At 40.2% G+C, this 72,089-nt stretch overlaps 1 protein-coding gene, 2 non-coding genes and 3 pseudogenes across 3 annotated transcripts; 4 read left to right on the top strand and 2 right to left on the bottom strand.

The window, feature by feature from the left end:
• The first annotated feature begins 21,225 nt into the window (after positions 1-21,225).
• On the top strand, positions 21,226-22,659 carry LOC116457971 (cytochrome c oxidase subunit NDUFA4-like; annotated as a pseudogene).
• Positions 22,660-32,044: 9,385 nt separating this feature from the next.
• On the top strand, positions 32,045-32,147 carry LOC116458213 (U6 spliceosomal RNA). Its single transcript, XR_004245260.1, has one exon. It is a non-coding gene; the product is annotated as a U6 spliceosomal RNA (small nuclear RNA).
• A 5,490-nt stretch (positions 32,148-37,637) lies between these two features.
• LOC116457970 (WD repeat-containing protein 43-like) lies at positions 37,638-41,258 on the top strand (annotated as a pseudogene).
• A 2,791-nt stretch (positions 41,259-44,049) lies between these two features.
• LOC116457969 (protein DBF4 homolog A) lies at positions 44,050-46,662 on the bottom strand. The gene is made up of 2 exons (XM_058430925.1): positions 45,849-46,662; positions 44,050-45,603 (listed from the first exon to the last, which is right to left on the bottom strand). The coding sequence occupies exons 1-2, from the start codon at positions 46,509-46,511 to the stop codon at positions 44,182-44,184; spliced, it is 2,085 nt and encodes a 694-aa protein (XP_058286908.1). The 5' UTR covers positions 46,512-46,662; the 3' UTR covers positions 44,050-44,181.
• A 3,592-nt stretch (positions 46,663-50,254) lies between these two features.
• Positions 50,255-50,393, bottom strand: LOC116458164 (small Cajal body-specific RNA 20). The gene has a single exon (XR_004245230.1). It is a non-coding gene; the product is annotated as a small Cajal body-specific RNA 20 (non-coding RNA).
• A 1,206-nt stretch (positions 50,394-51,599) lies between these two features.
• Positions 51,600-65,091, top strand: LOC116457967 (cytoplasmic phosphatidylinositol transfer protein 1-like; annotated as a pseudogene).
• The last annotated feature ends 6,998 nt before the right edge of the window (positions 65,092-72,089 follow it).

Below are 72,089 nucleotides of genomic sequence, written 5' to 3'. Positions count from 1 at the left end.
GCTTCTTCTCTGGCCAGCCTCTAGTGGTTTCTGCCCTGGGAGTATTGTTAGAAGAATCATTCCTTCATTGCCACAACTAACCATAGTCTGTGATCTCAGATTTGAGGTTCCTACTAACCACTAAAATAAAGTAAGCTTCTTTTAAAAGTATCATCACCATTATTATTTGCAATATGCCAAGAATTGTGCTAAGCTTTGAGCAGTAATAAAAAAAAGTTTTCCCCCCAGGACCTTCACTAAAGGAACTGACAGTGTTACTGAGGAGACAATCCTCAAAATTGTGAAATAATTGGGAAACAATTACGGCCCACAAATATTGACAGAGTAGTACATTCCCTCCAATGGATATAACACATATGCTGAGGACACACTAAATGAAATTTGATGAGAAATTCACTTCTCTACATTTTCAGTATCTTTCTTGAAATGCAAATATCCAGGAAAAAGTAGACATTCTGAGGAAATTCCTGAGATAAAAGGTTCAGATGAGTTCAGGGGAAAGGCTTGATTTTCAAGTTTCACATGGTTCTGGAAGAGGTGAGCATGAAGAGGCTACCCATGAAGGTATTGTTTGTGTTGTATGTCAGGATAAGAGGAGATACTAGAAAGAAGTAAGTAGACACCTGATACAAAGCATGCCTTGCTCAAAATTTTGCATTATTTCATAATAAAATTTGCAACTATTTTTAACAATCAAAAGAGGTTACCCTTTGGACAAATAACCAAAGTAACTTATGTATGGAATAAATATGCAGTTATTAGCCATCAGAATTTAAAGTATTTAATGACATGCGAACCCATTCATGATAAGTATGGAAAACAGCTAGAAAACCAATCATAATCCAAAAGAGGGAAAATGAGAGGGAAAAAAATATACCACAATGTTAATGGTGGTGGTTTCCCACAATATATGGGGTGTATTTCCCAACCTATTGCTTTTTTAAAAAAAATCTATGATGAATATGATTTACTCTAGTATTAATAACAAAATGTATTTAAATGGAAAACAAAAGATTCTCCCTGACATTAATTTTATGCCAGCTTCCATGGATTTTAGAAATAAACCATTATACCCAGTCACCACTGCTGTGTTGAAAGGTCAACATTGTTTAGGTTGCTTTACCCCAAGTCAATGCATTCCTGCTCCTGGCTGCTCCCCTCACATGCCCTGGATGCTGCCTTTGACTCAAAGGAGATATGTAACTTGTCCTCTGTGGCCTCACTATCTAGCTTAGAATACACACTATGTTCAAGATGGAAAGGAATTTTGAAGACTCATGGTTTAAAGTGATATGATGAAATATTGTATGGGAAACGAAGGGTGGACAGAATGTTTCTGAGCCCACAAAACAGAAGGAAGTTCAATAAATAAGTTTCTTTTTTGTTCAAATCTATTATTTATTTTTCCTGGGTATGATATAAATCAGAGGACAGGAGACTCTCTAAAACACAAGATAAAAAAAGATCTGGAGATCTGATGAAATTTACAATACTACAACTCTTTAAACATATTTTTAAAAATATAGGTATTTGAGATAGGGTCTCACTCTATCACCCAAGCTGGAATGCAATAGCACAAATATGGCTGATTGCAGCCTCAACCTCTCAGCCTCAGATGATCCTCCCACCTCAGCCTCCCGAGTAGTGAAGTACAGGCATGCGCCACCACGCCTGGCTAATTTTTGTAATTCTTTTGGAGACAAGATCTCACTATGTTTCCCAGGCTGGTCTCAAGCAATCCACCCACCTTGGCCTCCCAAAATGCTAGGTTTACAGGCATGAACTACTATACCCAGCAAAATATTTTTAATATCTAGTAGAAAAAAGTTATTTTATCTAACTTACTTAAAATCACAGATAAAATAAATATGAAATGTAAAGGGGTATTTAATACACATGTTGAACGAATAACCCAAAATTGTTTTGAGTGGTTTTTATAATTTTTAATATCTATTTTTCCATATATATAACACACACATACATATATGTATACATACACATATACACACAAACACATATATACATATACATATCTATAAATTTAACACATCCACATTACCAATCTTCCATCTCCTTTTATTTTTATATGACCAAATAAAGAACACCAGCACCTGTCTAAAAAATAACTTCAGAATCCCCCCGTAAACACAGACAGACATGACCATCTAAGCCAAAGGCACATACATAGTTCCATCCCAAAGCCTGGCCGTCATTGGGTCCAATCTGACATTGCTGCCTGACTTTGTTCTGGTTTAGACACAGAATATAGTCAGAGTATTCAAAGGGTACTACGGCGTTGTGGCGTTGTGTACTGATAAGGTCCTGTCAGTATCAAGAGACCACAGTAACCTTAAACAAGTAGTGCCATGAAACTCGGATCCTCAACATTACTTAGCTTCTCTTCTGCTCTTGCAACAATTCCCAGTGCTGAGTTTCCAAAGAAACAGTGTGGTAGGGGAGCTGGCCACAAGGACCACCTATTCTGATCATCATTAGAGTATGCTGTAGGGACCTTTCTCAGGCAAGAGGCCAACACAAGTTTAGCAAAATCAGGCGTGAAAACACTAACCATGGAAGTAAAATCCATCCACCCCAGCCACTGTGAAAGAAAATTTACAACTCCACAGAGAACACTTGACTGAAACCAAAACGTCCGAGGAAAGAAGACAAATGTGCCCACCTCTAAAGAACACTTCGCACAAATTTAAGGCAATTAAAACTTTTTGTTGAGTTTATAGTAATTGTACAGCATCAGAATTCTACGAAGTGATTTATACTTCATCTCAAATCATGCGATGTTCCGGCACCTTCATTTTTTAAATCAAGAAGTACAACACCAATGTGAATCACATAGATCCTTTGGATTTTCAAATACATGCATGCTTTTCCACTTGACATTAGATTTTCCTTCAGAAATTGGAATTTGATCACTGAAGAGCAAGGAGTGATGAACATATTTTCCATAACCACTCTAACCTCAATGTTACCATCTCCCCCATTCTACATTCACTGTTTTCTTAGTTGGGGCAACCTTAATCTAATTATTTGAGATTTGTGACCACTAGGGATAAGAAAAATGACATGAATTAAAGGGGCATGAAATGAGTTTTGGAAGAATCCATAAATGAGTCTAATGTCCTAAGGATTAAACAAAAGAGAAAGAAAAAAAAAAACTCCAACATGACATACAGTCTTTTAAAAGACATATTTTTGTTTCCGTTTTTTAAGGACCTTTTTATCTTTAAATTCCAAGCTTCTATCTACAAAATGCAGGACACTTATATGTCCTCTGCTTGCTCTTATTTTGCAAGAATTGTTAAGATTATTACCCTCTTTCTTAAACCCCAAAATGAGAAAAGTTACTTTTATGTTTAATTTTTTGTACATTCTAGTATCTGTTGAGAAACAAAGCCATAATAAAAAGGAAAAACAGGAACCCCACATCTGACAACAATAAAAAAAATTTTAGTTTCAAATATCACTCAATTGGCTGACACATTTCTTTTTCCTATGGGCCAACAGCTGCATGACTCACTGATGTATGTTTTGCCTGCCTTAGCTCTGAGTGGGTTGATGTAAATAGGAAGTGATGAGGAAAATCAAATTGGAGCAAACACATTTTTTCAAGACTGTAACAGGAAGAGATAGGAAGCCCAGGAAGATACTTGATAGGTATTCAACTCTGTAGAAAGGAGGAAGTAGCATGTTGAAGCACTCGGCTAGTTATTTTGAGTTGAACGGAAACGGGATACAACAGAGAAAGGACGCAGATAGGATGCATTTTGTTGCATAGCAACACAGAGGCTAGAAGCTACTGTACATAACTGAGACCATCTGTCTGTATGAAAGACTGAGGAGAAACGGTTTAAAACAAAGAAGAGCGAGGTTAATAAAATATGTTTGCAAAGAATAGATGAGGTTTCATATTCCATCTAAAAAGCAAATTTTGTGGTTATATAAAATACCTTAATATTTAAATGTGATTTCAAGGAGTTGTTTTTGTTTTGTTTTTGTTTTTGTTTTTTATTGAGACAGAGTCTCATTCTGTCATCCAGGCTGGAGTGCAGTGACATGATCTCGGCTTACTGCAACCTCTGCCTCCCGGGTTCAAGCGATTCTCCTGCCTCAGCCTCCCGAGTAGCTGGGATTACAGGCACCTGCCACCACACCTGGCTAATTTTTTTTTTTTTTTTTTTTTTGTATTTTTAGTAGAGATGGGGTTTCATCATGTTAGCCAGGCTGGTCTCGAACTCCTGATGTCAGGTGACCCACCCTCCTCGGCCTCCCAAAATGCTGGGATTACAAGTGTGAGCCACCGCACCTGGCCAAGGAGTTGGTTTTAATACATGAAACATGATGCCTTGTGCTTCCATCTTGCCTTTGTACTACACTCCCTGCTTTAGCTCAGCCACTTGCCTGGAAATTTCCAGAAAGGTTTGCAGGTGGTTAGGTTGGTGCGGTGGGTAGTGCTTGTGAACTTTGAAAGACCCAATTCAGCCCTAAAAGTCAATGCCCAATAAAAATTAGTTATCTCAAAGACAAATCAATGGGGTGGGGGTGAGAGGTGGGGAGGAAAGCCCACCAAAGATAACCCCCCACTTCTGTCCTGTGAGTTCCCCAAAAAAGACCTCCTGGTGAGTCACTTCTATCACAGACCCCTGACAGAATGGAAAGACAGGGAGCCACACGCAAGAGTATTTCCGGCCGGGCACGATGGCTCACGCCTGTGATCCCAGCACTTTGGGAGGCCGAGGCAGGCAGATCACCTGAGGTCAAGAGTTTGGGACCAGCCTGGCTAACATGGTAAAACCCTGACTCTACTAAAAATAACAAAAATTAGCGAGGCATGATGGCACATGCCTGTAATCCCAGCTACTTGAGAGGCTAAGGCAGGAGAATCACTCGAACCCAGGAGGTAAAGATTGCAGTGAGCCGAGATCACATCATTGCACTCTAGCCTGGGCAACAGTGACTCTCAGTCTCAAAAAAAAGAAAAGAAAAGAAAAAAAAAAAAAGAGTATTTATTTCTTAGGAAGCCCCTAGTACAAGTGGGGAAATGTGAGAAGTGGATAAGTTTACCCATAAGGGACAGGAAGTTCTCTCCAGAAATAATGTCCAATTTCCTGCTGCCAAAGGCTGTCAGCCCTGCTGCTCATTTTGCTTATATAGAAATATGATAGCCTGTTTCCTTCCCTCTACTCCTGATACTCCCCAAACCTGCCCTTCTCCACACCACAGGCTATCAGCAACACTTTTCCAGAGACTGTGCCGCTGTCGCCTCCTCTTCCCTGGTTGACAGACCCATCCTTGCTTCTCTCCCACAGTGGGGCACAGCAGAGGGGACAAAGAATCCATGTAATCACCCACCATGGCATCCCTTCAGGAGAAATCGTGGTCTCTCCCAAAAAAGCATGCGTCTACTTCATAGAAACCTTAACTTTGGCATTACACAAAGCAGAATGCCACCCCAGCAATATTCTAGTTGGAGGAGGTCTTTATACAATACCCATGGGGCAGAAAACCTCAAGGAGAATGCCAAAGAATTAAAAAGAACATGAGCCAACACTGCCCTGGGAGAAGATGAGATGTAGGAGTGAATATTAGCCTATTTCCCACTGTTATTCTTTTTGGGGTAATGTTTTAATGTGCAGTATTTTTTGAGTATTAACTTCTTGCACAGTGATGTTATAGATACACAGCACATATAAGAACATGGACTTCAGAGTCAAAATACTCGGTTCCATGCCACACACCCCTCTTTGCCAGCCTGATGGCCTTTTGGTTTTCTCATCTGTAAAATGGGCATAATTACACCAAATACATCATGGGTTGGGGAGGATTCAAAAAGACAATTCACACAAAGCATATGCATAGTAAGCATACGTGTACACAGTAAACCCTCATTAAATATCACCAATGAGCATTCTGGCAAACCAATTTTGTCAGATAAAGTTAAGAATGTATCCATAAGTTAAGATCTTGGCCAGGCATGGTGGTTCACACCTGTAATCCCAGCATTTTGGGAGGCCAAAGTGGGTTGCTGACTTGAGCTCAGGAGTTTAAGACAAGCCTGGGTAACATAGTAAGACCTTCTCTCTACAAAAAATAGCTGGGTGTGGTGACTCACACCTGTAGTCCCACCTACTCAGAGGCTGAGGTGGGAGGATCATTTGAGCCCAGGAGGCAGAGATTGCAGTGAGCCAAGATCTTGCCACTGCATTCCAGCCTGAGTGCAACAGTGGAACCCGGTCTCAAGAAGAAAACAAAAGATCTTAATCCATATATGATAACTAAGTCTAAAATGATGCATAATATTTGAAAATCTCTGCAAAAAAAAAGAAATGTGAAAAATAATTTTCCACATTGAAATATTAAAAAATCAAGATTACATGGCTTGTGCTATTTTTTAAAATGTGCTATTTTTTAATGTGTATATTAATTAGTAACTGCATACACATTGAAAATTGAGCTTCAATTTTTGCTATATTAATCAAAAGTTGATTTATTATAATCAGGCATTTCTTTTGATATGCATGCTTACCCAGAAGAATCTGGATCAAGATTCCTTATAGCATATTAAGTTTTAAGCAATGGAATAATTTTTGAGTTTTAGTCCTAAATTTCTTAAACCTTAAATATATCAGCAATTTCTCAAACTCATGTGTATAGCCTCTTATTTTTACTTAACATAACTTACATTTATATGTTATAAAGCTCTCATGAAATGAGACAGGCAACTGAGATACATGTATTCCAGGAATAGCCACAGCAAAATGGCCAGGTCCCTATGCCTACACTGTACTAGGAAACCGAGGCATGGTGTGGCTTAATGTTACAAGCACTTTTATCTGCTGCAGTGTAAGATAATGTAAAAAGCCAGGTACTGGGAGTCCAGAGACCAAGTTCAACACCAGCTCCATCACCTCTAGCTGAGATACACTGGGCCCTCTGCTTAACCTCTCGGAGCCTTGGTTTCCTAATTTTTTATGGTATAAAGAATACTACTTTGTAGTATACAATTTTTTAAATAAAATTAAATGGGGATATGAAGGTACCTAGCACAAAGGAGACATTCAACATGTGTTAATTTCTTTCCATCCTACAATTCATAAAACAAATTTCCTGTCCACATTGCTTTATCAGATACTTAAATGCAGGCACTCTGTGTTCTCGGTCCTCAAATGACAGAAACGAAGTAACGATGAATGAGTGAACTGTCTCAGTAACTGTCTCTCCCCAGTGCAGTAAGAGAATTATCCTTGGTAAATCTCACATGACTCTATAAAGTGTGGGGAACGGGCTCTACAGGGACCACTCCATGTGTCTTAGTCCCTCAGGTGTAAAAAAGAGATGGACCTTAGTTTCCATGCACTGCCTCATTTTGTGCTTATTTTAATATATACTCATAAGATGATTTTAAAAGTTAGATTCTCTTTTATGCATATGTGATATTAGTTCATAAAAAGCTATCTACCACACATGTGGTAGTTCTAGTTACATAATTTGCAGATCAATTTATGTCAACATAAACCTGCCCATCACAGGGAAATCTCAGAGATTCATACTTGGATCTCCTAAAAATCCTCACCTCTACTGTGTTCCTTATCCCCTACTTCAAGTTATATAGCAGTAATCAAGAAAAGGTGAACTCTGACAATCATACGGGCCAGGAATAAAGCCATGATTAGATTTTCTAATTAAGAAAGGATATCTGTGTTAAAACATGTTCATCCTGCCTGGTCAAAAGAAAGCTATTGACCAGGCTTGGTGGCTCACACCTGTAATCCCAGCATTTTGGGAGGCCGAGGCAGGCGGATCACCTGAGCTCAGGAGTTTGAGACCAGCCTGGCCAACATGGTGAAACCCCATCTCTACTAAAAACCGGGCGTGGTGGCACATGCCTGTAATTCCAGCTACTCAGGAGGCTGAGGCAGGAGAATCGCTTGAACCCAAGAGGCGGAGGATGCAGTGAGCCGAAATCATGCCATTGCACTCCAGCCTGGGCGACAAGAGCGAAACTCCACCTCAAAAAAAAAAAAGGCAAGCTATTGCTCTGAATAACACTCTCAGTAACGACCATATCAAACCTAACTGCTGTCACATAAAGAACTTTTAGTTACAACTGAAAGGGGTTTCTTTTTCTATAACAGGATTTTCATTACATGAATAACCCCATATTTCAGAGATTTAATATAATATTGAAAGAAATAGGCTTAGTCCACTCAGCCAGTCCCATATTTTTAAAGTATAGATTTGATGTCAGATCCAGCAACATGTTCTCTAAGATAATTTTTCTGAAAAGTTTGGGCCAGGCGTAGTGGCTCACGCCTGTAATCCTCCAGCTAGTTAGGAGGCTGAGGCAGGAGAATCGCTTGAACCCAAGAGGCAGAGGTTGCAGTGAGCCGAGATTGCGCCGCTGCACGCCAGCCTGGGCGATACAATGAGACTCTGTCTCAAAAAAATAGAAGAAGAAAAAAAAAAAGTTTATCATCTGTAACCTAAATACCTCAGTTTTAAAATACGATTCCTACAAATTAGTAGGAAAACTCTAATTCCAGTTGGCCAATAATGAAAATTGTGCTTAATTATAAATATAAGATGGGCATATCCCTAAGAGAGAGAGAAAAAGAGTATATAGAGAAGGAGGAGGAATGAAATGCGGAGGAGGAGTGAAAGGAAGACTAAAAGAAGAGGAGTGGGAGAAAAAGGAGGAAAAAAAAAAAAGAAGAGGTTGGGGACAGCATGGAAATAGATCCGAACTTGGAACTCAGAGCCAGCCAGATGAGATGAACATGAGTTTATGTCCCGTTTCTGATCCTTGCAAGCTGCAGGACCTGTTACAAGTTATTGTAAACTCCATACCCCTGAGTTTCCTCTTTTGCAAGGGAACAATTTTTTCTACTTAGTAAGGATGTCTCAGGGCCTGGCACAAAGAAGCTGCTCAACAAACAAATGGCAGCTACTAGTGTCCATTTATACTGCTTTTACATACATGTATTTTCATATATTTATCTCATGTGCCCCTTAGATTATTCCCCCCTTGAATACACAGCCTATTCATCTCATTCTTCTTCCCCAAAGAACCAAAGACAATCTTCTGTGCACAATAGACCACTGTAAAAGAAGTTTGTGCCTCATTCATAAATATTTTTTTAAATACTTACATAATAAAAGTCGGTGTTTATTTATTTATTCATCTTTATTTTATTTTTGGAGACACAGTCTCACTGGTTCGCCTGGGCTGGAGTACAATGGTGCCATCTCAGCTCACTGCAACCTCCGCTTCCCAGGTTTAAGCGATTCTCATGCCTCAGCCTCCCAAGTAGCTGGGATTACCGACATGTGCCACCATGCCCAGCTAATTTTTGTATTTTTAGTAGAGATGGGGTTTCATCATGTTGGCCAAGTTGGTCTTGAACTCCCAACCTCAGGTGACCCACCCACCTCGGCCTCCCAAAGTCCTGGGATTACAGGCGTGAGCCACCCGCACCAGGCTGGTGTTTGTCTTGAAGTTTATAATCTTGTACATTACATGATTTTGTCACCGGTAGAGGGCCATGACTGCAAGTTGTCCAGGTTCTTGGCATTTTGAACAAAGAATTGGACAAAACGCCCAGCAAAGCAAAGAAAGGATAAGGCTATGAAAGAACGAAAGCAAGGACTTATTGAAAATGAAAGTACACTCCACGGTGTAGGAGCAGGCTGAGCAGCGGCTCCAGAGCCGGGTAGGGAATCTTCTCGGGTCCAAATACCCACTAGAAGTTTTCCACTGGCCACTTCATGTTCGCCTCATGTAAATGAAGTGGTAGCCCGCAATCAGTCTGATAGATTACAGAAAACAGCCAACCAGAGGCTGAAGTGAAGTTACAAAGGTCGCACTCCTGTGCAAACATCTGATTGGTTGCAAAACCAATCAGAGGCTAGGGTGAAGTTACAAACTTATACTTCTATGCAAATGAAGGCTCAGCCTGCACTCAGTCTGATTTGTTGCGGACAGCCAATTTCCCATCTGCCGCTCAGAAAGTGTTGGGGGGATTTGCAAACTGAGTAGCCTCTGGTCCTTTTGTTACTTAGGCAGGAAAAGTTAGGGTTTTCCTTTCAATTTCGTTCTAGAAGTCAGCGTGAAACAGCCTTAGGTTCCCTGCCTCCAGACCCTATTCTCCTGCCTCAATTTGCATCCCTTCCTTTTGGGACTGAGTCACAACGTCCCCACCCACACCCCTCCCGACCCCAAGAGGAAGGCAGAACAAGTATAACTATCCGCATTTTACATCTAAACTTAGGGTCCCAAAAGCTAAGGGATTCGCCTCAGCTGTTGCAGGCAGCAAGTGGCTTGGTCTTCTGGCCCTGAATTCTTGCTCCTCCTGGGACAAGCTGGGCTCCTCCTGGGACAAGCGGGGCTTCTCCTGGGAGTCTGAGTTTGCAGAAGCTGATGCTGCCTAGCACCCATTTAATCTCCTTCACTTCCGTGAATAGTGTGCATGTGAGTACCAGTTATTACTATGTATAATGTAATGGAGCATTTAAAAAAGAAGATACCATCTTACCCTAATGATCACCTTTCTGCCTATGGTCAGATTAAAATCTCCAAGAAAAATAGAGTGCTTCAGAAGATGAAGCACAAATAGCTTCCCTTGTTCTCAGCATTTGATTCTATTTTATTTCCTTTTCCTAATACTGTTTGAAATAAGCATACGGCTAAGCAGTCATTTTCTGAGGCATCCAGTATGTAATTGTTGAGGAAATAACTTTGTTGAATCTGTCTTAGCTGATTTATTGTCACGTACTGTGCTGGGCTGAATTGCTACAAATAGTGACATTGCTGGGTTCAGGTAGAATGCTGGGCTCCCCACCCCCACTCCCACAGAGCATCTCCACTTCCTCCTCTAGTGCGTATATACTGGGTTTTTACATGAAGTTTATTGGAATAAAAGATGTTGTGGGGTTTTTTTAAGGTGGGGTTGAAATCTATTGTTCTATATGATTATAAATTTAACTAAAAGAGAAACTTGAAATGGAAGCAAGAGTCTCAGACATAAAAAAGAACAGGACACTGGATGATAACAAGAATAAAATTTTGCCAGGCAGGGACAGTGGCTCATGCCTGTAATCCCAGCACTTTGGGAGGCCCAGGTGGGCAGATCGCCTGAGGTCAGGAGTTCGAGACCAGCCGGGCCAACATGGAGAAACCCCATCTCTACTAAAAATACAAAAATTAGCCAGGTGTGGAGGCGGGTGCCTGTAATCCCAGCTACTCAGGAGGCTGAGGCATGAGAATTGCTTCAACCCAGGAGGCAGAGGTTGCAGTGAGCTGAGATTGCACTACTGTACTCCAGCCTGGGCTACAGAGCTAGACTCTGTCTCAAAAAATAAAATAAAATAAAATTTTGAATTTTAAAATTATTTACTTTGTAGACGAGCGTATTAAACCTTGCAGATATTAATTTAGTTCTTACAGTTTCTTTCAGTTAACACGGAAGTTTTCTTTCTATATACCTGCAGGAGTGTTATGGAGCAGCTGTTTGATTCCTGCCCTGCAGTGCTCTCAAGAAGCAGGGAAGAAAAGCAGAGAGTTAACTAGTTAGGGGCAGAGGTGACCCAGAGCAGGCAGGAGGCAAGCTCCTGTGACTCATTTGGGGCTGTAGCCCTTAGACCAAGGTTTGACAAGTGAGGGCAGTGGGAAGTTGCATAAACAGACCCACCACACACTGTGCGGCTTCTCCAAGTGAGAGGAAGAGAGGAGGGAAGGAAAAGCTGATGTCTACCTACCCAGACAGCCATCTCACTAAGTGGGGCAGTCTCTGCATCTGTTTCCTGATGTACTAATGATGTCTTCCTGTGGTTCCCCGCCTTTTTTCTTCATGTCAATTATTTTGCATGTCTTTTTAATGCTGCCTTTTTAAAAGCTTCTTACATTTGTCTTTTTAAAAACTTAATAAAATATAAATTAAAATTGTATACATATTAAATTCATTTATATGCTCACTTAAATGTTTCCTGAGTACTTACTCTATACAAACAGTGTGTGCCAGGGATATGGCAATGAAGGAAGCAGAGACAGTCCATGCCTCCATGGAGGAGCCTATGTCTGTGCTAGAAAGGTAACAGGCTGCAGATAGCCTTGCTTTCATTTTCAAGAAGCATCCGGTTTTTAAAATCAAATTAATACAAATCTTACCTGTATTAATGGGAAAACTTCAGTGTTTAAAAGTTATGGCAAAAAAAAGTTTAAATTTTTACTATGTACTCAAAGGAATTCAAAGGAAACAGAGGCTCCTCCTTTTTGGTGAACGAAATCCACCCAAACTGGATGCCGTAATAAGGTCCTAAAAACCTCCATTATCTTACCTTAAGCATTTTTTCTTTTCTTTTTTTTTTTTTGAGACAGGGTCTCATTCTGTCACCCAGGCTGGAGTGCAGTCATACGATCATAGTTTTCTGTAGCCTCGATCTCCCAGGTTCGATCAATCCTCCCACCTCAGCTTCCCAAGTAGCTGGGACTACAGGCGCACACCACCACACCCAGCTGATTTTTTCTATTTTTGTAGAGACAGGAATTTGCCATGTTGCCCAGGCTGGTCTCGAGCTCTTGGACTCAAGTGATCCTCCCACCTCAGCCTTCCAAAGTGCTGGGATTACAGGCATGAGCCACCGTGCCTGGCTCTTAAGTATTTTTGACAAGACAGAGGCATTTAAAGTGTGGTCTCCAGACCCATATCATCAGCATTACTTGGAAACTTGTTTGAGAGGCATGCTGTCTCGCCCCAGCCTAAACCTACTAAATCAGAAACACCAGGGGTAGGGCCCAGCTATTTGTGCTTTAGTAATCCCTCCAGGTGCTTTTGATACATACTAAAATGTGAAAGCCATTTCTATAAACTGTCAATCAAAGCCACTCCTAATGACAAGGCTCTATGCCTCAACAGGTTGCTATTCCCCACACCTGGAACTGCTTAAATATCATTTATAGGCCAATTTTTAGCACCTGGTCCTTAGGCACGACAAATTTGAGAATAAAACGAGTTTTACTAGGGTTCCCTATGAGCTCTGAGTTCTGCTTTGAGCAACCTCATCCTTTTTGTATTCGCTTGACCAAGCCTTGCTTTGTTACTTAGTTGCAGTAACCCTGCCATATTATTCTTTGTAGCCTGTTGCAATAGTCCCAGCTAATATCGCGACCTCCTCATTTCCTAAATACACTAGGTGACAGCCTCCTAGCCTTGAAAACCAAGGTCAAGGTTTACCATTTCACACCTGTCTGCCAAACTTCAGTCTGATTCCGACGTGCTATAGGATCCATTGCCTCCTGCCTGCTATGCAGTCTCTGTGAGTGGTGTTTTGTCACATGTTAAATCTTCCACCTGCTGATGGTAGCCATTGTTTCCCTGCCCACTTGGACATCTGCCTGCAGTGTGACTTTCCTAAGGTCACAGGTATTCATGACAATCAGTTGAAACACCCACCTGGCACTGGACAAGAGACCCGAAGCGTGTTCTATTTGCAGGTCTTAGAGACTAGTGGATAAACACCTTCCTATAATTTTATTCGAGAAATAAAATTATATTGTAGGGGATGAAATAATAGATAATTGTGATGCATAGGAAATCCTGTATCAAATATCTAATATTCTACAATATATGGAAGTCTTATGGGAAAAATACATATTGACAATCCAACAATCTACGTATTATTTACAGAACAAAGATTACCTTCAAAGTACCACCTTGATTCAATTACCTAGACTGAGGTTCCCACAGTCACTGGTAGAGTTCATGTCTATGTCATCCTCTGCTGTATCTCAGTATCTAGTACAATATGTGGCAACATACAAACACCCCAAAAGTAGGTGTTGAATAAATGAAGGCATAGTCTATTCCCCTTTTCTTGCTTTCCAGCTATTTTTTTTTAAGAGACAGGGTCTCCCTCTATCACCCAGGCTGGGGTGTAGTAATGCAGTCACAGCTTACTGCAGCCTCAAGCTCCTAGGTTCAGGAATTCTCCCCCTTCAGCCTCCCAAGTAGCTTGGATTATAGGTGCAAGCCACTGCACCCCACTAATTTTTTATGATTTTTTGTAGAGATAGGGTCTTGCTATTTCATCCAGGTGGGTCACAAACTCCTGGCCTCAAGCGATCCTCCCACCTCAGCCTCCTAAAGTGCTAATATTAAAGAGCTAAGCAACCGTGCCAGGCCTAGCTAATTTTCAAATTAGCTTTATCATCATGATCACCTATTTCTTAAATATCATTATATGAAACGTTAGAGCTGAAAAGGACTGCTAATTACACAAAGAGAACAAAGAGAAAGGAGTGGGTTAAATCGAAACACATGTACACTGTCCTGGGAGTCAGACAACCTGGATTCATCCCTCAGTTGAGCCACTGGTTAACCAAATTACCAATTACCTGAGCGTGTAATGTAACGCCTGGGTGTCTCATTTTCTTCATCTGAAAAAGGATGAAGCTGGATTCCCCTTCTGGCTCTATCATTCTAGTATAAAATGGACCAAGTCCCCCTGACTTTTTGTTACAGTGTATAAATAATGTAATTATTATAAACTAGACTTCCCAGTGTTATGTTCAGCTAAGAAAATCCTCAGTGAAGGTTTAATGTTGAACACCCCAATACACATGAGAAAAGTGGAAGATACTCATTTTTTTCTAGCTGCTATCAAATGTTTATGCATGCTAGTTGTTCTAAAATGAGAAACTGGCCTAATGTTCCCCCACTGTGCCTAATGCAAGTAAAGATACAGGGAGTTTTTGTTGTTGTTGTTGTTTTGTTTTTTAATACTGCTTAACTGGCTTTCTGGGTGAGTGTGGTGGAGGAGAGGAAATAAACCCCTTATTTGCAATGTTTGCCGATTACTGTGGTATAAACTCCCACTATGATCAATTTCAAGCTACTAGCATGGAGCCACTGGAGGCGGAATTGGGAAGAGATGTACACAGTTCCATTTCCAAGGCCAGAACAAGCCAGTTTCAACACACCACTGGCTGAATCTCACCAATCATTTTATTTATTTATTTATTTTGATGTATCTAAGTATTTTTAAGTGTTTTAAATTTTATATGTGTATTCTAGGAATATGCACTCAGATTCTTTCATTAGGCATGTGTTATTAATAACGTTCATCTTTTTTTATTTTTAATGTAGAGACAAGGTCTCTAAGTTAAAGAGAAAGCAGAAAGGAGAAAACAGAGACATCAAGGATACGAATAAATATTATTTGGTTTAGACCAAGCATACTTTGAAATCAGGTCAGGACAACCTCTCACACTGTCAAATCCCCTTCATATGGCCTGTCAGACTGCATACAGTTCAGGCCCTCCTACTTATCCAGCCTATCTACCAGTCCACAGAGACACCAAGCTTGCTCCCACTCCAGGGCATTTAGACAGGCCCTTCCTCTGCCTAGAATGTCCTTTCCCCTATTCTTGACATGGCTGACTTCTATACATCATCCAGGCCTCTACTCAAGTATCACCCCCTGTCCATGCTATTCAATACTGCCTGCCAGTTCAGTCACTCTCTACACTCCTTCCCTGATTTGTCTCCCAACACTTATCTGAAATTACAGGTGTTTTTTTAATGGAAGGATGGGGTGTGAAGGAAGAGGGATTTGTGGGTTTATTTTTAACTTTTTATTCTCTGTGTTTCACACTCCAATATAAGTCCTTTAATGAGAGGGTTTAGGTTCATCTCTACTCCATAAATACTTGTAAAAGAAATCAATGAATGAATGAGTGTACAGTTTTTCATTATTCATTTTAGGGGAGAAAATTGTAAAAGGGCTTTAAACAAAAGGAACCGGCCGGGCGCGGTGGCTCACGCTTGTAATCCCAGCACTTTGGGAGGCCGAGGCGGGCGGATCACGAGGTCAGGAGATCAAGACCACGGTGAAACCCCGTCTCTACCAAAAATACAAAAAATTAGCCGGGCGTGGTGGTGGGCGCCTGTAGTCCCAGCTACTCGGAGAGGCTGAGGCAGGAGAATGGCGTGAACCCAGGAGGCGGAGCTTGCAGTGAGCCAAGATTGCGCCACTGCACTCCAGCCTGGGCGACAGAGCGAGACTCTGTCTCAAAAAAAAAAAAAAAAAAAACAAAAGGAACCAAAATGATTTAAACTACATAAAATAGGCTCCATAAAGAAAGGTTAAAAGAGGATGGGTGCAGTGGCTCACACCTGTAATCCCAGCACTTTGGGAGGCCAAGATGGGAGGATCACCTGAGGTCAGGAGTTCAAGACCAGCCTGACCAACATGGAGAAACCCTGTCTCTACTAAAAATACAAATTAGCCGGGTGTGGTGGCTCATGCCTATAATCCTAGCACTTTGGGAGGCCGAGGCGGGCGGATCACCTGAGGTTGGGAGTTCGAGACCAGCTTGACCAACATGGAGAAACCCCGTCTCTACAAAAAATACAAAATTAGCCAGGTGTGGTGGCCCATGTCTATAATCCCAGCTACTCCGGAGGCTGAAGCAGGAGAATGGCTTGAACGCAGGAGGCAGAGGTTGTGGTGAGCCGAGATCGCACTATCATACTCTAGCCTGGGCAACAAGAGGGAAACTCCATATAAAAAAAAAAAAAAAGATGCTTACATCATGAGTAATGAGAGAAATGCAAAATAACTCACAATAATATTCTATAACACACCCACCAAGAGTAACATAAATTTAAATTTCTACCACCATCAAGTATGGCCAGGAAGGGAGGTACAGAACTCCCCTGCGCTGCTGGTGGGGGTGTGATTTAGTGCAACCACTTTGGAAAACATTTGACATTGCCTAGTAATGTTGAAAATGTATATGTCCTTTACCTTTACAATTTCAGTCATAGGTATATGCCCTGTCCCATACCATACTATAAGAATGTTCATATGAGCACTATTAGTAATAGCCTGTGAGTAATAGACCAAAAATGAAAAAATTACATATAGTGTGATTCGATTTACATAAAGACAAAATGAAAATACTGTATAATATTTAGGGATCACTAAAGAGGAATGTGTTTGGGGAGGGGCACACAGGAGACTTTTAAGATACTGGCATTGTTCTTTTTCTTCATTTGGATAGCGATTACAGATGTGTTCCTTAATTTTTTTTTTTTTTTTTTTTAGACAGAGTCTTGCTCTGTCGCCTATGCTGGAGTGCAGTGGTGTGATCTCAGCACACAGCAACCTCCACTTCCCGAGTTCAAGTGATTCTCCTGCCTCAGCCTTCCAAGTAGCTGGGATTACAGGTGGGTGCCACCATGCCCAGGTAATTTTTGTATTTTTAGTAAAGATGGGGGTTTCACCATGTTGGCCAGGCTGGTCTCAAACTCCTGATCTCAGGTGATCCACCCAACTCGGCCTCCCAAAGGGCTGGAATTACAAAAGTGAGCCACCACGTCCAGCCAATGTTCCTTAATATTTTTTAAACCGTACATATGTTTTACACCTGTTTGTGCTAATATTGTGTTACAGCCCCCATTTCTCAGTGGCATATAAGGACAAACGTGTTTTTCTTGCTCCAGGGTGTGGAAGGTTGGCTGGTCTTGACTGCAGACTATGGGTTGTGTTCAGGTCAGCTCCACATGACTCCTCGTGCTCCCTGGACTAGCATCTGCTCAGAGCATGTTCTCAGGGTAGTTGGCAGAACCACAAGGAACCAGGGCAAATCAGAGGAAGATTTAAAACCTTTGCTCACATCACAGCCATTAAGATTCTGCTACAGGACTGGGCACGGTGGCTCACGCCTATATTCCCAGTACTTTGGGAGGCCGAGGCAGGCAGATCACTTGAGGCCAGGAGGTTGAGACTAGACTGGCCAACATGGTAAAATCTCGTCTCTAATAAAAATACAAAAAGTAGCCGGGTGTGGTGGCACACAGTTGTAGTCCCAGCTACTTGGGTGGCTAAGGCAGAAGAATCGCTTGAACCTGGGAGGTGGAGGTTGCAGCAAGCCAAGACTCCAGCCTGTAGTGAGCCACTGCACTCCAGCCTGGGCAACAGAGCGAGACTCCATCTCAAAAAAAAAAAAAAAAATTCATTACAAGTTCAACATCATTCACCATTTACCATTAGGGAAAGGAAAATCAAAGCCACAGTAAGATACAACTGAACACCCACGAGGATGGCTACAATCAAAATGACAGACAATAATGTGTGTTAACAAGGATGTGGAGAAATTGGAACCTTCTTACATTGCTAATAGAAACGTAAAGTAGTACTTCATCTACTCTGGAAAACAGATTCATAGATCTTAAAATGTTAAAGAGTTACCATATGACCCAATTCTACTCATAGGTATATACCCAAGAGAAAAATGAAAACATATGCTTATATAAAAATTTGTACACAAACGTTCATGGCAGCATTATCATAATAGCCAAACAGTGGAAATAACCCACACATCTATCAGCTGATGAATCATAAACAAAAGGTGGCATGTCCATAAAACAGGATATTATTTTTCCATAAAAAGAAATGAAGTGGCCAGCGTGGTGGCTCACACCTGTAATCCCAGCACTTTGAGAGGCCAACGTGGGTGGATCACCTGAGATCAGGAGTTCAAGACCAATCTGGCCAACATGGTGAAACCCCATCTCTACTAAAAATACAAAATTAGCCAGGCATGATGGCACATGCCTGTAGTCCCAGCTACTTGGAAGTCTGAGGCAGAAGAATTGCTTGAACCTGCGAGGCAGAGGTTGCAGTGAGCCAAGCCGGCAAAAACAAAATCACTCAAAAAAAAAAAAAAAAAAAAAAAAAAAAAAAAAGAAAGAATCTGATACATCTACAAATGGACGAATGAAAGAAGCTAGACACAAAAAAACCACAGTGTATGATGCTACTTACCTGAAATGTTCAGACTAATCAAATCCGTAAAGACACGTGGTTGGTGTATGAGGAGGGAGGAATGACGAGTGACTGCTAATGGGCATGTGGTTCATTTTTGGGAAGATGAGAATGCTCTGGAATTAGATAGTGGTGATGGATGCACAACATTGTGAACAGGCTAAAATCCACTGAATTGGACACTTTAAATGGTGAATTTTATAATATCTAAATTTTGTCTGAATAAATATTGGACTCCATTGGTCAAAGTAAATCAATAAGAGAAGAAAATACACGTCCTCCGCTTAATGTAGGAGGGACTGAAAAGTCACACAGCAAAGGCTTGGCTATATAATCCGTCACTGGAAGAAGTGAGAAGTAGGAAAAATGATCCAACCTACTAAAAATAATTTTATGTGTTTTTATGAATTTAAACATTTCTTCAAAATTTTTAAAGCAGGGGGATTCATAACAGAGAAATTTGGGAATGTCTAAACCTAAATATGTGTGTTGGGGGGGCAACATATTTCCTGTAGAAATCCTTGTTTTGGGAGCTTTTTGAAATAAGATGGAAATAACCCATATAAAACTTCATTAATTCAGGACAAGAAACAATTGGAATTTGTGAAGTATCTGAATTATAAACATTCTTGAAGTTCACTTTTATTCTGTTCAGGTACAAACAACATAAACTAATCCAGGGGAAAAAAAAATAACCTGGTAGAGATCTTTAGAGAATTAGTTTAGTGAGAAGATTTTGAATTACAATTAGCACGTAAATTATCCACGCATAAATCGTGCTTCTGAAAAGCTTTGTGTAATTTTTAAGTGCCTCAAAATATTTTATTCTGTTGAACAACTTAAAAATCTCTTCCTGCCTCCTAGTCTTATTTACATATTTAATGTGTGTTTTCTGCAAATTAAGTGTTTGCTTAGCAAAATAAACCTCAGTACTGCTCCTGACTCAACCATCGCCAATTGGAAATTACTCAAGTTTCAATTCTACTTGGTTTTACTCAAAGTAAATCACGGTAAAGCACTGAATGGGAGGCCAGGTGTGGTGGCTCATGCTTGTAATCCCAACACTGGGAGGCCAAGGCTGGAAGATCACTTGAGCTTAGGAGTTCAATACCAGCCTGGGCAACATGGAGAAACCCCATCTTTACAAAAAATGCAAAAATTATCTCAGCATGGTGGCACGTGCCTGTAGTCCCAACTACAAGGAAGACTGAAGCAGGAGAATCACTTGAGCCTGAGAGGTCAAGGCTACAGTGAGCCATGATCATGCCACTGCACTCCAGCCTGGGTGACAGACTAAGGCTCTGTAAAAAAAAAAAAAAAAAAAAAAAAAAAAAAAGGCGGTTATATTAGTCCGTTCTCACACTGCTGTAAAGACATATCCGAGACTGGGTAATTTATAAAGAAAGGAAGTTTAATTGACTCACAGTTCCGCATGGCTGGAAGACCTCAGGAAACTTACAATCATGTTGGAAGGGGAAAGGGGAAGCAGGCAACTTCTTCACAAGGCAGCAGGAGAGACAGCGTGTGAGAGCCCAAGAAAAACCATCATTTATAGAACTATCAGATCTCATGAGAATTAACTCAGTATCATGAGAACAGCATGGGGGAAACCACCCCCATTATCCAATCACTTCCTCCCTCTATACGTGAGGATTACAATTTGAGATGAGGTTTGGGTAGGGACACAGAGCCGAACCATATCAGCAATGAACGGGAATAACAAAAGATTATAAATTCAGCTCTCAGAATTAATGTGCCTGGATGTTCTGATTCCTGATCCAGTGTTCTTTTCCATACACCTGGCTTATGCTGGCCAATGTTAATGTTCACCTGAAAACAAAATGCTCTCCTACACAGAAATTTTTCTGTAAAGCACAACTCATTAAGTCTTCTTGGCTTTATCTAAAACTGATCTGATTGTGTTACAGTTAAACTCATACCTCTCTCATCTCACCGTAACCTAAATTATCCTAGGTAGTTAGAAGCCAGTCCGAAAATAATCAACATGCTCCAAAGGAATCATTCTTTGGTTCAAGATCCAAGAGAAACTGGGTAGAACCTCTCCACACACAGAACCCTACTAAATTGCAATTACCCCCTTCATATTCACTGCTGAAAACTCAGCTCTTAAGAAGGGGGTGCAGCATGGGCTCAAGAACCCTTGATTTCATGGGTTACCAGAAAAGACCGAGAAGGAAAATTAGCAAGGTAAGGAAAGAGAGAGAAGCAAATGTGTTAGAGGCAATTCATATACTAACAGACAGCAGAACTACTACCGTATTGAAACCAAAGAGAGAGAAGAAATGCAAGAAAACAATTATAAGAAAAAGGGCCGAATAGCTAGGCTAGTTCTGTCCTTTCCAAGGGGATACCTCTACTGCAAACATGCTCTGCCAGATCCTCAGTCAGGCCAAGAAGCATCCGAGCTTAATCCCTCTGCTTGAATTTATTGAAGCTGGAGGTACTGGAGCAACACTGGATGTCTTTCATCTGGCATTGTTCAATCCAGGTGTTAATTGAGACAGAAACCACAACCCAGAACACTGGAACAAACTGGGTCCCAATGATTGATACAAGCTCTATTCAGTGAATGTGTGTTATCGCAAACTAAAGAAGGTCCAGATTTCTGGGGGTTTTTTTCTTTTTTTGCTTTTTTTGTTTTTTGTTTTTGAGACAGGGTCTCGCTCTGTCGCCCAGGCTGGAGTGCAGTGACGCAATCTCGGCTCACTGCAACCTCCACCTCCCAGTTCAAGTGATTCTCACGCCTCAGCCTACTGAGTAGCTGGGATTATAGCCACGCACCACTACACCTGGCTAATTTTTGTATTTTTAGTAGAGATGGGGTTTCACCATGTTGGCCAGGCTGGTCTCAAACTCCTGACCTCAGGTGATCCTCCTGCCTCAGCCTCCCAAAGTGCTGGGATTAAGGCATGAGCCACTGTGCCTGGCCAAAGGTCCAGATTTCTAAATAAAATGTTTCACCATAAAGCTGCTTAGAATGAAGGTCTTCCAGAAGCCACTCACAAAATTTTCCACTTACATAGGAAATATTTCTCCTCTAAATGCTTGAAATCATGTTGATGTGTTGGAGATCACATTGATTAATAAATATCTAAAACTTAAAAAAAAAGGAAAAAAGAAAGCCATTTTTCTGACAATTCAAACAAAAGAGAACTGAAAGTAAGAAAAAAGGAGGAAGAAACTGACAAATGCATAACAGGAAAGGCATACACTATTTTTTTCTTTTTGAGATGGAGTCTTGCTCTATCTCCCAGGCTAGAGTGCAATGGCACAATCTTGGCTCACTGCAACCTTCGCCTCTCGGGTTCAAGTGAGTCTCCTGCCTTAGCCTTCCAAGTAGCTGGGATTACCAGTGCATGCCACCATGCCTGGCTAATTTTTTTGTATTTTTAGTAGAGACGGGGTTTCATCATGTTGGCCAGGCTGGTCTTGAACCCGTGACCTCAGGTGATCCTCCTGCCTCCGCCTCCCAAAGTGCTGGGATTACAGGTGTGAGCCACTGCTCCTGACCTGCACACACTATTTTATGTTATAAAGATAATGTGGACAAAGTACCTGATCACACATGGTAAAAACTCAATCATATTTGTTGAATAAATAAATTAATGACTGACACACTTTGAAGTAACTGCAATAAAATCAAACTCACTATTTTATCTCCAAAACTCATTATTTGCTGACTTCCCTTCTTCTGTAAAAATGTAATCATTTTATGTTACTCAAGTCAAAACCCTGGAACCATCTCTGCTGTTCTTTTTGCCTCTCCCCTCTCAGCTTCGATCGTTTAAGGATAACTAATTCTTCCCTCATCAGGTCTATTTTATTCATCCCTTTCTGTGCACTCTGATCACCTCAATTGATATTGATCATATCTCAGTATGGATTAAACAAGCATTTAGTGTATGTACATTACATGTCCTGAACCCATCTACTAGTTACATATCCTACACCAGTCTATAATTGGAGTTACTTCTTGCCTTCAATGAGTTCAAATCAGACATACAAATAATACAATATGACAAAAGTAACCATGGAGCTATTTATAAGGAAAATGCTACTTGACCAACTCAACCAATTTATAATCATCTTCTCTGTCTCATTCTCTTTAATCTCTTCCCTTTCAGATAAAATTTTTTGCTAATGTATCTTGAAGGATTACTATGCACCAGGCATTTCTGTAAGTAACAAGTGTTTTACATAATTCACCTCATTCACTCCTCACAATAGCTCTAGAGATAGGTGGTGTTATTATTTAATACCTCCATTTCAAAAATAAAGGAGCAGTGTTTTTTAATCACAATTAAAAATAAAAATTATCTTCTCACCCCAGTTAGGATGGCTATTGTCAAAAAGACAAAAAATGATAAATGATGGTGAGGAAGTGGAGAGAAGGGAACTGTAACACACTGTTGGTGGAAATGTAAATGAGCACACCCACTGTGGAGAACGGTATGGAGCTTCCTCAAAAAACTACAAACAGAATTACTGTATGATCCAGCAATCCCCCAGTTGGGCATTTATCCAAAGGAAAGGAAATCACTATATCAAAGAGACATCTGCGCTCCCACGTTTATTTCAGCCGTATTCACAATAGCCAAATTATTGAATCAACCTAGGTGTCCAACAACAGATGAACAAATAAAGCAAGTGTGGAATATATGCATGATGGAATACTATTCAGCCATAAAAAAGAATGAAATCCTGTCATTCGTGGCAACATAGATGGAACTGGAGGAAATCCTGCCATGTGAAATAAGCCAGGAACACAAAGTTACACACCACATGTTCTCACTCACATGTAGAAGCTAAAAAAGTTGATCTCATAGAAGTAATAAGTAGGATGGAGGCTACTACAGGCTGGCAAAGGGAGGGAAAAAGGATGAATAGGGAGGGATAAGTAAGGATTTGTTAAAGGATGCAAAATTACAGCTAGATAGGAGGAATAAGTTCTAGTGTTCTATTCCCCTGTAGGATGACTACAGTTAACAATAATATATTATATAGTTTCAAGTAGCTAGAAAGAGGATATCGAATGTCCCCAATACAAAGAAATGGTAAATGTTTGAGATGATGGATATGCTAATTATCCTGATCTGACCACTATACATTATATTTATTGAAACATCACTATGTAGCCCATGAAAATGTACAATTTGTCCATTTAAAAATTAAAATAAATCATTTTAAAAATCAAAAAATCGTTTTTTTTTAATGAGAGAACTAAGGCCCGGAATGAATAAATTACTCACCAAGTTTACACAGTAAATAAATAGCCAAGGCAGTGTGCCTGATTGATTCAGCAACCAGGCCCTTCACCGCTGTATTTTACAGCACGTTATCACCAGACTCATTTTCTTTGTTTTTTGTTTTTTTTTTTTGAGACAGAGTACCACTCTGTCACCCAGGTTGGATTCCAGTGGCATGATCTTGACTCACTGCAACCTCTGCCTCCCAGGTTCAAGCGATTATCCTGCCTCAGTCTCCTAAGCAGCTGAGATTACAGGCATGCACCACCACGCCCAGCTAATTTTTGTATTTTTAGTAGAAATGGGGTTTCACCATGTTGGTCAGGCTGGTCTCCAGCTCCTGACCTCAGGTGATCCACCTGCCTCAGCCTCCCAAAGCACTGGGATTACAGGTGTGGGACAACGTGCCCAGCCTGGATTCAATTTCTTAAACTATTCTGTCACTTGCTCTTCCAAAACCCATTTTCCACTGAATCAAATCCTGAGGAATTTTCAAGTCCCTTTTTATCTAACCAGGACCCACTATACTAACCTTATTACTTCCCAGTGCAAGCTCCATTCTCTTCAGGATGAACTCCATATTATTTCCACACATATCGGCTCATTTCAACCTGCTCCCTTTCCAGCCTGACTTGGCCTCCTCCTCTCCAACTGTTTAGATTTTGTTTGTGCTTCAAGTCCCAGTTTAAATCACTTCTCCATAAAAATTTTCTCAACCACAGAAACCCACCTTCATGACCCTCTCCTGTGAAATCTCAAAGCTTACTCTTTGCCACAAACAGAATATTTAATTATAGACTACCTTGCACTGCTATTTAATTTATAAGTGTCAGCTGGACATGGTGGCTCATGCCTGTAATCTCAGCACTTTGGGAGACTGATGAGGGAGGATGGCTTGAGCCCAGGAGTCTGAGACTAGCCTGGGCAATGTAGTGAGATGCCATGTCTGTAAAAAAAAATAATAATTAAAAATAAAATTAAAATTAAAATTCACAAGTGTCTAAGACTTAACTATGAACTCCAAGAACCAAGGATTCTAATCTTAGATTTCTTTTTATTTATTTATTTTTTATTTACTTATTTATTTTTTGTGGTTTTATTTTTTTATTTTTTTATTATAGTTTAAGTTCTAACATGTGCACAACGTGCAGGTTTGTTACATATGTATACATGTGCCATGTTGGTGTGCTGCACCCATTAACTCGTCAATTACATTAGGTATATCTCCTAATGCTATCCCTCCCCACTCCCCCCACCCCACAACAGGCCCCAGTGTGTGATGTTTCCCTTCCTGTGTCCAAGTGTTCTCATTGTTCAATTCCCACCTATGAGTGAGAACATGCCATGTTTGGTTTTTTGTCCTTGCAATAGTTTGCTGAGAATGATGGTTTCCAGTTTCATCCATGTCCCTACAAAGGACACGAACTCATCATTTTTTATGGCTGCATAGTATTCCATGGTGTATATGTGCCACATTTTCTTAATCCAGTCTATCATTGATGGACATTTGGATTGGTTCCAAGTCTTTACTATTGTGAATGGGGCCACCATAAACATACAGGGGCATGTGTCTTTATAGCAGCATGATTTATAATCCTTTGGGTATATACCCAGTAATGGGATGGCTGGGTCAAATGGTATTTCTAGTTCTAGATCCCTGAGGAATCACCACTCTGTCTTCCACAATGGTTGAACAAGTTTACAGTCCCACCAACAGTGTAAAAGCGTTCCTATTTCTCCACGTCCTCTCCAGCACCTGTTGTTTCCTGACTTTTTAATGATGGCCATTCTAACTGGTGTGAGATGGTATCTCATTGTGGTTTTGATTTGCATTTCTCTGATGGCCAGTGATGATGAGCATTGTTTCATGTGTCTGTTGGCTGCATAAATGTCTTCTTTTCAAAAGTGTCTGTTCATATACTTCACCCACTTATTGATGGGGTTGTTTGTTTATTTCTTGTAAATTTGTTTGAGTTCTTTGTAGATCCTGGATATTAGCCCTTTGTCAGATGAGTAGATTGCAAAAATTTTGTCCCATTCTGTAGGTTGCCTGTTCACTCTGATGGTAGTTTCTCTTGCTGTGCAGAAGCTCTTTAGTTTAATTAGATCTCATTTGTCAATTTTGGCTTTTGTTGCCATTGCTTTTGGTGTTTTAGACATGAAGTCCTTGCCCATGCCTATGTCCTGAATGGTATTGCCTAGGTTTTCTTCTAGGGTTTTTGTGGTTTTAGGTCTAACATTTAAGTCTTTAATCTATCTTGAATTAATTTTTGTATAAGGTGTAAGGAAGAGATCCAGTTTCAGCTTTCTACATAGGGCTAGCCAGTTTTCTCAGCACCATTTGTTAAATAGGGACTCCTTTCCCCATTTCTTGTTTTTGTCAGGTTTGTCAAAGATCAGATGATTGTAGATGTGTGGTATTATTTCTGAGGGTTCTGTTCTCTTCATTGGTCTATATCTCTGTTTTGGTACCAGTACCATGCTGTTTTGGTTACTGTAGCCTTGTAATATAGTTTGAAGTCAGGTAGCGTGATGCCTCCAGCTTTGTTCTTTTGGCTTAGGATTGACTTGGCGATGTGGGCTCTTTTTTGGTTCCATATGAACTCTAAAGTAGTTTTTCCAATTCTGTGAAGAAAGTCATTGGTAGCTTGATGGGGATGGCATTGAATCTATAAATTACTTTGGGCAGTATGGCCATTTTCATGATATTGATTCTTCCTATCCATGAGCATGGAATGTTCTTCCATTTGTTTGTATCTTCTTTTATTTCATTGAGTAGTGGTTTGTAGTTCTCCTTGAAGAGGTCCTTCACATCCCTTGTAAGTTGGATTCCTAGGTATTTTATTCTCTTTGAAGCAATTGTGAATGGGAGTTCACTCATGATTTGGCTCTGTGTTTGTCTGTTATTGGTGTACAGGAATGCTCGTGATTTTTGTACATTGATTTTGTATCCTGAGACTTCGCTGAAGTTGCTTATCAGCTTAAGGAGATTTTGGGCTGAGATGATGGCGTTTTCTAAATATACAATCATGTCATCTGCAAACAGGGACAATTTGACTTCCTCTTTTCCTAATTGAATACCCTTTATTCCTTTCTCCCGCCTGACTGCCCTGGCCAGAACTTCCAACGCTATGTTGAATAGGAGTGGTGAGAGAGGGCATCCCTGTCTTGTGCCAGTTTTCAAAGGGAATGCTTCCAGTTTTTGCCCATTCAGTATGATATTGGCTGGATGATGCTGGCCTCATAAAATGAGTTAGGGAAGATTCCCTCTTTTTCTATCGATTGGAATAGTTTCAGAAGGAATGGTACCAGCTCCTTTTTGTACCTCTGGTAGAATTCAGCTGTGAATCAATGTGGTCCTGGACTTTTTTTGGTCGGTAAGCTATTAATTATTGCCTCAGTTTCAGAGCCTGTTATTGGTCTATTCAGAGATTCAACTTCTTCCTGATTTAGTCTTGGGAGGGCATATGTGTTCAGGAATTTATCCATTTCTTCTAGATTTTCTAGTTTATTTGCGTAGAGGTGTTTATAGTATTCTCTGATGGTAGTTTGTATTTCTGTGGGATCGGTGGTGATATCCCCTTTATCATTTTTTATTGCGTCTATTTGATTCTTCTCTCTTTTCTTCTTTATTAGTCTTGGTAGCTGTCTATCAATTTTGTTGATCTTTTCAAAAAGGCAGCTCCTGGATTCATTGATTTTTTGAAGGGTTTTTTGTGTCTCTATTTCCTTCAGTTCTGCTCTGAACTTAGTTATTTCTTGCCTCCTGCTAGCTTTTGAATGTGTTTGCTCTTGCTTCTCTAGTTCTTTTGTGATGTTAGGGTTTCAATTTTGGATCTTTCCTGCTTTCTCTTGTGGGCATTTAGTGCTATAAATTTCCCTCTACACACTGCTTTAAATGTGTCCCAGAGATTCTGGTATGTTGTGTCTTTGTTCTCCTTGGTTTCAAAGAACATCTTTATTTCTGCCTTCATTTCATTATGTACCCAGTAGTCATTCAAGAGCAGGTTGTTCAGTTTCCGTGTAGTTGAGTGGTTTTGAGTGAGTTTCTTAATCCTGAGTTCTAGTTTGATTGCACTGTGGTCTGAGAGATAGTTTGTTATAATTTCTGTTCTTTTACATTTGCTGAGTAGAGCTTTACTTCCAACTATGTGGTTAATTTTGGAATAAGTGTGATGTGGTACTGAGAAGAATGTGTATTCTGTTGATTTGGGGTGTAGAGTTCTGTAGATGTCTATTAGGTCCACTTGGTGCAGAGCTGAGTTCAATTCCTGGATATCCTTGTTAACTTTCTGTCTCATTGATCTGTCTAATGTTGACAGTGGGGTGTTAAAGTCTCCCATTATTATTGCGTGGGAGTCTAAGTCTCTTTGTAGGTCTTTAAGGACTTGCTTTATGAATCTGGGTGCTCCTGTATTGGGTGCATATATATTTAGGATAGTTAGCTCTTCTTGTTGAATTGATCCCTTTACCATTATGTAATGGCCTCGTCTCTTTTGATCTTTGTTGGTTTAAAGTCTGTTTTATCAGAGACTAGGATTGCAATCCCTGCCTTTTATTGTTTTCCATTTGCTTGGTAGATCTTCCTCCATCCCTTTATTTTGAGCCTATGTGTGTCTCTGCACATGAGATGGGTTTCCTGAATACAGCACACTGATGGGTCTTGACTCTTTATCCAATTTGCCAGTCTATGTCTTTTAACTGGAGCATTTAGCCCATTTACATTTAAGGTTAATATTGTTATGTGTGAATTTGATCCTGTCTTTATGATGTTAGCTGGTTATTTTGCTCGTTAGTTGATGCAGTTTCTTCCTAGCCTTGATGGTCTTTATAATTTGGCATGTTTTTGCAGTGGCTGGTACCGGTTCTTCCTTTCTATGTTTAGTGCTTCCTTCAGGAGCTCTTTTAGGGTAGGCCTGGTGGTGACAAAATCTCTCAGCATTTGCTTGTCTGTAAAGTATTTTATTTCTCCTTCACTTATGAAGCTTAGTTTGGTGGGATATGAAATTCTGGGTTGAAAATTCTTTTCTTTAAGAATGTTGAATATTGGTCCCCACTCTCTTCTGGCTTGTAGAGTTTCTGTCAAGAGATCAGCTGCTAGTCTGATGGGCTTCCCTTTGTGGGTAATCCGACCTTTCTCTCTGGCTGCCCTTAACATTTTTTCCTTCATTTCAACTTTGGTGAATCTGACAATTATGTGTCTTGGAGTTGCTCTTCTCAAGGAGTATCTTTGTGGTGTTCTCTGTATTTCCTGAATTTCAATGTTGGCCTGCCTTGCTAGATTGGGGAAGTTCTCCTGGATAATATCCTGCAGAGTGTTTTCCAACTTGGTTCCATTCTCCCCGTCACTTTCAGGTACACCAATCAGACGTAGATTTGGTCTTTTCACATAGTCCCATATTTCTTGGAGGCTTTGTTTGTTTCTTTTTATTCTTTTTTCTCTAAACTTCTCTTCTTGCTTCATTTCATTCATTTCGTCTTCCATCACTGATACCCTTTCTTCCAGTTGATTGCATCGGCTACTGAGGCTTCTGCATTCGTCAGGTAGCTCTCGTGCCTTGGTTTTCAGCTCCATCAGGTCCTTAAAGGACTTCTCTGTGTTGGTTATTCTAGTTAGCCATTCGTCTAATCTTTTTTCAAGGTTTGTAAGTTCTTTGCAATGGGTTCAAACTTCTCTGTAGCTCAGAGAAGTCTGATCATCTATAGCCTTCTTCTCTCAACTCATCAAAGTCATTCTCCATACAGCTTTGTTCCGTTGCTGGTGAGGAGCTGCATTCCTTTAGAGGAGGAGAGGCGCTCTGATTTTTATAATTTTCAGTTTTTGCTCTATTTTTTCCCTATCTTTGTGGTTTTATCTACCTTTGGTCTTTGATGATGGTGACGTACAGATGGGGTTTTGGTGTGGATGTCCTTTCTGTTTGTTAGTTTTCCTTCTAATAGTCAGGACCCTCAGCTGCAGGTCTGTTGGAGTTTGCTGGAGGTCCACTCCAGACCCTGTTTGCCTGGGTATCAGCAGCAGAGGCTGCAGAACAGCGAATATTGCTGAACAGAAAATGTTGCTGCCTGATCGTTCCTCTGGAAGTTTTGTCTCAGTGGGGTAACCAGCCGTGTGAGGTGTCAGTCTGCCCCGACTGGGGGGTGCCTCCCAGTTAGGCTACTCAGGGGTCAGGGACCCACATGAGGAGGCAGTCTGTCCATTCTCAGATCTCAAACTCTGTGCTGGGAGAACCACTACTCTCTTCAAAGCTGTCAGACGGGGATATTTAAGTCTGCAGAGGTTTCTGCTGCCTTTTGTTCAGCTATGCCCTACCCCCAGAGGTGGAGTCTACAGAGGCAGGCAGGCCTCCTTGAGCTGCGGTGGGCTCCACCCAGTTCGAGCTTCCCCGCTGTTTTATTTACCTACTCAAGCCTCAGCAATGGCAGGCGCCCCTCCCCCAGCCTCTCTGCCACCTTGCAGTTCCTTCTCAGACTGCTGTGCTAGCAGTGAGCAAGGCTCCATGGGCGTGGGACCCTCTGAGCCAGGTGTGGGATATAATCTCCTGGTGAGCTGTTTGCTAAGACCATTGGAAAAGCACAGTATTAGGGTAGGAGTGACCCGATTTTCCAGGTGCTGTCTGTCACAGCTTTGCTTGGCTAGGAAAGGGAATTCCCTGACCCTTTGCACTTCCCGGGTGAGGCAATGCCTTGCCCTGCTTCGGCTCACACTTGGTGTGCCACACCCACTGTCCTGCACCCACTGTCCAACAAGCCCCAGTGAGATGAACCCAGTACCTCAGTTGGAAATGCAGAAATCACCCATCTTCTGCGTCGCTCATGCTGGGAGCTGTAGACTGGAGCTGTTCCTATTCAGCCATCTTGGAACCGCCCTAATCTTACATTTCTTTATATTCTCCTCCCTATGTCTTTCACAAAAAGGTGTTTAAATGATCAAAGAAATAAATGAATGAATACTAGGATGTTAATAAACACCTGATAACTTGGCTAACACTATTTGAGGGTTATAGGAAATGACAATAGAAGATTAGTGCTTGCTGAAAAGATAAAATGCATATCAACAAGAAAATATTACCAAATAAATATAGCATTGAGTATATACATACTAGAAAAATTAATTCTTCAGTAGACATAAGCATATTATTAAATATGATATTATCATAACTACACTAATGAAAAAGGCCATACAAAATTTCAACCTAAAATAGTATTTAGCCACAGAGTTATACTTTTTGTGTATGTGTGTGACAGAGTCTCACTCTGTTGCCCAGGCTGGAGTGCAGTGGCATGATCTTGGCTCACTACAACCTCTGCCTCCCCAGTTCAAGCAATTCTCCTGCCTCGGCATCTCGAGTAGCTGAAACTACAGACACCCACCACCACGCCTTACTAATTTTTGTATTTTTATTACAGACGGTGTTTTGCCATGTTGGCCAGGCTGGTCTTGAACTCCTGGCCTCAAGTGATCTGCCTACTTCGGCCTTCCGAAGTGCTCAGATTACAGGCCCAAGCCACTGTGCCCAGCCAGAGTTATACATACATTTATTTATTTATTTATTTATTTAGAGACAGAGTCTCACTTTGTCGCCCAGGCTGGAATGCAGTGGCACCATGTCAGCTCACTGCAACCTCTGTCTCCTGATTTCAAGCTATTCTCCTGCCTAAACCTCCCAAGTAGCTGGGATTACAGGCACCCACCACCACGCCTAGCTAATTTTTATATTTTTAGTAGAGATGGGGTTTCACCATGTTGGCCAGACTGGTCTCGAACCTCTGACCTCAGGTGATCCACCTGCCTGGATCTCACAAAGTGCTGGGATTACAGGCATGAGCCACCGCACCTGGCTGAGTTATACGTGTTCAATAACATTAAAAGGTGTTCAGCAATGTAATAATTAACCCAACTCAGATTTGTTGTCAGAATTTTCAGTCTAGTGCTCGCTTTGCTTTGGCAGCTTACATACGAAAACTGGAAAGATACAGAGAAGATTAGCTTGGCTCCTGCACAAGGATGACACGCAAATTCATGAAGCATTCCACATTAAATTTTTTAAATAAAGTAAAAATATATATATTTTAAAAGAGGCCAGGCTCAGTGGCTCGCACCTGTAATCCCAGCAACTTTGGGAGGTCGAAGTGGGTGGATAAGTTGAGGTCAGGAGTTTAAGACAAGCCTGACCAACATGTCGAAACCCTGTTGCTACTAAAAAGACAAAAATTAGCCAAGAGTGGTGGCACACGCCTGTAATCCCAGCTATTCAGGAGGCCGAGGCAGGAGAATCGCTTGAACCCAGGAAGTGGAGGTTGCAGTGAGCCAAGATTGCGCCACTGCACTCCAGCCTGGGTGACAGAGTGAGACTCTGTCTTAAAGAGAAAAAAAAGAATTTTCAGTCTAGGCATCAGGAGAAAAGAAAAACTGAGGAATAACTGTTTGCCACAAGGTATTTCTCTTTTTTATTTTTCTTTTTTTGAGACAGGGTCTAGCTGTGTCACCCAAGCTGGAGTACAGTGGTACAATCAGAGCTCACTGCAGCCTCAACCTGCCAGGCTTAAGCAATCCTCCCACCTCAGCTTCCCATGTAGCTGAGACTACAGGTGCATACCACCATACCTGGCTATTTTTTTTTTCTATTTTTTTGTAGAGATGGGTGGGTTGGTGGGGGAGGGTCTCACTATGTTGCCCAGGCTGGTCTCAAACTCCTGGGTTCAAGTGATCCTTCCGCCTTGGCCTCCCAAAGTGCTGGGATTACAGGCGTGAACCACCATGCCTGGCCTCACAAGATATTCCTTATTCTTACCCCACTGAAGACAGCAGAAAAGGAAAGACGCAAGTAAGATATAAGGAAGAACTCCCTTGTTCAACAACATACTTCTGAGAAAAGTTACAGAATCATTTTTTTGAAGTCTCTAAAAAATGGGATATAATTATAATTATTTCAAATGTCCAAGGCATAAATTAGGTGATTTCTGAAGAACATTTCCAAATTCTTCTTTTTTCCTAAGATATGAGAGTTGGGAACTTTTAAGCCATACCTCAACCACTGGACCGCTCTTTCCTGCTGCTAATTCTCCCTCCTAAGCATTGGAAGAACTTGGTATTCCTCATAATACACCCAATACCCATTACCCAAAAAATAGTGTTCTCTGAGTTGTGGATCTCTTAAAGTTTCCTGCAGTGTGAAGCCAAATCACAGTTCCCACGTCAAGTATTCGCAATACACCCAACACAGCAACACGTTTAAGCTTTAACCGGAAGGATGCAATTTCTGCCACGCAAATAGAACCTAATTCCTATGGAGTATCGTATCAGTGTATTCTATTTACACTAATAATACCTTATTTTATCTGCATAATACATTGCACTTAACCTTCCTTGGAAATAGTGTGTTTTCTATTTTACAAATTGGTTAAAGATAACTCTTTCATGACAAGGATTTGATTTATTTGAGCCCTGCTACTATACCTTGAGAGCCATAAGTGAAAATTAGGACATTATAGCCAAGGTAAATAGCACATTTATTGTAGTCATTGTCAGCCCTCTCAACCTGAGAAGGAATTCTTCCTTGACACATAGGATGGGGGAGAACATGGTGTGTATTAAAATATGTGTGTGTGTGTACACGACTTGTCACTTATTAGAAGCTATGAATATTGAAGGTAGTATCACTTCCTATATAATTATAAATTGTATTTTTATAATTATAATTGTAATTGTATTAAAAATATTTAAAAATAATTATCACTATTATTTCTGTCATAAGAATTATTAACAGAAAAGGCAAAAAAAAAAATGAGCACAAATTCACCCAAAATGAAGTAGAGTTAGAAAAAAAAGTCAGAAATGCACTTTAAGGAGAGTGTCTGGTTCAGAAGCTTCAATGAACTGATTTGATTGAATTTTTTTTTCAAATCAAATATGTCTTTAGAATTGTTTCCTGGAACACCTGGGTCTTCAGTTTTGTACAGTTCCTCTTTTCTTATGCACCCTCTACCTATCAACTCCTACTCTCAAAAAACAGTATGACACCAATTTTAAAAAAATGTAATACCTCTCCCAGAGGCATTTACTGTTTAAGCCCTCCAGGCATTTTTAAGACATTTTCAGCAACAGTAGGCAATTGAAGACTTCCAGGAAAAAAAAAAAAAGTAGATTTAGTCATTTCAAACTAAAGTTTTAAAAAGCACAAAGTTTTGTAAAAGTCATAGCTCACATTAACAGATAGAACTGGAGGCCAGCCGTGGTGGTTCACACCTGTAATCCCAGCACTTTGGGTGGCTGAGGCGGGCCGATCACTTGAGGTCAGGAGTTTGAGACCAGCCTGGCCAACATGTTGAAACCTGTCTCTACTAAAAATACAAAAATTAGCCTGGTGTGGTGGCGTGTGCATGTAATTCCAGCTGCTCAGGAGGTTGAGGCAGGAGAATCTCTTGGATCTGGGAGGTGGAGGCTGCAATGAGCGGAGGTTGCAGTGACCCGAGATTGAGCCTGGGTAACAGAGCAAGACTCTGTCTCAAAAAGAAAAAAATTTTGAAAAATTAGAAGAATGAGGGATAACTAGCAGCAGAATCCCCAAGTTGGCAATAGGAAAACCTGGAAAGCAACCCAATGTAAACCAAAAGTCTCAGGAATTGGTGGCAATAGTTATCCCAGGAAGTAAGGGGTGAAAATGAGCCAAAAATAGAAGAATTGTTTGCACATTTTTTTTTAGAAGCAATTAGACCCTGGGTCCCCTGCCCCACTAGGTACAGTCACGTGACTGTCCTCCCCACACTCCTGCAGAGGGGTGAAGTTGATTCTCTGGGCTCTGGACTGGACAATGCCAGGCACAGTTGAGGAATGAGTACTATATTAACAAGAAATTTTAGTGAAATACCGGCCAGGGGTGGTGGATCAAGCCTGTAATCCCAGCACTTTGGGAGGCCAAGGCAGGTGGATCACCTGAGGTCAGGAGTTCAAGACTAGCATTGCCAACATGGTGAAACCTCGCCTCTACTACAAATACAAAACTTAGCTGGGCGTGGTGGCGGGTGCCTGTAATCCCAGCTACTCTGGAGGCTGAGGCAGGAGAATCCCTTGAAACCAGGATGCAGAGGTTGCAGTGAGCCGAGATCGTGCCACTGCACTCCACCCTGGGTGACAGAGTAAGACCTTGTCTCAAAAAAAATTAAATAAATAAGAAATTTTAGTGAAATACTATAAACCGAAGATTGGAACCACCACTGCTTCCCCTACTTGGCTACCAAAACAATGGCAACCAAGAAAGAGATTAGAATATTATTTGCCTTCTAACCAACTCGAAGGGAAAAAAGATAATGAAATTGGGGCTTGCCCAATTAAACACACAGTCAGCTCACACTAAAGTGTATAGAACAGCAATAAGCAACTGCACACAAAACTTCCAATCAGTGTTTTGGTTTTTTTTATCCCATTCTTAATTGTGAACAAGAGCCAAAAATCACTAGGCAGCTAAGAAAAAATCTCCAACATGGGAAGAGAGAGTGAGGGGAAAAAGAGAGCATGAATGAAAAAGAGAGAAGAATGAAGGGGGAGTAAGCAGGAGCAGAATACATAAGTGAAAAATAAAACAACTTAAAGAGAATAGTCCATGCCAAGATAAAAACTTCAAAGAAACTATCATTAATTTCCTCGGAGATATGAGAGTATACTGCTACAAGAAATAAGAAAGGATGGTATTAAAAGACAACTGTCGGAGAAAAAGAGCTCTTAATAACAATTTTTTTTTTTTTTGAGACGGATTCTCGCTCTGTCACCCAGGCTGGAGTGCAGTGGCGCAATCTCGGCTCACTGCAAGCTCCACCTCCCAGGTTCAAGGAATTCTCCTGCCTTAGCCTCCCAAGTAGCTGGGACTACAGGTGAGTGCCACCATGCCCAGCTAATTTTTTATATTTTTAGTAGAGACAGGGTTTCACCATGTTGGCCAGGATGGTCTCCATCTCTTTTTTAAAGGATAAAAATAAACAACTCAGTAGAAGAGTTTTAAAATATAGTTAAGGAAATATCTCTGTAAGTAGAGCAAAAACACAAAACAAAGAGTGTAAAAAGTAAAGGGAAGCTAAGAAAATTCAAAGATATTCCATCCAAAATACTAGATATATGAATAATAGGAGCTGTAGACATAGAGAAAGAGTTAAAATAGAAATAAAGAAATCATCATGGGCTGAGCACAGCTGTAATACCAGCTACTCAGGAGGCTGATGGGAAAGAATCATTTGAGGCCAGGAATTAAGATCAGCCTGGACAACACAGTGAGAGCCCACCTCTACAAAATAAAATAAAATAAAAGTCAGCCAGGCATGGTGGCATGCACTCGTAGTCCCGGCTACGTCGGAGGCTGAGGCAGCAGGATTGCTGGAGCTCAGAAGGCCAAAATTACAGTCCGCCCGCTCTGAGCTCTGATCACACCACTTCGCTCCAGCCTGAGTGACAAGGTGAGACCCTGTCTCAAAACAAACAAAAAAAAACAAACAGCCTAAGAAATTACCGTGGATGTAGTACATGAAAATTCTGCAGAATTGAAGGACCTGGGTACCTGGATTGAAAGAAGCAGTCAACTGCTCAGGACACTTGAGTGGATAAAAATAGACCATATTATGGCACATGATTGTACAACTTCAGAACACTGGAAATAAAGAGCTACCAGATGAAAAAAGGAGGTGGTATGGAGGACCCACATGAATGGTTTTGAATTTGTCGACAATACTACAAGCTAGACGACAACAGTGTTCCATACCATGAGAATGTTTAATCAAGTGCCATTTTTAAACATATCAAAATTTATTGTATGGAGGTAAATAAGTACTTAAAGGGAAATGTTTTAGCTGTGAAAATGTAAATTAGAACAGTAAAAAAAGGCCTGGTGCAGTAGCTCACACTTGTAATCCCAGCACTTTGGGAGGCTGAGGCAGGAGCATCACTTGGGCCAGAGTTCAAGATCAGCCTGGCCAACATAATAAGACCATGACTCTACAAAGAAATTTAAGAATTAGCTGAGTGTGGTGGCATGTGCCTGTAGTCCCAGCTACTCAGGAGGCTTAGGCAGGAGGATCACTTGAGCCCAGGAGTTCAAAGTTACAGTGAGTTGTGATGGCACCACTGCACTATATCCTGGGTGACAGAGTGAGACCTTGTCTCTGGAAAAAGAAAAGAATGGAAAAAAAAAATATTTCAAATAATCTAAGCTTCCACCTGAAGAAACTATAAACAGAAGAGTAAATTAAATTCAAAGCAAGGAAAAGAAAGGAAATAAAAATTAGAGTGGAAATCAATGAAATAGAAAATGGAAACAATGGAGAAAAGTCAATGAAAACAAAAGTTGGTTCTTTGAAAGATCAATAAAATTGACATGCTTTTAGTTAGACAACCAAAATCCATTTAAGTACCTACTCTGATATGAGCTGTATAAAACAGTTATACATATGCTCTACCTCTGATAGTTTTATATTCTAAGTGACTATAAAATAACTTATACAGAAGTTAATTAGACCAAAAAAGATATCGTGAATTCAAGGTTGATAATGGTCCTTGAGAGTAGGATGATACCTCAAACTTTTAAGGCCTATGAGTGGCATAAGGTCACTCCCAAACACGTAAGGATGGTTTTATGACCCTTGTTTAACTTTTTTTTATAGATGGGGTCTTGCTATGTTGCCCAGGCTGAAGTGCAGTGGCTATTCACAGACACAACTATGGCACTTTAACCTCAAACTCCTCTAAGTTCAAATGACCCTCCTGCCTCTTGGTTCAGCCTCCCAAGTAGCTAGGACTCTGGGCACACACTATTGCATGGCTTTATCTTTGTTTATATTCTGTTTTCATATATCTATGTTCAACTTTACCAGATAAGGGGGAAACTCGATTTAAAAATAGTAGGCAACAGAGTAGTATATATTCTATATATTCTATAGATACTAAATAGATTTGTTATGTATATTTGATATATTCAGATAATTTTTCTTTCATTATTTCACCTTTGTATTTTTCAGTCCATAAAGTCTGTGTAATGCCTAGAAGGTTCATTCAATTTTTTTCCCTATTTAAATCAATATCCACAGCTACAACTGATCTTAGAGCATTTTAGGAATATCAATGGTAGTTTTCTAAAATTTTTATGACTTCAGTTAGAGTTTTGCTTCTTTCTCTTTTTGGTTTAAATTCTTGGTTTTCTGAGTAATAATCTATCATCTGGCCTCCCTGTATGTGCCTTGAGTTTCTTCATCTTACACTGATGTAATACTTTTGTGGATGAGAAAGGAGTGAGAGAAACAACTGAAAAGAGGCCAGGTATGGTGGCTCATGCCTGTAATCCCAGCATTTGGGAGGCCGAGCTGGGAGAATTTCTTGAGCACAGGATTTCAAGACCAGACTGGGAAACATAGTGAGATCTTATCTCTCCAAAAAAAAAAAAAAATTAATTTGCCATGCATAGTGGCACATGCCTGTAGTCCCAGCTACTTGGGAGGCTGAGGCAGGAGGATCCCTTGAGCCTAGGAGATAGAGGCTGCAGTAAGCCATAATTGCACCCCTGCGCTCCAGCCTGGGCAACAGAATGAGACCCTGTCTCAAAAAAAAGACAACTGAAAAGATGAAAAGTGAGGAGTTGTGAAAACTACTGTTTCTTTCTTCTGTGTGTGTACATATGTGTGTGCATGTATGTATGCGTATATGTATGCAGATATATGTACACAAACACAGTTCCAGTTGCAGGGCTGAGAAGCAATCAGCTATATATGTGTATCATACATACATACACAACTATATACAAACACATACATGCACACACACAGGATAAAGAAAGAAAAATCACAAGAATGTTACAGAATAGAGGAAAAAAGAGGATGTGATTGGAGAGAGCCACAGAGGGGGATTCTATGGTACTGGCAATGATCTATTTCTTTCTTTCTTTTTTTTAGAGCCAGAATCTTGCTCAGTCACCCAGGACTGAGTGCAGTGGCATGATGGCATGATCATGGTTCACTGCAGCCTCAAACTTTTGGCTCAAGTGATCCTCCTGCCTCAGCTTCCAGGGTAGCTAGGATTACAGGAATATGCCACTATGCATTTTTACTTTTTGTAGAGACGGGGTCTTACTATGCTGCCCAGGCTGGTCTCAAACTCCTGGCTTAAGCTGTCCTCCCACCTCAGCTTCCCAAAGCCCTGGGATTACTACTGAGCCCAGCAATATCTAATTCTTTTTTTATTTATTTTTATTTTTTATTTTTTGAGACGGAGTCTTGCTCTGTCGCCCAGGCTGAAGTGCAGTGGCGCCATCTCCACTCACCACAAGCTCTGCCTCCCGGGTTCACACCATTCTCCTGCCTCAGCCTCCCGAGTAGCTGGGACTACAGGCGTCCGCCACCACACCCAGCTAATGTTTTGTATTTTTAATAGAGATAGGGTTTCACCGTGTTAGCCAGGATGGTCTCGATCTCCTGACCTCGTGATCCACCCACCTCGGCCTCCCAAAGTGCTGGGATTACAAGTGTGAGCCACCACGCCTAGCCTTTTAGCAATATCTAATTCTTAACAGAAATAATTATACAGTTGTTCATTTTAGCATGTTATTATTATGCTACTGGTCAATGTATGTTTGGATACTCTTCTATATTTTAATATAGTTCACAATTAAAACATGAGGAAATAATAAAAACAAAAAAGTATCCCAAAAATGCAAAAAAGAAAAATAAATAGTACTTTTTAATTTTAAAACATACTAAAACAAAGTTTAATAGCCTCCAATTGATGAAGGGCTATTGCAAATCATTAGACAAAATATAAATATCCCAAAAGGAAAAAGGACAAAGACTAAGACTATGCACAGGCAAGTCTCACAACAGGGAGGAAAAGGCCGGGCACGGTGGCTCACACCTGTAATCCCAGCACTTTGGGAGGCTGAGGCCAGTAAATCATCTGAGTTTGGGAGTTCGAGACCAGCTTGGCCAACATGATGAAACCCTGTCTCTACTAAAAATACAAAAAAAAAAAATAGCTGGGCGTGGTGGCACATGCCTGTAATCCCAACTATTCGGGAGGCTGAGGCAGGAGAATTGCTTGAACCCGGGAAGCAGTGAGCCCAGATCACACCACTGCACTCCAGCCTGGGAGACAGAGTGAGACTGTCTCAAAAAAAAAACAGGGAGAAAAAAAGTAAACAGCTCATGGCTTAGCCAAGGTTCTCTAAAAAACAGAACCTGAACAAGATTTAAGCATGAATGCCTTACAGGGAGATACAATCCCAGGGCAGGGAGAGTGAAGGATGAGAAACAGATCCAGCGGCACTACAAAGAGGTTACAAGGAAAACCTAACAGTGCTGTGCCAATGGTTCAGTGGCTAAAATGTGCATTAACAGTTCATGCATCTGGCTGGGCGCGGTGGCTCACGCCTGTAATCCCAGAAGTTTGGGAGGCCAAGGTGGATGGATCACTTGAGATCAGGAGTTTGAGACCAGTCTGGCCAACATGGTGAAACCCTGCCTCTACTAAAAATACAAAAATTAGCCAGGTATGGTAGCAGATGCCTGTAATCCCAGCTACTCAGGAGGCAGAGGCAGGAGGATCACTTGAACCCGGGAGGTGGAGGTTTTGGTGAGCCGAGATTGTGACAGTGCAATCCAGCCTGGGTGACAGAGCGAGACTCCACCTCAAAAAATAAAAATATAAAATAATACATAAATAATAATTTAAAAAAAAAACAGTTCATGCATCACACCTGTCCACATTGCCTGACCTGGTACCCCAGGTAGGGACACTCTACCAGTTAATGGAAAGCAGAGTAAAAACTTTTCAGAAACTTTCACACCTTCATGGAAAGCTTATTCTTCTAATTACACAAGTAACAGCAAAAAAAAAAAAAAAAAAAAGGAACAGCTTCCCCTGGACAGAAGGCAACGTTGGCATATGAAGAAGAATCTTCTGAACAGGAGTCTGATGATGAAATGGCAGATAAAGGTTCTGATGATAATTGGGATGAAGATGAGGAAGAAAGTGAAAGTGAAAAAGATGAGGATGTTGATGAAGAGGATGATGAGGATGCTGAAGGAAAAGAAGAAGAAAATGGTGAGGACAGAGATATGGCAAGTGGAAAAGAATTATATGAAGATTCTGATTTAGGCCCTGAAAATGAAAGTGAAGAAGAATGAAGACAGAAAAGTAAGCACGTCAAATTATCTAAACTTGCCCGGTGATGCCAAGTCCTCCTGGGGAGGGTTGCCTCTGTGCCAGGATGCCGAGGACCACTGCATATTTCCAAATTCATAGCGGTGGATCCTATGCCACCTTGCTGTCCTGAGCACCTAAGACTTAACTATGTAAATAAGAGCATTTCGTTCAAATGTTAATAAACTTTACACAGTATATAGACACATTTTCTGAAATGTACAGACATCAGTGTCCAATATATGGTATATTTTTATAATATAATATCCTAGTATGATTGGTTATATCAAGAATTGACGTAAGTGCAGATAAAAACGTTTCCCATAAGGTTTCAAGAACTGGACTGTTGTGAAGGAGTCAGCTCTTATCTCAGGTTGGTATCTTTCATCAAATCCAGATGCAACGCAGCACTAGTGAAAATTTTTTTAATTTGGTACATTTAAATTGGTACCTTTTCATGAAATATGAAGGGATAACTAAAAACTGGAGTAAAAATGATTGTAATTTTTTAAAACCATCAATATCACTAGCTTGTCCACTAACTGGTAATCTGACTTGAGTAAGATTAAATATTTGGAGTACTTCCCCAAAATAACCACTTATTTTTTAAGCTGTCATGTGAAGTATTTTTAAAAAACAAAACAAAAATTACGACAATTAAAAAACTAAAGAATTAGCCACATTAAGGATTTTTCTTGACTGCAAATTGCTTGTAAAGAATCATCAGTGTATGAATTAGAAGTGCTTGTTACCTGCAACTTTTTTAAAAGTTCAATTTATACCTGCTTTTGAAGATGTTTTCATTTTTATTTAAATTACGAATAGATCAAAGAACAATTGTCTATTTTTTCTCTTTGGTTTTTAAACATTAATGATAACCTTATTCGAATTTTTTTCCAAAGAATATATTTTTATAATTAATAATTTAATGTTTTACTTCCTTTTCATTATCTACTCTTGGCAGTGTTAGGGTATCTGTTTACCTTTGAAATAATAAACCTGATTCAATTTTTTTTTTTTTTTTTTGAGAGGGAGTTTCGCTCTTGTTGCCCAAGCTGGAGTTCAATGGCGTGATCTTGGCTCATCACAACCTCCGCCTCCCAGGTTCAAGTGATTCTCCTGCCTCAGCCTCCTGAGTAGCTGGGACTACAGGTACACACCACCATGCCTGGCTAATTTTTGTATTTTTAGCTGGGACAGAGTTTCTCCATGTTGCTCACACTGGTCTTGAACTCCCGACCTCAGGTGATCCGCCCACCTCAGCCTCCCAAAGTGCTGGGATTACAGGCGTGAGCCACCACACCCGGCTGTGATTCAAGATTTTTTATGTATATATAAATAAGTATTGTGGTGTGCTGCAAAAGCCTTTTCAAATTATCAACAGATTTTTTTTTTTTTTTTTTTTTTTTTTAAAGAATGAGCCAGTATTTGCTTAGTGCTCACTAGGGAACCTGAAGATGGAAGCTCACCTCTAAGGAAGGGCTGGGCAGATGGATTGATTTTTTCCCTCCTGTGAATATGTAAAACAAAACCATTATCTCTGAAGGACTTTTTAATATCAGTGGCAGAACAGAGATTTGTGTTCTCAACTTAAGAGCTGGAGTCATATAAGCATCCTGGGAAAGCAAGTTTCAACCAGCTACTGGTGTAATATACAGTTATATTTGTCTATAAATGGAGCTGTTTATGGCAATTTAATACCATTCTCTTTGTAAAGTGAATAAATATTCATCTTTCAAAAAAAGAAGTGATGTTGTGAAGGACTTTTTTTAAAGATAAGATAGGTAACAGTATTAGTATGATAATGAAAAGATTCAGTAAAAAGTGAAGAAATGATCAGATGGAAGATTTGCTGAACGGCTGTCCTTGATAGACAAGAGGAGTGAGGATCTATATGTATGTGGACTAACTGGCTCAGCTAACATAGAGAGTTCATCTACTGTGGGAATAAGCAGGAAGCTGGAGTGAGTGGGAAGAGATGCTAGCAGGTGGGTAAGGTGAGGGTGGATGTCTAGGGAACTTCTAAGTGCTTTCAGGTTTTTTCAGTGAAACAAGAGAAGTATCAGCAGAGTGAAGACAGAGAGGAACTATTGGAAATTTAAGAAGAATGCAGACAGTGTGAGTCTTTTGGCCAGGCATGGTGGCTCACACCTGTAATCTCAGCACTTTGGGAGGCCAAGGCGGGCGAATCACTTGAGCTAAGGAGTTCGAGACCAGCCTGGCCAACATGGAGAAACCCTGTCTCTACTAAAAATACAAAAATTAACCAGGCATGGTGGCGCAAGTCTGTAATACCAGCTACTTGAGAGACTGAGGCACAAGAATCACTTGAACCCAGGAGGTGGAGGCTGCAGTGTGCCAAGATTGAGCCACTGCACTCCAGCCTGGGTGACAGAGCGGGACTCTGTCTCAAAAAAAAAAAAAAAAAAAAATTGTGTGAGTGAGTCTTTTAAGAGACCAGGAAAAAAAAACAGACCAGGAAAGTGTAGTGTAATTACCAGGTACCATCATCAAGGTCCAATTTGTGGTTCAAAGATATGAATGTAAAATAAGACCAGTCAGCAGAGTTATGTGTTAATATGTGAATACTTATTTTTAAAAACTTAGGCACTCTCAATGATTCATATGGGAAAAAGGAAAAGCTAGAGAAAAATGAGGTACCTAAACATATTTTATGAACAAATGATATACAACAGACTTAACAAATAAGATTACTCCTTATAGTACAGAATCTATAAAAGCTACAATTTTTTTTTTTTTTTAAATTGCAGACATTTACTTTTAATATTTATATTTGGGTCTGTAAACAAAGCTGGTAAAAAAAATCCTAAGAGTTTCCATACATATTTATAAAAATTTCAAGAATATGATCCTTATCACTTCTGAAAAATATGCATTTTTTAAATTCTAAAAGCCAGTAAATGTAGAAGTTGAAGGGGACGAGAAAAACGCTGTTAACAGATTATCTGAATTTTCCTCTTCCCAAATACCTAAAACATTGCATATACCACTCTTTTCTGTGTAGCTTGTGAAACCCAAAAACTCTGATTTCTCTTCACTAGTCTGAAACAAGTCTAGTAAAGACTGTACCGGTGAACTACAAATTCTGTTTTCTTCTTGTGTAATAAATTCAGTTCTTTTATCAAATTCAGCATTTGGTTCCAGATTTTCTTTTCTATTTCGTCCTAACAATATTTTCACTTTTCGATGTATTTTACCAGAAGGTAAACTATCCATATTCTTGATGTCACATTCATTGGGTTCCTCAGGAGGAGAATGGGATGGAGCCTTTGCCTGAACAGTTAGGTGCTCTTGTGAACTGTTTATTGTTATCAGACCAGAATCATGAGTAAATATTGAATGAAGGTCCTTTTCCTTCAGATCCTTTGCTGGAAAAAGCACAGTATCTGACTTTTGTTTTGGTTGAGATGCACTATTATCTGTACTGAAATCAGAAACATGTACAGATGCCTGTATGTTACATTTATAGTGATCTACCCTTAGTTCTTCTAAGTCATTTTCACTTAATGTGTGTTCGGAAATGTCAAGAATGCATTCCTGTTTGTTTTTATGTAGAGGTAGCTGTGTAAAATTCTGTCCTATGTCATTTTCAGCTGTACTTAACATGGAACATTTATTACTCATTTTCTCATTAAGCCCTCTCAATTCATTTGAAGGGTGGGGGATGGGCTCTGAAATTAACAGAAGCTTTTTTTCAGTTTCCTGGGTCTCTTTATACAGGAAATTCTGCTCCATCACTGTTATATCATCTTCCTGGCAATCTTTCTCAGAAATATGTTGCAATTCCACTTTTTCCTTTTGTTCAGTCTTTTTTAGGACACTTGCAGAAACAGGAGAAAGGGATCCAACACTGTATTTTATTCTTTTCTTTTTAGGTGTGTCCTTTTCATATTCCACAAAGTCAAAAACTAATTTAGATACAATATCATCAACAACTTGATACTGGTTACTCTGTGCAAAGTTTCTGTGTTGCTCACTTAGAAGGTGAGTTTCTAGGTCTTCATATTTCTGCAAGCAACATTCACAATATCCTTTTTTCTTCTTCTCTTTCAACTGGAGTTGAATTGAGGTTCCACCAAACTTATCGCCATCTGTTTGGATTCTTAGTTTAACCTGAGTTTGCTTTTGCATACTAGATGGCTTGTCTACATCAAATGGACTGCAGGGCTTCTGAATAGAATAATTTATAAAAGGCATATTGGTCAGCTGAAGATAAAATGGCCTATAAAGTTGGCTCATATCTTCCACCTTTACAAAAGGCTTTTTGAGTCTTCCTGTTCTTGTTTTTTGTGCGCCACTACCAACTCTTTAGCCATATAAGTGAATACCAATTTGAATAACTGCAGATTTCTCGTCAGAATCCATGGAGACCAGAAGACAGTTTTAGGACAGGAGTAAGGTGCTGAGACAAAGAACTCTCAATTCGTGATTCTTTTTCCATTGAAGATATGATCATATGAAGGATATCTAAGAGAATTCCTTGTGCCACCAGATTTGCTCTAAAACATGCGAAAGTAAGTTCTTCAGGCTAAAGGGATATATCCGAAGAAAACCCCATCTCTTACTGAAGTACTTGATTTCTTGAGTAAATACAACTCTTTTTTCTTTTGTTCAATGTAGTATCTAATGTCATCAATATGAAGAATTTTTACTCCCCATGACAAGGCATTTGATAATATACTATTTGAAGGAATAAAATCATGGTCCTTGATAGCTTTTTCAACTAATAATTTTCCTCTGCTTAAACACACTGTGTCTGGTGACTTAAATGAACTTCCATCATGGCTGGGATGAGGTGAAGTGGTTTCTGCAGTATATGCAGATTCTGGACTTGGTACAGGAGAAATTCGACCCAAGGTTTGTGCAAATTTAGCTTCCTTCTTATTTGAAATGAGATAACTGATATCTTTGCTGAGAAATTCTTCAACTCGCCCTCCCAGATCCTTAATGTCCTTTTGAAGTTTTTCAGATATGGTGACAGAAGGTAAGTCAAGGTAAAATACTTTTCCCCAAAGTGGCTTACATTTGGATTTTTCTGGCCTGTTATCAGTTTTCAGAGATTTCAAAGATGGTCTGTTTTTTTCATTTTTGACTTGGATTCCACCCTGGAAATGTCCTTTACTGTGGATCCTCATGGCCCCGGAGTTCATGGCAGTCGCCCGGCACCTACATGCTGGGTCTGGAGAAAGTCTCGCGCCGGGCAGCCGGGAAAGCATGGCTTCCCCAGGCCTGTTGACAGGACGGCCACCTCTCTCCTTCCGCCGGCTACGGCCTCTACGCAGTAGAGGTACCGCGTCTGCGGGTCGGGTTTCCGGGGCCGGATCCGGCTCCAAGGCGCGGAGGAGGAAGGCGCAAAGCACAAACGAGTGGGCTGCGGCGGTTGGAAAATAGCTACAATTTTTAACAAGCTTGTTGAAATGTTTTTCATAGAATCTAGTAATTTTTAGACATTGAAAATGATGGATTTCTGATATGTGCCCAGGATATAAATTATTTTTTAATCTAAATAATTTTTTTTAATTTATTTTGTTTAATGAGACAGGGTCACACTATGTTACCCAGCTGGTCTTGAATTCCTGGACTCAAGCAATCCTCCTGCCTTGGCCTCCCAAAGTGCTGGAATTTACAGGTGTGAGCTACCACACCCAGCCACAGGATGTAAATTCTAAAAATCAAGTTACGCAAAAGATTACACCTCAATTATATTCCACTTTGACAAAAATGTTAATGATATTATTGAATATATTTAATATTTTGTATATTAGACGTGAACTTTTAGAAACAGAAATTTTTTGTCTACATGTCAGCACCATGGATTTATGACAGAATCAACTGCATTTGGTTTTAGTTTCACATCAATAAATTTCTTAATCTTGAACACCAATCTCACACATTAATGTGATTAAAGAAATCTTTACAAATGGGAAATTGGTAAAGGAAGGTGTCATGTGGTTGTCACTGACAATGGAACAAACAAGGGTCTGAGTGGCTTAAGAATCACAGCCATATGTTTAGTTCACATCATTTGGTTATGTGTGCTCAGGAAGTAATTATAGCAGAGCATAAGGTAACAGAATTGCTGGCTGTGGCAGCAAGATTGGGGCCACATTCATCATTCTTCTGCAGCCAAAGACAACAACATGACTTGTAAGAGGTTATGGAGCTGCCTGATCACGTACTCATATAATATGTTCAAACAATGAGGAGGAGTAGCTACTGAAGAAAGAAAAAGAAAAAACAGTTCCTTGTTCAAAAGAAAGCCTTAGCATTGTACTTTGCAGAGATGAGTATCTACAGCACAGAATTCACTCACAAACAGTCCCTTGCAGAGATAGGGGTTTGTTGGCTTGAGAGTCCCATGAGAGGGTATTGAGAGTCCCATGAGAGGGTAAGTATTGCCTGATGATGCCTGCCGCGGGGAGCTTCAAGTCATGCCGCTCCACCAAAGGTGCTGGCATTGGCATGCATGCAATGAGTGAAAACTGAGATGCAGATGGAAATTCAGAGCTTTTGCTAACCTGAAAGCCAGTTACATTGCTCCACTGGTACTTTTCCAAACTCAAGGCTTAAGGATAAATTTTGTCCATATAATTTTATATATCATGTGCATACATTTTTTTTCTTTTAAACAAGGTCTCACTCTGTCTTCCAGGCAGTAATGCAGTGTCACAATCACGGCTCCTGGGTTCACTTCCCACAATCACCTCCCAGGTTCAAGTGATCCTCGTGCCCCAGCCTCCCAAGTAGCTAGGACTACAGCTATGACACCACACCTGGCTAATCTTTTAATTTTTAGTGGTGGCTGGGCATAGTGGCTCACACTTCTAATCTCAGCACTTTGGGAAGCTGAGGCAGGCAGATTGCTTGAGTCCAGGAGTTCGAGCCCAGCCTGGGCAACATGGCGAAACCCCATTTCTACTAAGAATACAAAAAATTATCCAGGTGTGGTGGCATGTATCTGTAGTCCCCTCTACTTAGGAGGCTGAGGTAGGAGGATCACTTGAGCCAAGGGGGTCGAGGCTGCAGTGAGCTGTGATCACACCACTGCACTCAGCCTGGCCAATGACAGAGTGAGACTCGGTCTCAAAAAATAATCTAATAATTTTTAGTACAGGTGGGATCTCACCATGTTGCCTAAGCTTAAATTTTTTAAAACAAAAAACATGAGCACAACAATATTCAGTATTTGTCTCTAATTAGGCACAAAAGCTTAAATTTGTGGAGCTGCCTCAATGAAACTGTGCAATTACCAATGACCCAATCTTCAATGGCAGAATATGCCATTGAAGAGTAGATGAGTCTTTAGTTGGCTACAATTCAGAGGTGAGAACATCCAACAACTTGGTGGCAAGATGACCACATGGCAACCAACATTATATCCCCTCACTGCCGTTAGCTGAAACAAGCATCTCCTTGGCAGGCAAAGGTACAGTCTGAAAACAACAAGCAGACCAGCAGCTAAGATGTCTAGGTAGGAGGTGTTGCACCTGGGCCACAGTGTCAAACTTCTAAAATATTACTACGAAAACTTTAATATGAAATTGTAATAATAATTATGCTTATTGATCTTATTTTGATCAACTGGATTTACTTTGTTATTAAAATATATATATATATATTTTTTTGAGACAGAGTTTGGCTCTGTCGCCCAGGCTGGAGTGCAGTGGCACAATCTCAGCTCACTGCAACCTCCTCCTTCCAGGTTTAAGCGATTATCCTGCCTCAGCCTCCCAAGTAGTTGGGATTACAGGCACTCACCACCACACCCTGCTAATTTTTGTATTTTTAGTAGAGACGCGGTTTCGCCATGTTGGTCAGGCTGGTCTCAAACTCCTGATCTCAAGTGATCCACCCACATTGGCCTCCCAAAGTGCTGGGATTACAGGTGTGAGCCACTGTGCCTGGCCATTAAAATTTATTCTTTCATGGTTATATTTGCCTTCAGCCTCAATTCCACTGAATATTAATTTTAATAGCCAACTTTTACATTTGGCCAGAATGTAGGTGGTGCTCTTCTACTTTGCAGGTAAATAAACCATGTGTGCATTGCATAAATACAACATGAGGAGAAAACTGGCCAAAATGTTGACCAATTAACTGGGTGCCAGTGAATTATTTTCTTCTTTGTATATAATTTTCTGTTTCTTCAAATATATTTATAGCTAGATCAAAATATAGATGAGTAGATTGGTAGGCAGGTAGATCGATTTAAGAAGATAAATTCTCTTTTTGCAAAAATAACAGTTATGTAACAGATATCTTTTAAATGCAGACTTTGACAACTCTGCTATTACATTTTATTACAAATGAGCCTGTTGAAATTGTTTTGAATATTATGATAGACAGCCTGGGCAACATAGTGAGACACCATCTCTACAAAAATTTTTTAAAATTAAAATTAGCTGGGTATGGTGACATGTGCCTAAAGTCCTGGCTACTTGGGAGGCTGAAGCAGGAGGATTAGTTGAGCCTAAGAGTTCAAGGCTGCAGCGAGCCATGATTGTGCCACTGCACTCCAGCCAGGGAAACACAGTGAGACCTCGTCTCTTGGAAAAAAAAAAATTAAAATATTATAACACTGCACAAATTCTGACTTTGGGAGTTCACGCTGTGGTTCTACAATGATTTTAAATGGCCCAAATCTTGGCTTTTGCATCATTATGTTTGCAGTGGGGATCAGTAAACTGAGATTGAGTATTCATTCAGTTAATTAACAACCTAACTATTGCAAATAGGGGAGAATAAAATTTACATCTACTACCTTATTGCAAAAACAGGTCTAGGCCATTTGGCAATTGTAGTTTAAGACAAAAGAATGAGAACTGAAATGCTGAGCATGAAAGTTGAGCTCAATTAGAACATCGCTCAACCTAAGTTTCCCAAGTAACTGATTCTAACCAGGAACTTTTGTGTGAAAACAATGGGGTTTTGTTTTGTTTTGTTTTGTTTTGTTTTCTACAAATGTCTGAGGTAGGAAAACAAGGCTTCTCAGCGCATGGCAGTCTTGACAATGATCTTCAAGATCTGATCTTTGCCTTCAGCCTTGGCTGAGGAAAAAAGGGAACCCCCCACCCATCATCCACTGTGGGAGAGAGGACCTGAAAATTTGTTTTTTTAAAAAAATACGCAACTCGGCCTGGCGCGGTGGCTCACGCCTGTAATCCCAGCACTTTGGGAGGCCAAGGCGGGTGGATCACGAGGTCAGGAGATCGAGACCATCCTGGCTAACACGGTGAAACCCCGTCTCTACTAAAAAATACAAAAAAATCAGCCGGGCATGGTGGCGGGCACCTGTAGTCCCAGCTACTAGGGAAGCTGAGGCAGGAGAATGGCGTGAACCCGGGAGGCGGAGCTTGCAGTGAGCCGAGATCACGCCACTGCACTCCAGCCTGGGCGACAGAGCAAGACTGTCTCAAAAAAAAAAAAAAATACACAACTCTATAATATATGGAAAAATGATAATTCTACCTACATCATAGAATATTTTTTAAAATCAAAATGAATTAAATATGTTAAAGTATAAAAGAAAAGAGAGAAAAGAAAAAATAAAACATAAAAAAAGAAAACAAAAAAGAAAAGAAAAAAATGTGTGTTTGGTCTTAGGGTAGAAAATAATCTTTTTAAGCAGGACAAAACAAGCCCACTAAAGTAGTAACGGAAATAAAGAAATAGTAAATTTTCCTTGCACAACGTACAAGGATACATGTTGCAGAAATCTTTATAATAGCAAAAAATAGAATACTACAAGCTAAACATCCACCACTAAACAAATTATGATACAGTCATAGAATGGAATACTATGTACCTATTAAAAAGAATGAAATATATCTGAATGTCCTGGCATGGAAAGGGCTGCAAAATATATTGTTTGATTAAAAAAGAAGTTACAAAAAATAAGTATAGTAATAATTTTGTTTTAATAAAAAATGCACAGAATGTGTATGTACAAATGAGTCTATATGTACTAAGAATACTATTTTGAAAACAGTAAACATAGTCCTTATTTCCTCTATAAATCATATTCCCCTACAGTCCTATCATCTTATGGCTCCAAGGAAAGGAGTTCAAATGCTGCATCCACATGGGGAATGATATGACCTGACCATACAGAAAGGGGAAAAACTAGAGAAAGCCCTACATCTTCTAGAGATGGAGCAAAGTGGTCAGAACTCAACGGGTGAGATGAAGTAAATCTAGACAAACATGACTAGATCTGAGAACACTAAGGCTCATAGTAGACATATAGAAATAGCATTGGCAGAAAGAGGGATCTAGCAAGGTAGACATAATCAACACTGTGCACAATGTACAGAAGAGCCAGAGGTTCCCACCTGCTCAGGGGAGCAAGGACACGCTGGAAGGACTTAAGAAATGGCAGGGACTTTGAGCCAGAATGCAGCAGCCACAGGACCAGAGACTATGGTGGAGTCCAAGCTCAGCAACAGCAGATGCTAACACATACCAAAGACCAGGTGGGACTAGTTCTATCGCTGATGGTTTATTGAGAACATAGGTTGACACACACAGGGAAAAGCAAAGGACACCTCAGCTAGAAACAAGCAAGAACTCAGAGGACAGCATGTGTATCTTGCCTCCATCACCTCCCAACCCCTAGATGCACTTCTCCCATCACATGAGACAAGTTGGCTTTCCTCCACACCCGGATGCCTCTGGAGGAGGAGCTAGGAGTAGAGAGAAATCTTGGAAGTCTGAGTTAACCTGAAATGGGCGTAACTGGAAGAAACTGAGCCAACACAGATTGTCAAACAGATGTTCCAACCACAGCATCCATTGCTACCCATGCATAGAAGCTATACATTTTTGGCATAATATGAATTGCAGACTATTACATTTACACCAAATTACAGTGAAATTTGAAACTCATTTTGAAGACTCAATGAACATGACTTAGTGATAGTTTGGATATTAAAGTGTAAGAGAAAGGAAGAAGTTATTTATGGCCCACAGATATCTAGTTTGCTTGCTGAACAGGAGATAATACCATTAACCAAGATCTAAATATAGAATAGAGAACACTTGAGATAGGAATAATAGGAAAAAAATTAACCAATCTAATTTTGAATCTGTTGAATGTAAGGGTCTTTGGCACATCCTGGTAAATGTTTCAGGAGGCAGCTGGAAACTCTGACTCAGAAAAAGGTTTTGGAAGTCCATCATCAGGAACAGATAGAATTCTTGTGCTTCTGTAGCCAACCCTCTGTAAATTTTTTTGTTTTGTGAGACAGAGTCTGGCTCTGTTGCCCAGACTGGAGTACAGTGGCAAACCCAGCTTACTGCAGCCTCAAACTCTTGGGCTCAAGCCATTCTCCCACCTCAGCCTCCCAAGTACCTTGGACTACAGACACACACCACCACACCTGGCTAATTTATTTTATTTTATTTTATTATAGAGATAGGGTCTCACTTTGTTGCCCAGGCTGGTCTTGAACTCCTGGACTCCAGGGATCCTCCTGCCTCGACTTCCCAAAGTGCTGGGATTACAGACTTGAGCCACCATGCCCAACCCAACTCTCTGTAATTAAGCTCTAATTGGGTGGTAATCTCATCCCAATTACAAACTCTAAGAAGGTAAAAAAAAAAAAAAAAAAAAAAAAAAAGTGTGTCTTATAGATCCCCAATTCCCATCAGATTGTGCTGAGCACAGGCTAAGGCCCTGTGGATATGCAAGATTGAGCTATTAAACACTTGCTTTCTTGGTGGGTGGTAAACAGTGAGTACAGGTGGTATTTTTGGAATAAAAAGGATCTCAGGTTGGCAGAGATAGTTGCTCCTTTTATGTGCCTTCCCTTAAGATGGTGAGGTGCTTGTGCTGTGGAAAACAATGCCTGTAGATCTTGGAAGGTGTGCAGATATGAACCAAAGGCTCCCTTGAAATCAGAGGTCTGAAATTATAGCCTAACACCCCCCAACAAATGAGTCATTCACAGCTCTTTATGCAGTTCCTTCCGCTCACACAAGTAAATAGAAGCAAAATACTTCTAGTTTGTCTTAGTCAATATACTGTGAACATGTTAAAGGCATAATCTATAAATATCCTAGAGATTCATCTTAACCCACTCCAGAATAGAGTGAAAGGCTACTAGGTGTAGAGTCTATCTTGGATCACTGTTTATTTAAAACATTTCAGAAGGCAATAGACAGAAGAAAAGTTCACAGAGTAGGTTCAGAAATAAAATATAAATGGGGCTCAAAGCAATACACTCACACACTCCTTTTAATTTAGTTACACAGAACTCTTTGCCTTTCTCCCAAAACTCTTATTCCCAAACATATGCTGTTTCCTCTGCCTGAAAGACCATTAGGTTCTTTTTTCTCTGGAAAACTCCAACTCATTCTTCAAGACCTAGCTCAAAGTTCCTCCCTTCTGAGAAGAGTTCACTAGGCAGGGTTGGTGACACAGTGCTTCAATATAGGGGTTTTTTACATTCCATTGTTTCGGCCAGGCATGGGGGCTTGCGCCTGTAATCCCAGTACTTTGGGAAGCTGAGACAGGTGAATTGCTTGAGCTTAGGAGTTCAAGACCAGCCTGGCCAACATGGCAAAAACCCGTTCTCAAAAAATAAAAAATAAAAAATATATATATATATATACACACACATATATATACAAAAATGTATATATACACACATATATATATACAAAAATGGGCCAGGGGCAGTGATACGTGCCTTTAGTCCCAGGTACTTAAGAGACTGAAGTGGGAGGATGGCTTGAGCCCAGGAGGCAGAGGTTGCAGTGAGCCAAGATTGTGCCACTGCATTCTAGCCTGGGCAATAGAGTGAGGCCCTATCTCAAAAAAATAAAAAAATTTCCCCTACTAGACTTTGAACTCAAGGCTAGAGCTATAGGGAAGGGAGACCATTAGGACAAATATCTAATGCATGCAGGGCTTAAAACCTAGATGATGGTGGCTGGGCGCAGTGGCTCATGCCTGTAATCCCAACACTTTGGGAGGCCAAGGCGGGCGGATCATGAGGTCAGGAGATCGAGACCATCCTGGCCAACATGGTGAAACCTCATCTCTACTAAAAATGCAAAAAATTAGCCAGGTGTGGTGGCACGCACCTGTAGTCCCAGCTACTCGGGAGACTGAGGCAGGAAAATCACTTGAATCTGGGAGACGGAGGTTGCAGTGAGCCAAGATCGTGCCACTGCACTCCACTCCAGCCTGGTGACAGAGCAAGACTCTATCTCAAAAAAAAAAAAAAAAACCTAGATGATAGGTTGATAGGTGGTACACCAAACCACCATAGCACATGTGTATCTATGTAACAAACCTGCACATTCTGCACATGTATCCCAGAACTTAAAGTAAAATAAAATAACAAAAATTATAGGCCAGGCGCAGTGGCTCACGGCTGTAATCCCAGCATTTTGGGAGGCCGAGTCAGGCGGATTACCTGAGGTCAGGAGTTTGAGACCAGCCTGACCAATGTGGTGAAACCCCGTCTCTACTAAAAATACAAAAAAATTAGCTGGGTGTGATAGCAGGTGCCTATAATCCCAGTTACGTGGGAGACTGAGGCACAAGAATCACCTGAATCCGGGAGGTGGAAGTTGCAGTGAGCCAAGACCATGCCATTACACTCCAGCCTGGGCAACAAGAACAAAACACCGTCTCAGGAAATAAATTAAAAATAAATAAATAAATAAAATTATAAAAAAACTAATAAAGGAAAAAAAAAGACTAGAACTATATAATTCATTATTTTTTAAACCCAGAACCTAAGTACACATGAACTAAGGTAACTTAGGTTCTGGGTTAAGTTCACATGTACTAAGTAAAAAAATTACTACACATTGTTAGCAGAAGATGCCCAGTAATTTGAATTATGCCTCTGGTCCTCTACTCCAGGTCTGTAGTCTGATGCCTTGGAATCAACTTACACAGAAACGAAAGAGTGAATTCAGGTATGAGTTATACAACTCATTGACTGTAACCTCTCTCTCTCTCACCCTGGAAAATATAAAACACTGTGCAATAAACACCATATGCAAATGTTTGGCAGATTTAATTATAATACTAAAGTTTCTAGAGAAGCATCTCTGATATCCCTTCATTAATTTTCTGAGTATTTGGAGACAATAAAAGGTGGAAGGTATTTTTGGCTTTATCTGACAACATTGTCATAATGCATTTTGACATTTTTAAATGTATTTGAAGCTGATGAAATGGAAATTTTGGATTCTGGCAGTAGAGAAAGAACTTGAATTTCAGCCAGTGGATTCCCAAGATAAGTATTAGTGATTTATATTGAAAATGTAACGGAATACAGGGTTAGCTGCTAGCAGCTCAAAAGCCAAACTTGAGAGACAAGGGTTGGTGGGAGGAAAAGCAGGTTTGCTTGGAAAGCCAGCAAAACCAAGAAGATGGTGAACTAGCATTCTAAAGTATCATCTTAATCAGTACCAATTTCAGGTTCTTTTTATGTTAAGGGCAGGGGAAGGCAAGGGGGTTGGGATCAAGAGGTAACCAATAAACACAGACATCTGGGTGCCAGCCAGGGTCCAGGGAGGTTGGGAACTTCACTGTCTTTGGTCAGGTCACAATGCTCCTATAAATCTTTAAGAAAACATAGTTCATTGTTTACATATTTCTCTTTTAATCCCAGAGTTAGCCCTTAAAACTACATTATTGCTATTTTTGTATATTATCTCAGTGTTCTAAAATTATCCTTGCCTATGTGCAGGAATGGGTAAATGCCGCTTAAACAATCCTGGAGTTAGTTATGGTAGTTTTTTGCTGTTTCACTGTTACAATTCTCCACTGTCAAAAGACTCATTCCACAATCTTGTGAGATTAGGGACACTGGGACATTTTCTCTCAACTGGCTACTTCCAACTGATATTCAGGTCCTTGTAACAAAATGGGCTGGGCACAGTAGCTCACACTTATAATCCCAGCACTTTGGTAGGCTGAGGCAAGAGAACTGTTGAGTCCAGGAGTTTGAGACCAGCCTGGACATCATAACAAAACCTTGTTTCTACAAAAAATTTAAAAATTACCCAGGCATGGTGGCACATGCCAGTGGTCCCAGCTACTTGGGAGGCTGAGGTGAGAGAATTGCTTGAGCCCACAAGTTCTACACTGTAGTAAGCTGTGATTGTGCCACTTCACTCTATCCTGGGCAATAGAGTGAGACTCTGTCTCAAAAAAAAAAGAAAAGAAAAGAAATCAGACATTCAAAAACAATTTCAAGGTCCCCTCATTGACTTCACTGTCAGAGGGTTAAAACGTCTTTACAAGGCTGGGCATGGTGGCTTACACCTGTAATCCCAGCACTTTGGGAGGCTAAGGCAGGTAAATCACCTGAGGTCAGGAGTTCCAGACCAGCCTGGCCAACATGGCAAAACCCCATCTCTACTAAAAATACGAAAATTAACCAGACATGGTGGCAGGGACCTGTAATCCTACCTACTCAGAAGGCTGAGGCAGAAGAATTGCTTGAACTCAGGAGGTGGAGGTTGCAGTGAGCTGAGATTGCGCCACTACACTCCAGTCTTTGTGACAACAATAACAACAAAAAGTCTTTACAGTGGCTACACAGGTTATAGTTCATTACAATGTCATGTTAGACCAACCATACTCAACCATAATGTCATGTATGATTGCATTTTAATCAACCGAGAGGTGACTTGCAAGTAATCTATTACAAATAATAAAATACCAACATTTATGTATGATATTTTATACATAAATTACTGTATACCCAAGATAGGCCCTATCAATATATTATTATTATAATTATTATTATTATTTATTGCTTAGAATTTGTTATTTTTTCCAAATTAGAGATGAAAAGTTATAGTTACAGATAATTCTGTAGGAAAAGATGTAAACTGCCACCTACCCTGTCTATAACGTGGTCCATAGTTAGGAAGTAGCACTAGCTTCGATGGAGATTATGAATTATTTAAGTGCTTCATTACTCCACAATTTAAGGTGAAGAGGAGATTTTTCAAAATGTAAGTATACTCATAAGGGTAAGTTACATCTATGAATGTTAATATGTATGTTAAGACAGAAAACAGTAAGTACCTCGAAATTCTAGAATGCCTATTAATGAAAATAATGGCATGAAGAAATAAATTTCTTTAGCCAGTAGTCTTAACCTAATTCCATGTTTCTGTTATTTTGGGATTAGAAGGAGAATGATCTTGAGGGAGGGATGTCTAAACTTAGTTAAAGATAAGAGCTGTGAACTCAGAAAACTTGTGTTTTTTGTGGTTGGTTTTTTGGGGGGTTTGTTTTGTTTTGTTTTGTTTTGTTTTGTTTTGTTTTGTTTTGTTTTGTTTTGTTTTGTTTTGTTTTGTTTTGTTTTGTTTTGTTTTGTTTTGTTTTGTTTAGACAGGGTCTCACTCTGTCGCCCAGGCTGGGAGTACAATGGTGCAATCTCGGGTCACTAAACCTCCACCTCCTGAGCTCAATCAATCCTCCTACCTCAGGCTCCCCAGTAGCTGGGAGTACAGGCACTGCCACCATGCCTAATTTTTTTTTTTTTTTTTTTGAGTGGGAGTCTCGCTCTGTCGCCCAGGCTGGAGTGCAGTGGCGTCATCTTGGCTCACTGCAAGCTCTGCCTCCCAGGTTTGTGCCATTCTCCTGCCTCAGCCTCCCGAGTAGCTGGGACTACAGGTGCCCACCACCACGCCCAGCTAATTTTTTTGTATTTTTTAGTAGAGATGGGGTTTCACCGTGTTAGCCAGGATGGTCTCGATCTCCTGACCTCGTGATCCGCCCGTCTTGGCCTCCCAAAGTGCTGGGATTGCCTGACTAATATTTTTAAAATATTTTTGTGGAGACCAGATCTTATGATATTGCCCAGTCTGGTCTCAAACTGGCGGGCTCAAGTGATCCTCCAGCCTCATTCTCCCAAACTGCTGGGATTATGGGTGTGACCCACCACACCCAGCCAAGAACAGCCAACTCTTAAAATTTTCTCCTTCCTTCCCAAGAGGAGGAGAACTTGTGGCTGTGCTTTAGACATTATAAATAAATGTAAGTGAAAATTTTGTAGTTATTTATAGAGATACTTGATAGTTTTGTACCTCTCTAAATATTTTCCATTCTCCGGGGCTGAAAAAAAAAGAAAAAAGATTTGATTTCCAGGGAAATGGTGTTGAAGGGGAATTTTATCTGTATTTTCATTACCAATATTCTGAAATTATTCATGCAATGTAAAAAAATTCAAGGATCACAGTTGTTATTTTAGAAATGTTCCCTCCTCACCTATTGTGTGTCTTGCCCTTTGGCTTCTTTCATTTTTCTTGTCTTTTCTGACTTAATGTTGCTACTCTCGTCATCATTTATCCCTTTCCTTTTGATCCATCCTATAAATTACCCCCTGCCCTTGGTCTGAATTTGACATCACCAAGACCAGGTTATGCCTCTCTACTCTTCATTTTCATTCACTTTGCTTTCCTGTGCTTCTCTTTGCCCTCTAAATCCTGTACCTTCTACAGAATCCTTGAGGTCAACACTGAGATTCAAGTGGCAAGAGATAATAAGTTTTAAATGTCAAATGTTCTGTGAAAAAGAAAACCTTAAAGATGTATTTTGACTTAAACTCTTTTTTCCTTGATATATTTCTACTGTCATAAGAAGTTATGATTTCAAAGAGCTAGAGATCTATTTTCATCCATGAAAGATGTCTCATCCTACACAAAGGTCACCAAGCTTTAGGAAACATTGGGAGATGAAAACATATGCTTTTGAGAACATAATAAATACATCCTATTAAAAACAAATTTTTCTATACTTTTCCATAATTTTTAATTGTTTATAATTACTACTTAATACTTATTGAGGTTTCAGCTGAAATTTTACCGTAGAACAGCCAGCTTCCTTTCATACTAAAAAAGCAAGGGTTTATCAACCACTTACTATATACTTGTCATTGCTCAAAGCATTGAGAGATACAGAAAAATAAATATATAATCTCAGAGGTCTCAGTCAAATAAGAAAAGCAAATCTATAAATATGTAAGCAGCACAGTGTAATAATACATGCGTACTCCAATATTTGCCAAAACAATGATGGAACCATGGTGTTAGGAGATGCAGAGGTAGATTAGACATGGATCCTGCCCTTAATGAATTTACAGTCTAGTGAAGAAGAAAAGATAGGTACATGACAAATAAAACAGATTAGAAAATGAAACCTTGTTAAATTTTCTTAAAGGGGCTGTGAAATTTTGGAAAAGGAAACTTTTATTTACAACTATGGGAAATCAGAGAAGATTTCATAGAGATAATGATATGGAAGCTGGACCTTGAAGACATAGCAGTGGGAACTCTATTGTTTCCACTCAGTATTGCTGTGAACCTAAAACTGCACTAAAAAATAAAATTTAGCATGGAGCATGGTGGCTCAAGACTGCAATTCCAGCACTTTGGGAAGCCGAGGCAGACAGATCACTTGAGGTCAGGAGTTCGAGACCAACCTGGCCAAAGCAGATTATTTAATCTCTCCCTTTTTCCACTCACAGTAGCAGCTTCTGTTGGATTGATACACACTGAAGAAGTTTGCTTGGGCTCCGCCCCAAAGAACTGCAATCAGCTTTCACAATTCAGTTGGTCACAGTTGGGTGCTATATTGGACACTCCTCAGCCCACCTACCGCCCTGGGTGAGGGAACTGGGGAAGAAATCTTTTGTAGAACTTTCCTGGAGGTACAGAATTTCTGGTTCTCCTGATAATAGTTAGGCTCAACCAGTTTTTAGGGCATCTTCATAAGGCATATGCATGGCATGGGAAATGGGATACGGAGACCTCCTTTGAGACACTATTCATACTACAGCTTGCTAATCAGGGTGCTGAAATATACTGGTAAACAGCAAATGGATTACAGGCATGCTGAGAGATACTAATCTCCTTGGCACCCACAGCAACTAGGCTGGCTTGACCCCAAGAGAGTCACCCCCAGCCTTAAGCAGACTTCTTTGAGGATCTTCAGAGAGTTGAAGGAGCATGAGCATCTGGGCTGGAAGCAGGGGCTCAAACCTATAATCCCAGTACTTTGGGAGGTCAAGGCAGGAACTTGAGGCCAGAAATTCCAAACCAGCCTGAGCAACATAGCGAGACCTCCATCTCTACAAAAAAAATTTTTTTTTAATTAGCCAGGTGTGGTGGCACATGCCTATGCTCCTAGCTACTGGGGAGGCTGAGGCAGGAGGATCACTTGAGCCCAGGAGTTTGAGGTTGAAGTGAGTTGTGATTGCACCAGTGCACCCCATCTATTACTTGGATATTGACTTTAGGAGCCAGCTGCCTACATTATTTCAAAATAATAATAGAGCTACATTTTAAAGAATGTGCCTGCCTTTTTAGAGTGGTCACTTAGAACATACCAATACCAATGAGCATATAGACATATTTAATATATGCAACAACAAAGATTCAACTACTGTCTGCCCAGTGCTTGCCATTAGCCTTTTTGCCATCTTCCACCCTAATCTTGCTGGCAGGAATGCTCTTAGGAACCTGTTACATAACTCGTCCTGCAGCTCCATGAATCCCTTGTTCCAGGAGTTTGGATGGGGACTCCTGACAGGCACTGGACAGCCAGCAATTTAAATATCTGTCATCACTTAAGTCAGATACACCTCCCTATTTGCTATTAATGGTTTCTAAGTGACCATCCCAACAATGCAAGTGCCTTCTGCAAAATTTTGCTTTATTATTATATTGAAATACCTGGTATGGAAAAGTTTTATAGAAATCACATTATCATAAGAAATTTCAGTATTACAATTATAAGGAGAAGATAAGGAAAGGCTGTTATTTCCAATATAATTCAAGTGTTATAATTATTTTAAATAATTGTGAAGACTGGTTTAAATTTTGTTATATATTTGTGGGAAGAGAATCTATTGTTGAACATAAAAATATTGAAGAGACTATTATTTAAAAGTCTTAATCAGAAATTACATAAAGCCATTCAACTATAACACCTAATATTAAAAACTTACAGTCATAAAAGCAACTTTAAGGCCTCATTAAAAATTATGAAAATAGAGCTTCCAGATAGCTGAATACATGGAGGTTCCTGGAGGGTGGTACACCCAGGGAGGGTATGGAAGCTCCATTCCCCTTACCCCATATCTTACCCTATGCATTTCTTTGTCTGCATCCTTTGTAATATCCTTTATAATAAACTGGCAATTTTTTTTTTATTTAAAATAGAGAGAGAGAGCCAGGTGCGGTGTCTCATACCTGTAGCCACAATGCCCGGCCAGTAAATGTTTTTTACAAGGAAGCCAAAAACCTAGAAAGAGACGTTTACTTTATTGATATTGTCTGCAATGAAATTCCAGAGCACTACGACAAAGAATCTGAGGATCCTAAACATTTCAAGTCAGAGAAGACAGGATGGGGACAGTTAAGGGCAGGCTGAATAGATAGACATCAGCCCATCATGTGCTTCTACAAGCTGGAGACCGCCAGTGAGGCTGGAGGTCTGGAGGCTTCAGACCAAAGTAGGACAATTTGTACACAAGTCAGTCAAAGACGACATAGGCTTTTGCATGGGTTGATGAATGGTATGTGATAATGGATGATGTTCAGGAATACGAAAAAAACATGCCTGAGCAAACTAACATAAAAAGTTTGCAATCAACATTCCTCGCCTGCAAATGACATAGTGAGTCATGCCCAAACAAGTACATGACAATTGATGAAGTCTGATAATTTGAACGAGCCATTCAGGAAGCCACCAAGAGGAAAATTGGCATTGTCCCATCTGCAATTTCTAGCTCAAGCATTCCCCGACTGCCTTCTTCTGGCAGCAGTCCCCTTCTAGTGCTTCATCACTCCGTCACCCCTCGTTCCACAGATGTACCTGAATTGCTGTCAGGTCCCAAATATTGGCCCCGGAAAAAGTCTGCCCCAGTAACGCTCATGCTTCCAGACCCTGAGAAAAAAAGCCGCCCTGAATGTACTTGGCACATACTCTTCAGATAAACCATGTCAGCCCAAATCAGAGTTACTTCATATGGATATCTCATGGGGTTTTACATTTTCATTTTGGCTTTTTTTTTAAAAAAAAAAAAAAAAAAAAAAGTCTGATATAGAAAAAGATGCTTTATCACACAAACATGTTCCTTCAACCTCTGAGTGTGCATATGATTAAGTAATTTTACATATGATTCCCTAAGTATGCCACACAGCATCACATAAGATGTTAGCTGTAAGATTTGCAAGGGACAGAAGGAATCTTCTGTGGTCATAGCAGTAAGCCTGGGAGGAAGCCTTGTTATTGGGCATTTGATGAGGTTTGCAAGGACTCCAAGCATAAATAAGAGGCCGAGCACGGTGGCTCACGCCTGTAATCCCAGCACTTTGGGAGGCTGAGGTGGGCGGATCACCTGAGGTCAGGAGTTCGAGGCCAGCCTGACCAACATGGAGAAACCCATCTCTACTAAAAATACAAAATTAGCCAGGCTTGGTGATGCAGGCCTGTAATCCCGGCTACTTAGAAGGGTGAGGCAAGAGAATCACTTGAACCCGGGAGGTGGAGGTTGTGGTGAGCTGAGATCGTACCATTGCACTCCCGCCTGGGCAACAAGAGTGAAACTCCATCTCAAAAAAAAAAAAGAATCAATAAATGAAAACTTTGCACCACTTTGTTACAAGGTGTGGTAAAACATAGTAAAGGTGGCTGGGCACGGTGGCTCACACCTGTAATCCCAGCACTTTGGGAGGCCAAGGTGAGTAGATCACTTGAGGCCAGGAGTTCAAGACCAGCCTGGGCAAATGGCAAAATCCTGTCTCTGCTAAAAAAAAAAATACAAAAATTAACCAGGTGCAGTGGTGCACGTTTGTAATCCCAGCTACTCGGGTGGCTGAACCCTGGAAAGCGGAGGTTGCAGTGAGCCAAGATCACACCACAGTACCCCAGCCTGGGCAACAGAGTGAGACTCTGTCAAAAAAAAAAAAAAAAAAAGTAAAGTCAATTTCCACTCATCAAACCTGAAATTCTCCAAAATACTCTCAGGCATAATATACTTAATTGTTAAATTTTGAACTGCTGATCATCAATATTTGAATGCCAATAGTTATTAAGGTCCCTATGTTGTTAAGTGTGACTCAGGATTTGGGGCCTAATTAACTCTTTGAACTTTTAAAAATTTTAATTATCAATCTTTAGAGGTTCCAAGTGCAATTAATGATAACTTATTTATGCTTTCCACAGAATTTAATAAAGATTCCACTTAGAATAAAAAAACAAGATAGTGCACAAAAGGATTTGGTTAGAAATTGAATTGATTTATGGCAATGAACTGCTTCCTGCTCTATATCAAGAAATGATTCATTTGGCTGAGGATGCACTTCCCTGCAAAGGGGAAACCAATATTGTGCAGTGGAGACGCCTAGGTTTTGAAGACCAACAGATTGAGCTCAATTCTAGCTCAAAAATTTGCTACCTGTATAACCTTGGTCAGCAGCTCCAAATGTCAATTTTATTAATTGTGACTTACCTCTTATTTAATCAATAAAAAATGCTTAAGGGGCACCTTCTCTGTACTGGGTATTATTCCAACTGCTGTAAATTCAGCAATAAAAGATCCCTGTCCATCACAGAATTTATTTTTTAATCCTTTTTTTTTTTTTTTTTAATTGAGACAGAGTATCACTCTGTTTGTTACCCAGGCTGGAGTGCAGAGGTGTGATCTCGGCTCACTGCAACCTCTGCCTCCCAAGTTCAAACAATTCTTCCTCAGCTTCCCGAGTAGCTGGGATTACAGGTGCACACCACCACACCCGGCTAATTTTTGTATTTTTAGTAGAGATGGGGTTTCACCATGTTGGCCAGGCTGGTCTCGAACTCCTGACCTCAAGTGATCCACCCGCCTTGGTCCTTGATACAAAGTAAGTGCCCAGAAATGTGAATTTTTTCCTATTTCTCCAATATACTACTTTTTCAAAATTCATAAACATCTCAAAGCAAAAAAAAATCCACTTGTTTCTGTCTTTTAATAAATAAAATAAAAATTATGAAAATATTTTATTGGTTTTCTATTTAATATGTCCCCCAGTGCTGTGGAATTTCTCTTCTCTTCATAATCATTTAATATAAACAATAGTGAATTGTTCCCCTGGCTTCATATAGACACCCTAAATCTCCTTCAGTTTACCCCAGTGTGTGGTACAAATATCATTTTAGGGCCAGGAGAAGTGGCTCACTCCTGTAATCCCAGCACTTTGGGAGGCCAAGGTGGGCGGATCACTTGAGGTCAACTGTTCTAGACCAGCCTGGTCAACATGGCGAAACCCCATCTCTACTAAAAAAAAAAAAAAAATACAAAAATTAGCTGGGCATGGCAGTGCACATCTGTAATCCCAGCTACTTGGGAGGCTGAGGCATGAGAATCACTTGAATTCGGGAGGCAGAGGTTTCAGTGAGCCGAGATCGTGCCACCACACTCCAGCCTGGGCAACAGATCAAGACTTGGTCTCCAAAAAAAAAAAAAAATCACTTTAGTGTGTGTGCCATGACATGGAAAAGCTTAAGAGACACTGATTTATACTGATACACATTGACCATAAGATTTGCAGAAAACATGCAAATGAGGAACACTTGCTAGAGTATGGCTATCTTTATCAGTGCATTCCCTGGAAAGGCTAGCCTTCTCTTGTAACTATTTGGAAATGAAACAGAAATCCTGAGATTTATAGAGTAACCTTGATTCTTCAATTCTTTCTTCTCCCAATTCCTAAGTAACGTGTTCTCATCTAATTCTTTTCGATTTTTCAGATCTTGCCAGTAAGCTAAATTGATGGATTATCTGCTTATCTTATATCCAGTATTCAACTATGTATCCTGGGAAGAATACGGAAAAAAAAAAAAAATGGTACCACAGACACTTAGACTTTGAACCAACCTTAACCACAAGAGTTAAGGAATGAGGGTCGCCGGGCGCGGTGGCTCACGCTTGTAATCCCAGCACTTTGGGAGGCCGAGGCAGGCGGATCACGAGGTCAGGAGATCGAGACCACGGTGAAACCCCGTCTCTACTAAAAATACAAAAAATTAGCCGGGCGTGGTGGCGGGCGCCTGTAGTCCCAGCTACTCAGAGAGGCTGAGGCAGGAGAATGGCGTGAACCCGGGAGGCGGAGCTTGCAGTGAGCCGAGATTGCGCCACTGCACTCCAGCCTGGGCGACAGAGCGAGACTCCGTCTCAAAAAAAAAAAAAGGAATGGGGGTCCCAGAAGGGAGGTTGGAAATGGTCTAAAATGGAAAAGGACACATACAAAGAGGCGTATGAGAAGCAACTTTACACAAAAGATGAGGGCAATGCAGCCCCAGAGTAAACTGATTCACTGTAAGATAGCAACTTAAAATGCAGCTCACAGCATATGAAATGTCTCCAGTTGAATCCGAAGGACTAAAGCCCAGGACAAAGCAAAGAGAGAAGCCTCGGATCTCGGCCTATGTAATTTTCTGTGACTCCAAGATCAAGTAAATAAATAATGGGCAATAACCGACTTCGTTTGGAGCCATTTAAAATGATTGCCTCCTTCAGCAGTGGCGTAGGACACCCAGCACACAGATAGGACCTGACAGGCAGGCGGTCAGGAGATGGCAGTGAGCGTGAAGCTATTGGTAGGAAGGTATCTGGGAAAGAAAAAGCACTTGCCTGAAATCCCCAAAGCTTTCTCCATTAATGCCTGTTTTAAAATGCCCAGAGCATTTCTGTGAACTATTAAGGGGAGGCAGAGTTACCTAATAAGGCCGTTAAATTCATTAGTTGTGTGCTTGATCTATGTCTGCCTCAAATGTGCATTGGAACAAGGCCTAGGATGTTAAGTCTGTCAGAGGTCATAATCAATAGCAATGTGGTCACTTGGTCCTGAGCCATAGTGAAAGGTTGAAGTCTCCTCCTAAACCCTTTCTTTGAAAATGCAAATGGTTAATTACTGTCATTTGCATCTGCAGCTATGCAAGCTATGATAATGATGTGCTATAATGAAACCTATGCCTCAGGCTATAAGCTGATGACCTGAGGGGCTGAGGGAAGATTCCCTCCACCTGTGTACAGGGATTTCCGATTCTAAAGCATGTTAGAAAATTTGGGGAATTGTTCATAACTTAGGGCAAGCTCCTAACGGTAGATAAGTTATGTTGGATCTTACTTTCATAACTTCCAGGAATTTTACATGCCAGAGTTTGTTAATCTCCATGTTGTCAAACACTCACAGAATTTATTTGGGTCAAATACTGTTTAATCATGATTGGATACTAATTTATAAGGCTCTATCAAAATATGTGCATCAAGGACACCTTGATTCAAGTCTATTTTTTTCTATTAGACCAAAAAAAAAAAACAAGTCTGCTCTTTATATAAAGACAACGATATCCTTAATATTCTTTTTCTTTTTTTTTTTTTTTTTGTGATGGAGTCTCACTCTGTCACACAGGCTGGAGTGCAATGGCACAATCTTGGCTCACTGCAACCTCCTCCTCCCAGGTTCGAGGATTCTCCTGCCTCAGCCTCCTGAGTAGCTGGGATTACAGGCATGCACCACCATGCCCGGCTAATTTTTAGATTTTTAGTAGAGATGGGGGTTTCACTATGTTGGCCAGGCTGGTCTCGAACTCCTGACCTTAACTGATCCGCCCACCTCAGCCTCCCAAAGTGCTGGGATTACAGGCATGAGCCACCACGCCTGGCCAATATTCTCAATATTCTTTAAGTATGGTTGTCATAATTTTCTCAAATCTTGGGCTCTCAAGTTGCATATTTATTAATCACTTCTTAGGAATTGAGCTTTCTTTGTGCTAATGCATCCTTAAATAATCAGTTGTATATTGTACAAAGCAAGCAACTTCGTAACAAGCTTAAAAATAACAGGGTGTGTTAAAAAAAAGTGAAAAAAAATCTATCAATCGTTTAGGGTGTGTTGAAAAAAAGTGAAAAAATCTATCAATCTATCAATCCAAAACAATGTCACTCATCTTGATATTTCAAAATATTAATTTTTCACTTATCATCCGGAAATGTGGGAGTTAGATAGCCTTCTCTTAGCCATTTTGACTATTTTGTTAGGCAAATTTTATAATTGTTTCATCAGTTGCAACTTTGTTTATTGCATTAGTCACAGTAAGACTTTGGAAAGGGGCTAGGCAGGCCGGTGGATCGCTTGAGCCCAAGAGTTCGAGACAGCCTGGGCAAAATGGTGAAACCTCGTCCCTACCAAAAATATAAAAATTAGCCAGTCTATAAATAAATAAATAAATAGATTAAAATTTTAGGCCAGGCATGGTGGCTCACACCTGTAATCCCAGGACTATGGGAAGCTGAGGCGGGAGGATCACTTGAGGCCAGGATTTGAGACCACCCTGGCCAACATGGCAAAACCCCAACTCTACTAAAATTACAAAAATTAGCCAGGCATGGTGGCAGATGCCTATAATCCCAGCTATTCAGGAGGCTGAGGCAGGAGAATTGCTTGAACCCAGGAGGCAGAGGCAGAGAGCCGAGATCACGCCACTGCACTCCTGCCTGGACAACAAAGCAAGACTCTGTCTCAAAAAAAAAAAAAAAAAAAAAGACTTTGGAAGAATTTGAAGGTGAAACAACACACTGGGATTTTTGTTATTGTTGGAAGTGGAAGAGATGGTTGCTCATTTTTATTTCATTTTAACCCTTAAAAGATTTTTTTAAGACTCCTAAATTTCATTATTTCTTTTCTCTCATTCCATGTGTCCTTTCCTTCACCTTTATTGTTTTCTTATCATTGCGACTCTCTTCTTATATCCTTACCATAATCACAATAAAAGCTACCATATAGTGAATGGCTAATATAACCCAGTTACTTTATGCAGAAAAGCCATTTATCTAAACTTTTTTTTTTTTTTGAGATGAAGTCTCACTCTGTTGCCCAGGCTGGAGCGCAGTGGCGCGATCGCAGCTCTCTGCAACATCTGCCTCCTGCGATTCTCCTGCCTCAGCCTCCTGAATAGCTGGGATTACAGGCACATGCCACCATGCCCAGCTAACTTTTGTATTTTTAGTAGAGACAGGGTTTCACCAGGTTGGCCAGGATGGTCATAAACTCCTGACCTCAGGTGATCTGCCTGTCTTGGCCTCCCAAAGTGCTGGAATTACAGGCGTGAGCCACTGCGCTCAGCATTATCTAAACTTTTAATACAAATGTTGACAAGCAGAAGTTAAGTAACATGCTCAAGACATTCAGGATTTGAATGCAGATCATTTTTACTATGAAGCCTAGACTCTCTCTACTTCTACTGTTTTTCTTTTTTGTTTTTTTAGAGACAGGATCACTCTATGTGGTCCAGGCTGGAGCACAGTGGTGCAATCATAGCTCACTATAGCCTCGAGCTCCTGGGCTCAAGGGATCCTCCTGCCTCAGCCTCCCAAGTAGCTGGGACTACAGGAGTGCCACCATGCCCGGCTATACTATTTTTCTTTTTATTGCTCTCAACTCAGACCCAATACAACTTACTTCATGTGTATGTTTTGGTAAAATGGTTTGCATAAGAGTGATTAGGGGTTGGAAACCTTGGAATAATGGTGAAGAAAGGAGAAAAAATAACTCTGACCTCCCTCCCAAGCCTTTGTTGTCATACCTTTTTATGCTCTTTAGTGTTATACCCTTGAGTCATGCTTTCTCCTAACATATATGAACATTTTTGTACCCATATTTTCAGTTTACAAAGAACTTTTGAATGTGTCATCTAACACAGTTCACCTCAGTTGATGAAAAAAAGAAAAAAACTTACACAAAAAATGGTTTGTTACAAATTGAAATTTTGTAATAAATGTTTAATAAATAAGATTTTCTTCTATCCTGGTAGGATTGCCAGATTCAGCAAATAAAAATACAGGACACCACATTAAATTTTAATTTCAGACAAATAATAAATCATTTGTTTAGTATAAATATATCCATACAATGATTGGAACATATATATACCAAAAAATTGTCATTTATCTGAAATTCAAATTTAACTGGGAATTCTACATTTTACCTGGCAAACTTTTTATTTTATTTTAAATAAAGACAGGGTCTCACTCTGTCACCCAGGCTGGAGCACAGTGGCGCAGTAACAGCACTGCAACCTTGACCTCCAGGGCTCAAGTGATGCTCCTGCCTCAGCCTCCCAAGTAGCTAGTATTATAGGCACACACCACCATGCCCAGCCCTGGTAACTCTATTAGTAAAGAGTAACCTAAAATTTCTCTTCTACACAGGCTTTCTAGCAAGTAATTATTTCAGTAGAAAACACTAGCAGGGCTCCGTTTTTAAGCAAAATCTGGATAAATAATTTAGTAAAGCAAAGATTTCCTCTATAAAACAATTAACTGTGAGCTAAAGTATCTTTTCGCATGTTTGTATTTAGGTGTAATACGTTTCTCGAAGTAGTCTACACCTTTAAAACTATAATTTTAAAAAAATAAAATAAAAGCACAATTTTAAAATAGGAAGAAAGAATCACTCTTGTTTGAGTTTGCTTCAGATTTAACCAACATAGAAACACATTTATAAAACTATTTCAGCAGCAAAAGAATTATGAACTTCAGTTATCATAAAGATGAAGACAAAATATTAAAGCAAATGAGGAAGAAAAACTGCCTTTCACAGACATCATTTTAATCAACTGGAATGATTGAGTCCATTATATTTTGTTCTGTAGATATAACATATTAAGATCTTCCTCTGTGCTTGGCAAAAGGTATAAGATTTATATAAGGTAAGCTTAAGACTACTGAAGACAGGGGATTCAGAAATTGTGATACTGCATGTCAGGGAGATGACTAGATAGGATGAGTCTTAAAAAATCCATGACTAGAACCAGCAATCCCATTACTGGGCATATACCCAAGGGAATATAAATCATTCTACTATAAAGACACATGCACACGTATGTTCATTGCAACACTATTGACAATAGCAAAGACATGGAATCAACCTAAATGTCCATCAGTGACAGATTGGATAAATAAAATGTACATATACACTGTGAGACACTATCTAGCCATAAAAAAAGAATGAGATCGTGTCCTTTGCAGGAACATGGATGGAGCTGGAGGCCATCATCCTTAGCGAAGTAATAAAGGAACAGAAAACCAAATACTACATGTTCTCACTTATATGTGGTAGCTAATGATGAGAACACATGGACACAAAGGGGAACAACAACACTGGGAGCTACTTGAGGGTGGGAGGAGGGAGAGGATCAGAAAAGATAACTATTGGGTACTAGCTTTAGTACCTGGGTGATGGAATAATCTATACATCAAACCACCGTGAGCCAAGCTTACCTGTATCACCAACCTGCACAGGTACTCCTGAACCTAAAATAAAAGCTTAATAAAAGAAAAAAAAAAAGAAATCCACAGATGTACAGAGTTTGAAATACTCAACACAGAACTGAGGGATGATTTCAGTCACCCTTCAAAATGTCTCTGACATCTATCTCCATCAATTCCTTCTCCGTTACTATTGTCAGAAAAACAGCTTTCTATGTGACACAGTGCTGAGTAAGCCCAGTGTTTGTCAGGGTCTCATATTCAGAGTAAAAGTTGCTCTCATTGAAACTATTACCACCAAAATCTTATAAGCAGAACCGACCTGGAGAAGGAAAAACTGAGGTCACATTCACCTCAGACCTATGCTGTGTTTAGAAAAAGATATGAGGGGGGATGATCTCCCAACCCATCCTTGGGAAAGTGCAGCTGCCTCCAGGGTATAAACATGGGCCATTCACCTCCCTTTGTGACTTATAGGATGAGTGTTCTCATAAATAATACATGCAGGAGGCTGCAACTGTATTATTTTGATGTTAAAGGTCATCAGTATTCTTTCCAAATTATCACCGTGGTGATTTTATTTTCCCAGAATGTGCTTGTTTAGAGAGGCTAGTCTATAATTGTTTGCACTTGTTTAGGACGTGAGGATCATGACTGACCAACACAAACAACCAAAGGGCAGGTCATTCATTCGAGATAAAACCAGACTAGGGAAACAACTCACAATATTTAGGATTCGGCTATCTTCTCCATGTAACAGTGTGACACAGAGGAGCTCTTGTTACACCATAGCAGCTCTCAGGGATCTAAAATCTGTGGCTATTTAGGATTGACTTAATTATTTGAATAAGACTAAAAAATAAAATTTCTCTTTTCTTCTTTAATTGTCACTCTTTTTTTAATTATTGGACATTTCAGTCTGCCTGCTTATGACTCAGTGAGAATAGACAATTGTCAAACCAACAAAAAAGTATATAGCACTTACCATGAACTTGGCAACATGCTACATCCTATGAGGAATTAAAAGACAAATGAGGTACAGTTGTCCTCATGGAGCTTACAATATAGCAGGGATTTAGACTGCAAAAGCAGAACTAACTGTACTATAAGTATAGAATGTGGTAAGTGCACAGGGAGAGAAGCAAAGTGTTATGAGGACACACAGAAAAAAATAGTTTAATTTAGGTTTTCCAGAAGATATATCTTCTAAGTCTTAAGAAGTAGGTAGGATTTCTGATGGCAAATTTGGGAGAAAAACAAAAATTCCAAACATGTATTGGTTCAAAAGCATAGCCGTAATTTATGGTACATCATAGTCACAAAACTGTTGGATGTACGATGGCTGAAACAGGACATGATGGATAAGTTTGAGGATATAGTATAAATAATAGATTGCCTGTTGTAGTGGACTTTTAGTTTGCTTTTGTTTTCCTTTGTTGTTTTAGTTGTTTTTTGGGGGGTTTTTTGTTTGTTTGTTTGAGACGAAGTCTCACTCTGTTG

Source organism: Hylobates moloch, unplaced genomic scaffold, assembly GCF_009828535.3.
Source record: "Hylobates moloch isolate HMO894 unplaced genomic scaffold, HMol_V3 SCAFFOLD_18, whole genome shotgun sequence".
Classification (NCBI taxonomy): Eukaryota; Metazoa; Chordata; class Mammalia; order Primates; family Hylobatidae; genus Hylobates; species Hylobates moloch.
The sequence above is the reverse complement of the archived record's forward strand: the minus strand, read 5'-3'. Positions and strand labels throughout refer to the sequence as shown.

Excerpts from the sequence above, each read along its gene's own strand:
- LOC116457969 (XM_058430925.1), bottom strand. The coding sequence starts at position 46,511 with ATGCTTTCCCGGCTGCCCGGCGCGAGACTTTCTCCAGACCCAGCATGT. Across the intron at positions 45,604-45,848 it reads GTACTTCAGTAAGAGATGGG|AGAGTTGGTAGTGGCGCACA; the intron begins GTTTTCTTCGGA and ends TTATATGGCTAA.